Source organism: Moschus berezovskii, chromosome 21, assembly GCF_049115385.1.
Source record: "Moschus berezovskii isolate FMDL1 chromosome 21, NW_MosBer_1.0, whole genome shotgun sequence".
Taxonomy (NCBI): Eukaryota; Metazoa; Chordata; class Mammalia; order Artiodactyla; family Moschidae; genus Moschus; species Moschus berezovskii.
In genome coordinates, this window is record NC_142480.1 from 6,397,965 (window position 1) to 6,470,053 (window position 72,089).

Here is a 72,089-nt window from a genome sequence, read left to right on the forward strand (position 1 = left end):
TTGAACTGCCTCAAAGGAGTTTTAAACCTTGTACTTACCCAGGTCCCCATCTTTTCAAGTTTTAAAGATCCACGTACATCCCATATGTATGCTCTATCCTTGGTTCTGCCACTGTGGCCACGGGTGTTTCCCTGCCTCTCTGCATGTGAGATGCTCCATCCTGAAAAGAGAGATTCAGACAGGAATGACATCTTCTGTCCCAAATGAGATTCTATAGTCCTATGACTTCTGAGATAACATCCAACTGGGGGAAAATATCACTGGATCCAACAGAGCTATTCTACCCTTTAGAAGAAATGTTGAAGATGACAAATTTAGGGCGAGATAAAGAAGATGATATTCATTTAATTGCCTGGAGAATTATTACATGTTTTTAGCCTCATTAGAAAGTTGTTGTTTTCGACACTGACCTTAAAAATTAACATGGAGTCTGTCAGACTCTATGACATGGGATTTGTTTGACAATTTCATGATTGTAATCCAGGGTTAAACAATCCTTTTTTTTGAGGGGGGGGAATCAAATTTATCCACTTGCTTCTTCTCTTTTATCTGAATTCTAAACCAATTATTAAGGGGACTTAAAAAATTGGGCCTCAGGAAAGAAAATTTAAAATCAGAGTTTGAGTGCCTGTGACTCAGGTAGAAGTAGGAAATGTTAGTTATGGTTATCACTGCCTGCTGTGTGCCCAGAGCATTTCAGGGTCTTTACAGCATCTTTCACAAAGCTTTTGTCTCATCCAATCCTCAGGACAACCCTGTAGGCACGATTAATATTAAAGCTTCACTTTATGGGTAGAAAAAGTCATGTCAGAGAGATGGCAAAGAGACTGCCTATGTCCTACGCAGCTAGTTGGCATTGCTGTTAAAATTCCATTATCACAGGATTTCCAGAAGGTCATCCTGCCTTGGGAGAAAGTTCCCACCACATCTTGTGGTCTCTAGTACCTATGCTATGCTTCCTGTTGGGGTGAGTATCATCTTTACCTTACAGATCATGCTGGCCCTTTAAATCCTTTAATGATTCCTTATGTGTTTTTTTTTGGGGGGGGAGGGGGGTGTTCTGGCCCTTCGTGGGCTTCCATCTTGGACATCTGACTTTGGATCACTGTTGTTTGTCAGTCACTCACTTATGTCTGACTCTTTGTGACCCCATGGACTGCAGCCCACCAGGCTCTTCCCATTGAGCCAATGATGCCATCCAGCCATCTCCGCCTCTGTCTCCCGCTTCTCCTCCTGCCCTCGATTGTCCTGGCATCAGAGTCTTTTCCAATAAATGGGCTCTTCACATCAGGTGGCCAAAGTATTGGAACTTCAGCTTTAGTATTAGTCCTTCCACTGAATATTCAGGGTTGATTTCCTTTAGGATTGACTAGTTTGATCTCCTTGCAGTCCAAGGGACTCTCAAGAATCTTCTCATGAAAACTCTACTTTAGGCTACTCAGACCATGACTCAACTGCTGACTTTGTTCAGTTAAGATGTTGATTAGAACATTTTAAGGGAAAATAAGTAGGTCCAGGCGAATATGGTCAAGGTGGTTCAAGAATTTCAAAAGAAGTTACATGAGGATAAGTCAGAGGGACTACCTTAAGATGTTCTCTTTGAGAAAACAAGAGGGACTAGACCACTGTCTTCAAACACCTGGAGTGCTGCTGAAGCGTGTAGAGAAGCTAAAAGGACAGGCTGAGTACTAAGGAGCAGAAACTGTGGGTGATAAATTTTGGCTCCAGATGGGGAAGACCATCTTTAACTGAAGTCATTCAAGGATAAGATTGGCTGTCTTGAGAGTGCATGAGTTCTCCATCATGGGAGGCAACCAAGCAGGCCATGTCCAGCTGCCTCTAAGGAATGCCAAGAGGATTCATGTAGCTCATAGGATCCTGGACTAGGTGAGCTCCCTCTCAGTTCCAAGACTCTGTCACCATTACCCTTCTAAACACCCCTGGACTGTAAATTCAGACCTTGTTTCTACCTTTAAGGAGCTTCTGGTCTAGTGGGGAAGACGCACACACATACAAAACCATAAATGAACTCCTCCCTCAAAGCGTGATAAGGATCGTAAGGACACGGAAAAGACGCTAGGAGAGGATAAATATTTCCTTCATGGAGGGTGAGCAGGGGAGGCTTCTCCGAGAAGCAATCCACTGATGAAGGTTGGGGAGATCAGAAGTCAGACAGGCTGGAGAGCCCAGGAAAAGCACCCAGGCTGGCTGTGGATGAGAGGACCCAGCACAGTTGAGGGATGTGGACCACTGAGCCTTGTGAATGTGGGGTGCCGTGAGTTGGGTTGAGGGGTGCAGGGGCTGATCACCTCCCTGTGCAGGAGAGATTTCCATGTTATTCCATGAGTGTTGGGAAGTAACTGAAGGGTCAGAGGCTGGAGGGGAGTCTGACTTCAGACTCAAATAGAGTCTTGGAGGCTGGTGCAGAGGAAGGGAGCAGGAAGCACAGGTGAGAGAAGATTGTGGCCTGGATGAAGGCGTGAGGCAGTGGGAGTAGAAATCGGTGTCAGGGGTTGGCTGGATGATGACCCTGTGGCTTGGAAGTGGACAGTGCTGGAGACGGATGATTCTGGTGATACAGGTGCTGCATGTGCCATTTGGGTGGTTTGTGGCTGTTTGTTTATTTAGTTATTGTTTTAGATTGAAGCCTAGTTGATTTACAATGTGGAATTGTAAATCCACATTTATAGCTGTACTTTGCTGGTGTACGGCAAAGTAATTCATAGAAACTATTTCGTTCCGTCGCTCAGTCGTTTCCGACTCTTTGCGACCCCGTGGACTGTAGCCTACCAGGCTTCTCCGTCCATGGGATTCTCCAGGCACGAATACTGGAGTGGGTTACCGTTTCCTTCTCCAGGGGATCTTCCCGACCCAGGGATCGAACCCGGGTCTCCCGCATTGGAGGTAGACGCTTTAACCTCTGAGCCACCAGGGAAGCCTAATCTTTTCAGATTCTTTTATAGGTTATTATTATAAAATAATAACCATTATAGGTTATAGGTTATTATTAATTATTATAGGTTATTATTATTATAGGTTATTATTAATATAACATGTTGAATGTAATTCCCTGTGTTATATAGTAGGACCTTGTTTATCTATTTTATGTTGTTGCTATTGTTGTGTGAGTCACTCAGTCGTGTCTGACTCTTTGCAACCCCATGGACTGCAGCCCGCCAAGCTCCTGTGTCCATGGGATTTCCCAGGTAAGAATACTGGATGTATGCTAATTTCAAACTCTGAATTTATCCCTCCCCACTCACTTTCCCCTTTGATAACCATGTTTATCTTCTATGTCTGAGGGTCTATTTCTCTTTTGTAAATGAGTTGATTTGTATCATTTGAAGATTCCATATACAAGAGAGATCATATGCTACTTGTATTTCTCTGTGATTTACTTCACTTAGGATAATAATCTCTAGGTCCATCCATGTTGTGACAAATAGCATTATTTCATTGTTTTTTTATGGCTGGGTAATATTTCATTGCATACATGTACCACATCTTCTTTGTCCATTCGTCTGTCAGGGGGTATTTAGGTTGCTTCCATGTCTTGGCTATTATTAACAATGCTTCAATGAACATTAGGGCATGCATCTTTTCAAATCATGGTTTTCTCCAGATAAATGCCCAGGAGTGCGATTGCTGAATCACATGGTAGTTCTGTTCTTAGTTTTTCAGGAACCTCCATACTGTTTCTACAGTGGCTATACCAACTTGCATTCCTGATGGTGGCTGTTTAAAGGCACGGAAGGGGGGCCATTTGGGAGGAGTAGTCTTTAGTCATCCCTTGTTTCTGTGTCTTTCTCTCACCACAAGACCAGGACTTCCTGCAGGAAGGGGCTGAGCCTTTGTCATCTTGCTCACTCTGAACTGGGCTGAGGGCTGAATAAGTGAATCACCTATTCTGACCTAGTTGATATCTATAGGACATTTCACCCTGAAACAATGAATTTCACCATTTTCTCAAGGGCACATGGAACATTCTCCACGATAGATCACATCCTGGGCCATAAAGCTAGCCTTGGTAAATTCAAAAAAATTGAAATCTTTCAAGCATCTTTTCTGATCACAGTGTGGTAAGATTAGATGTCAGCTACAAGAAAAAAGAAAACTATTAAAAATATAAGCATATGGAGGCTAAACAACATGCTTCCGAATAACCAACAAATCATAGAATAAATTAAAAAAAATCAAAATATGCATAAAAACAAATGAAAATGAAAGCATGACAACCCCAGACCTGTGGGATTCAATAAAAAGTGGTGCCAGGGGAAAGGTTCATAGCAATACAAGCTTACCTCAAGAAACAAGAGAAAAATCAAATAAATAACCTAACTTTACACCTAAAGTAAATAGAAAAAGAAGAAATGAACAACCCCCCAGGGTTAGTAAAAGGAAACAGATCATAAACATTAGGGCAGAAAGAAATAAAAAAGAAACAAAGAAGACTGTAGCAAAAATCAACAAAACTAAAAGCTGGTTCTTTGAGAAGATAAATGAAATAGACAAACCATTAGCCAGGCTCATCAAGAAAAAAAGGGAAAAGAATCAAATCAACAAAATTAGAAATGAAAATGGAGAAATCGCAACAGACAACACAGAAATACAAAGAATCATAAGATACTACTATCAACAGTACTGGAGTTTCAGCTTTAGCATCAGTCCTTCCAATGAACACCCAGGACTGATCTCCTTTAGGATGGACTGGTTGCATCTCCCTGCAGTCCAATGGACTCTCAAGAGTCTTCTCCAGCACCACAGTTCAAAAGAATCAATTCTTTGGCGATCAGCTTTCCTTATAGTCCAACTCTCACATTCATACATGACCACTGGAAAAACTATAGCCTTGACTAGAAGGACCTTTGTTGTCAAAGTAATGTCTCTGCTTTTTAATATGCTATCTAGGTTGGTCACAACTTTCCTTCCAAGGAGTGAGCATCTTTTAATTTCATTGCTGCAATCACCAACTGCAGTGATTTTGGAGCCCCCCAAAATAAAGTCTGACACTGTTTCCACTGTTTCCCCATCTATTTGCCATGAAGTGCTGGAACTGGATGCCATGATATTAGTTGTCTGAATGTTGAGCTTTAAGCCAACTTTTTCACTCTCCTCTTTCACTTTCATCAAGAGGCTTTTGAGCTCCTCTTCACTTTCTGCCATAAGGGTGGTGTCATCTGCATATCTGAGGTTATTGATATTTCTCCCGGCAATCTTGATTCCAGTTTGTGCTTCATCCAGCCCAGTGTTTCTCATGATGTACTCTGCATATAAGTTAAATAAGCAGGGTGACAATATGCAGCCTTGATGTAGTCCTTTTCCTATTTGATTCATGTCAATGTATGGCAAAAACCACTGCAATATTGTAAAGTAATTAGCTTCCAATTAAAGTAAATTTTAAAAAAGTTATAGTAAGCAATAAAAAATGAACAGCTCTGAAAAAAAAATCACCTATTCTGTGATTTTCCTGGAGAAGAGAAAGTGAAAGTGAAAGAGTTTGTCACTCAGTCATGTCCAATTTTTTGTGAGCCCACGGATTGCAGCACACCAGGCCCCTCTGTCCTTGGAATTCTCTCATTCAAGAACACTGGAGTTGGTAACCATTCCCTTCTCCAGGGGATCTTCCTGACCCAGGGATTGAACCCTGGTCTCCTGAAAAAGAGAAGTGTTCTCCAAATGTGAGGTCATCACAAAGGGTCATCATTTTCCCCTCTGACATCTCTTCTTCCTGCTGTGACAGGATGCCTGTCATGCCTTGACCTCAGATCCCCAGGCCCTGGCCCCTGATGGCTGTTGATTAGGAGATTCTGTTCAAAGATTGTGCTTTTTCATTTGGGGACATTATCCCAGTTTTATCGCTGATCTAGACCAAATTGGCTTAATATGAAACAAAAGTCCCTTTGGCAGCCTAGGGCTGACGCTTGCCGGGCCATCTCTGGGCAGGAGGGGCTGGTGATGCTCGAGTGTATTTAACAAGCAAATTGTGTGTGTGTGTGTGTGTGTTATGCATAAGAGAGAAGTTTCTCTTATATCCTGTACATTAAACTTTTGGATTTTCAGGGATATATTTGTGGCGCAGATGAAAATCATCTGAACATCAGCTGACTGCTCTGCTGGGGACAGCTGGGTGACATTGAAACTTCCATGGTTTGGGACATCCTTGGATCATGAGTGTCAGAACTCCTGGGTCCTGTCCAAGCTCCAGTTTCTACTGGCTGATGACCTTGGGCAAGTCTTCCGAATCCTCCAAACTGTGCCTTTGACCGTTGTGACCTGAGACAAGCGTCTGCTTTGATGAATTGCTGTGCTGTCCAGTAAAATGCGAAGTGAGCGTGGGAAGCAGTCTCTGTGTTTCCTTCTGCGTCAGGAAAGTGAGTTCTGGGATTTCTGGGGTGTTTTCCTGCCGAACACTCACATAGCAACACGCTTAATAAAACAAACAGAAGTTGGTTAGTGGTGTAACTGAAATCTGTGATTCCAGAGGCTGCCAACTCAAATGTCTGCAGGATCCAGGAGGGAGGAATAAGCTGACTGGAGAGGGTGGGGTGGGGACCCTGCCAAACTGGAGGGGACATGTCCTGTCTAAGTGGAGTGGATAGTGTTTAGCTCCAGTTGACTGAGGACATGCAGTTCGGAAGGTCCTATGCTGTCGGATCTTACGTGAAATCTGATTTTTCTCAAATGACATCTGAATTTTTTTTAAGTATAGTTGATTTACAATGTTGGAATAGTTTCAGGTGCGCAGTAAAGTGATTCAGTGATATGTGTGTGTGTGTGTGCATTCTTTTCCAGATTCTTTTCCATTATAGGTTATTACAAGATACTGAATATTGTTTCCTGGCTCAGCAGTAAAGAATCTGCCTGCCAAAGAGGAGATGCGGGTTTGATTCCTGGGTCAGAAAGATCCCCTGGAGAAGGGACTGGCAACCCTCTCCAGTCTTCTTGCCTGGGAAATCCCAAGGAAAGAGGAGCCTGGTGGGCTACTCCTCATGGGGCTGCAAAGAGTCTAAAATGACTGAGCGACTGAACAACAGCTGTACAGTAGGTCCTCGTTGTTTACCTGTTTTGCATACAGTAGTATTTGCTTTGGGGAGCGGGAACTGGCAGCCCACTCCAGTGTTCTTGCCTAGAGAATCCTGTGGACAGAGGAGCCCAGTGGCTGCCGTCTATGGGGTCACACAGAGCTGGACACGACTGAAGCGACCTAGCAGCAGCAGCAGCAGCAGTATTCGTTAATCCCAAAGTCCTACCTTATGTCTCCCATGCCTTCCCCTTTGGTAACCTTAAGTTTGCCTTCCATGATATCTGAAAATTTTTACACTCTAGGCAGAGTGCAGTATATCTGCCGTCTGGGTCTGATTGAAATGCTGTGAACATCCTCCACCATCAAAGACTGGATCAGGTACGCCCCGGAGCAGAGCCTGATGCCTGGGCCTGGGGGATACCCAGCCAAGTTTCCATCCCACCATCTCTCACCCTGCGCCGTTGTGTTTGGTTGCTGGGTTTGTCCCCACCACATCTGAACTCCCTGTGGTCAAGGCCTGGGTCTCATTCACCTTGTTCACCTCTGTGTCCTGGGGCCTCACAGGGCCTTGAACCCGCTCAGCCCTCAGGCAGTGTTTGAGGAGGAGAAAACAATCACTGAGACATCAGCCCAGCAAGGGCTCATTGTGATTTCTGTCTGATTTCACTGGTTCCCTCTAACCCTGGATAACATGGTGTCTGGAATTTCTCCCAACAAGAGACTCTTAGAGGACTCATGGCTTTCCTGGTGACAATAGGCAAGATGGTTCTTAAAAAAAAGCTGAAGTAAAAGGATAAAGGCTCAGTGGTAAAGAATCCACCTGCAAGGGAAGAGACCTGGGTTTGATCCCTGGGTCTGGAAGATCCACGGACAGAGGAGCCTGGTGGGCTGGAGTCCACGGGGTTGTAAGTCAGATACGATCGAGCAACTAAACCACCGCCTCCGCCACCAAAGGGGTAAAAAGTGAAAGTCTCCGGGCAGAGGCTGGACACAGAGGAGGTGAGTGCGTTCCACGGAGGCAGACGCTCTTACCCTTGCAAAGGTCCTAGGGCGAACCCTAATCCCCAGTGTGGGGATGTGTGGAGCTGGGCCTTTGGGAGGTAACTAGGATTAGATGAGGTCACCGGGTGGAGTCCTCATGAGGGGATTAGTCCTGCAATCAGGAGAGACCTGAGAGCTTCCCCCTTTTCCTTACTACCCAGACTGCTGTCTGCAAACCAGGAGGAGAGCTTGCTAGACTCTGGAGCTGCTGGCACTTGGATCTTGGACTGCCAGTCTCCGGAACCATGAGAACTAAATGACTGTAGTGTAAGCACTCAGGCGAGGCTATTTTGTTAAAGCAGTTGGAGGTGACTAAGAGTGCAGAAGTGAAAGAGCCTGGGGTTGGGACACCAAAAGTTTATAAAGCAGCCGGAGCATAGAGACCAAGGTGGGACATTCTCTCTGCCTCTGCGAGTCCTGTGTGAGCCAGCCAGCTCCAGCGGGGACATCCCATGGAGATTCTGGGCAAGGCGGGAGGAGCCGGGGGCAGGTGGATGGGGGTACCCACTGGCGTGTGTTGCTGCACACCTGACACACTGCTGGGTTGAGCCTGCCCAGTCCTGCGGGCACCCAGGTGGGGCTTCAGGGCATAGGAGGCCAGCAGTCCCCGAAACAGGTGTGGTCAGCGGATGTGCCACGGTTTGACTTCCTCATTGCTCTGCTTGGACAGCCCTGGGCTTCCATGTTTTCCTGGAAATCTTGCTGGTCTTCAGCCCTCCGGCCTTTGTAGGTGGTACCTGCTCCCACGGCGGCAGGCACTGGCCCTCAGAGTGGACTGGGCTCTGCCTTTCTTTGCAGGGATTTATTGTGCAACAATGCACTGGTCCCAAATCTCCTCCAGGGTGTGTTTGGGAGGAGAAGGTGGAGGAGGAAGGAACTTTCTGGAAGAGGATGAAAGAAGCAAAAACTTGGTGGATCAGGAAACCCAGCCAGGGGTCGGGTCTGGGCTAAAAATCACACAGCGGGCAGCCCAGGATGCTCTGCCAGATTCCTGATGGGAATGACAGGCGGCGGTGGGGTGAGGAGGACAGAGGAGGCCAGTCCAGGGTCCTTATCTTCATCATTCAGCAAATGAGAAAAAGGAGCAGCACAGGGGCCCTCGGATCAGGAACTACCTGGTGCCCAGATTTGCTGGGCCAAAGCTCCCCACGCTGCATAGCAGGAGGGGCCAGATGCCCTGGAGGTACGTGGCATCTCAACCGCAATGGCTGGGACAATAATGACAACCCTGCTTTACCCAGCCAGCCACGGGCACCCCAGGCTGCCTGGGTCTCACTCTCAGCTATCATTCCCACAGGTGATGAGCTCTGTGTAGGGCAATGTGGTGCTCACCTCTCCTGCTGGCTCATTACAGAGAGAGAGCGATTCAGGAGAGGCTGCCTGCACCCTCCCAGGGACAAGCAGGGGTGCAGAAAGGTTAGTGCTGTGGGTCTGGTCCATGCCTGCCTTCTAGCTTCTCATGGCTGCGGACTACCCTTGTTCCTTGGATGGCAGATTCACTGCTCTGGGGTCTGCCCCATCTGCACAAGGGATGTCCCTCTGCCTTGGTGTGTAACCCCCTCTACCTTTTCTCTGACAAGGATGCTTGTCATTGGACTTGTCCCACCCCCACCCGCCCCAGATAAGCCAGGAGGATCTCATTTTGAGATCCTTCACTTGAGAGCATCTTCAAAGATATTTTTTCCAAATAAGTTCAACTCACAGACTATCTTCTGGGAAAAAGGTGCTGTTCAGCCCACTATACACACTCCCACTTGGCAGATGAATTGCCCGAGAATGAGAAAAGCAAAATAAATTGTCCTTGACTTAACAGTGATAGAGCCGGAACTCAATCCAATGACTCTGACCTCAAAACCCATGTTCTTAACTTATCAAACAAACAGGTATTTCCCCTAATGTCATGTCCCTAATAATAATGGCCACCATTGATGGTATCTGGTAGTTGACACACCTTTTTCCTAACCCTAGAGTCAACCCTGTGTGGTGGGTGGTACCTTTGCCCTTGTGCAGTTGGTCACTGAAGCTGAAAAGGGGAAACGTCTCACCCACGGTCACACAGCTGATAAGAGGCCAAGGATGGGTTTGGACCCTGCCTGGACCATCTTCGTACCACACTCTTTCCTGCAATCTTGAGGTGGTGTGCACAGAGCCTTGGGAGTCCGACAGGGACTCATCACTGGTAGCTGCTCCACGAGGTGGTGGACTTCCTGGCTGACGCTTGGTGTCGACCTGTCTCCGGGTTTTATTTCTCTCACATGATACCTCCTGGTCCACAGCTGCATGGTGAGCAAGAAGGCAGAGTGCCCATCTCAGTTGCTCCGTCTTCATGGCTGTGTTTGGTAAGTGAGTGTGATTGTTAAATCTGAGCCTCCTGCTGCATCTGCCTGCGCCTGGTCTGTGTTCTCTGGCCAAGTCATCTGGGGAGGCCATGAACAAGCCAGATGTGAGCCGTCCCATCCTCAGGACTGGACTCTGCCCCTTGGTTGTGATCACAGGCATGGTTTCAGCCCACAGGCTTTGATGCAGGCTGCTTGGTTTCAAAAAAAATTATATGGAAAGTTAGAGTGATAAAGCCTTCCAGTTTCACCACGGAGTGGAAAAGTTGTCCACTCAGAACCTTCAGAACCATCTTGGAGCAGTTTTGAAGCTCTGCCATCATTTTAGCTGATTCTGCAAGAAGGAAGTCTTGGAAAGAAGCACTAACCTTTGGTCTCATATGGACAAGACAGAAAGGCGACCGCAGAGCTTCTGGGTTTCAAGACTGGGCTTGGAAACCAGATTTTCTCAGGAGTAGGGCACATTTACATTGGTTGACTAGATTGATTTCCTTAGAACAGACATTCCTTCTCTCAGACACACTATCTTTTAGAAATTCAGAATAGGGATGTAAGCTATTTACAACCATTGTGAAATTGAGCTGGTGGGGAGATGCTCTGGTACCACGGTTCAAAGCTGTTGAAGGCTTGGGATTCAACCATGAATTTGCTGCTCCTGAGCTATGGGGTTTAGAAACATCACTGTGGCTTCTGGGACTCAATTTCCACAGGTGAAAAGTGGACAACATCGTTCTAAGTAGTGGCTAGTGGCTGGACGTCATAACTCCATTATATAGGCTGACTCAGATTTTTTGTTAACATTAAGCTTCCCTGGTGGCTCAGATGATAAAGAATCTGTCTGCAATTTAGTAGACCTGGGTTCAGTCCCTAGCTTGGGAAGATCCCTTGGAGAAGTAAATGGCTACTCACTCCATTACTCTTGCCTGGAGAATTCTATGGACAGAGGAGCTTTGTTAATGTTAGCTTCATTTAATATTGTTCGATAAAGTCATCACATATAAGTCTTATATAATGCTCAAGCTTTTCTCCTGGGAATGGGTCTATTTAGGTTAGTAACTGTTTTTTATTTTTGTTTTTTGCATTTGCATGGTTTTATTTGTAAGGGTAAGGAAACAGTGTTATCTGATAACATTCAAGACTATTAAAAATCACATGGTCATTGCCATTTCCCCAGAAATCTCTCTCTAAATCTGTTCTTTGTGAGAATATCACATCTACTGATAAGAGTCACAAGCTCTGGTTTTTGAATAATAGTTTCAATGTTAGCGTGAACTACATTAAAAAAATGATGAACAGCAGAGCCTTGGTGAGGTTGATGTTGATCTTATTGGATAATTTTATTAAAAACCCTCATTTTGAAGGGACTCAGTCATACGTATACATATATCCATTCTCCCCTCAACCCCCTCCCACCCAGAATAAGTCCCTCACCGTTCACCTGAAACTATCACAACATTGTTAATTGACTCTACCCTAATACAAAATATTTTTTGTGTTAAAAGCAAAAATAAAATTTACCAATACAATATTGTAAAGTAATTAGCCTCCAATTAAAATAAAAAAAAAAACCCTCATTTTGTTCTGCTCTCTGATCTAAAAATGACATTTTCATACAACCTAGGTGGGTTAGTTCCTAGGCTGCCACACATATGATAACAAACTAAGAAGCTTATATCAATGGAACTTTACTCCTTTGCAGTCTAGAGGCCAGAAGTCTAATGTCAAGGTGCAGGGTTGTGGTTCCACCAAAGACTCTCAGGGAGCCTCAATTCCTGGCTTCTCCCAACTTTTGGGGGCTCCAGGTCTTCCTTGGCTTGTGGCAGCACAACTCCGATCTGTCTCCATTTTCATAGCATCTCAAGGAGCCCTCTGCCTTCCTCCTTTAAAGACACATGATTATATGGAGGATAATCAAGGATGTCTGATGGATATCAAGATCGTTAATTTCACATCATTGCAAAAGACTCTTTGTTCAAATTAGACCATGTTCACAGGTTCCCTGTGGACACATCTCCAGAGGGGCCAGCATTCCACCACTACACTAGGTGCCTGTGGAAGGTTAAGGTTGAGACCTCTCTTTGGTCATGAATTTAGGTGGCTTCCTTCTGCAGGCTGGGCCTCTGAGCCGAACTGTTATGTTACTTCAAGGGGACACAAGCTGGCAGGAGGCACTTACCTTGCTTTTTGTTTGTTTCACTGCAGAGCTTTCTGTTAGGCAGGATGCCCACCAGGGTGGGAATTTAACAAAAGTGATATTAATGCCCAGACGAAATTGCTCCCTCTTCCGGGGTTTGATAACATCATGTTGCTCTGAAAGCACTTTCTTTCCTTCTTCTCATCACCTTGGAACAGGAGTAGCCTGGCTCTCTGGGGATCTCAGACCTTCACCCTATTCCCAGTCGAGTAGAGAAAAGAACAAAGCAAGGCACCAGCATGGAAATCAAGCCTGGCTCGTGGCTCTGAGACTGAAGACATATGTTCTGAGCCATCTTGGTCTCTGCTGGAGTTTCTCGAAGAAGCTAGGCAGCTGAAGCTCATGGGATAGCAACCTGGGGCTGGGGGACCCCAGGACCCTGGGATGCAGGACGGAGGTGGGGTTGGAAACCTGGAGCCTGTCACCCTCTCGTTCCTGCAGATCCACGAGGGAGGCAGTCTGCTTGGCACGGTCACCGAGTCAGGCACACGTGAGGCTCTCCAAATCTAGTGCTTACATGACATGGCACAGCTGCTTTTCTGAAGGGGACACATTCTTGTTGTTCAGTCCTCAGACTCTTTGTGACCCCAAGGACTGCAGCACTCCAGGCTTTCCTGTCCTTCACTGTCTCCCAGAGTTTGTTCAAACTCATGTCCATTGAGTCGGTGATGCCATCCCACCATCTCACCTTCTGCTGCGCCTTCTCCTTTTACCTTCAATCTTCCCCAGGATCAGTCTTTTCCAATGAGTTGCTCACATATTTAAAGCTGCCTGGTTACCCCTGCCCAGGTCCCACAGAATGCTCCAGACCTCCTCATGGCTTTCCAATCTGGGTCCTCCCTTGGTCTCCATCAGGTAAGGTTGGGTGATACCCCTTCCTTTATCCAGAATCCCAGAGCTTCCGGCTCATCTGTACCACTCACGGTGCCTAGCTCACCAGGCTCCTCAGCTTCTAACGTGCTTCTGCTCAGCCACGTATCAGGGCCCTGGGCCAGGCTTTCCCTGAGAGTCCCCGTGGCTCCAGCCTCCCTCTCTGATCTGTCCTGTAATTCCCTGTGATCTGGCCTCTCTAGGAGCACCTGTGACCTCTCCACGTCCTGTCTGTTGCCATGCCCCTACTTCTGTTCCCCGTGGCTCCATCCCCACCCCATCACCTCCCAGCTGAACTTGGAGCTGCCCCTTCAGAGCTGTAGTGTCCCTATCCTTTGGTATCCACCGTTCAGACCCCTCTGCTGGGCAGCTTTCTTGGGGGTCCTGCCAGACCCCACTGCAACCCCTTTTGGAAACAGACTGCTCTGCTCCCAGAAAGCCAGGAGTGAGCCTCTTGTGATCCGAGGTCTTATGTGGCTCATTTCAGCCCTTCTTGTGGCTGGGACTTGAGCATAGCAGTTGTCCAGCGAGTGTTCACTCGGTGAATGCAAGAACCTCACTCTGGACCCTGGAGCAGTGCAGTGCTGAACCTGCAGACCCCCGTTCCTCCTCAGGTTCCCCTGACACTCAGGCCCAGCTGTAGCCAAGGACACCCATCTGATCTGCAGCACAGCTCCTTGGTTTCCAGCTAGATTTACAAAGGCTGGAGGAAAGTGGATGGACGTTTGCACAGGGTCTCAGGGACCCTGCAGCCTCTCAGAGTCTCTGTATATTTCTGGCTCCCTGCACCTGCCCCCACAGCTAGTGAACAGTGGTACCCCGGTGATTCCAGTCTTGGCCATGTTCCCCTGATCTGGACTGAAAGGCGGGACGCCAAGGGTCATGGAGCCCACCCACCTGCTAGGCTGGTCCATGCATGCTTTGGCCTCCCTCATCCCCACCCCCACTCCCATCACCAACCCTTGGTTACTGGGTCTATCCACCAACTTCCCCTCTTAACATCCCTCTTTCTACCTCCAAAAGTCCCCTTAATTTCCCATAACGGATCACTGAGTCTTGGTTAGAATTCTTTCATCGTAATTGGGAGCCGTACACAAAGGGCAGAGAGATGAAGATGGACAGACAGTGAGGCAGCTGGAGACACAGCCCCTGAGCCCACACACAGTGGGGTCCTTGGGAGGGCAGTTGGAATTTCTCCGGTGCCTGGCCGGTAGGACAGAGCTAGTAACTGCAAGGCGCTGTCTGGGTCTTGATGGTGTAGCATTGGCTCAGACTGGGGCTGGCCAGCTGCTGACTGAGTGATGGCCAGGGTGGAGGGCAGCCTGGCATGCAGAGTTATCCAAGGATCAGAGGCCAGGGGCTGCGGACGCCCAGCATTCCAGGGTGAAGTGGAGGAGGGCTAGGCTTGGCCATGACACCAGGCGGCTGGCCTTCAGATTGAGGGGTCTTGTTCAGAGAATCATTTGTCACACCGCGTGAGTGACCCCTGGGGCTTGCAGGGTGTGACTCTGAGACCAGCCCAGTTCCAGGCTGATGTCGCCTCTCCTGGGGCACCCGCCACATCCTCTTCACGGCCATTCTCCACACTGCATGGAGCAAGCTTGGAAAATCACAAGACCTGAGTGCACTGCTCGCTGGCCTTTGAGCTCACGGCTTCCCATCCACAGGGCAAGGCAACTGACCTTATCGTATCCATGGGCCTGGGGTCTCTGTGACGCAGCCTTCACCCACCAACCACCCTCCACTCCCTGAGGGTGGCCTTCTTTCTGTCTCTGGAAACCCACAGCCAGTCCTGCCTCTGGGCCTTTGCTTATGCCATCTGCCCTGCTGGGAGCACCCTTCCCTTCCCCTTCTCATGGAGAATCTCCACTCACCCCCTGGGTCCCTGAATATGAAAGACCCCTTGTATTCAGCTCTCACAGTCCTTCATGCTAGTCCTTCGTAGATCCTAATTATAGTCCTTGGATTTTTGTTTATTTTTTTTGCTGGTAATTTGCTTCCATGATTATTGGGTTAATATCTGGTGCCCCCATGACCAACTGAATATCCATCCATGTTTGTTGGATGCCTACTCAGTGCTGGCGACGATGCTGGTTGCAGAGGCTGCATAGGGGGGCCCCATAAGCTCATGCTGGCAGGGACTCTGCTGGCCTTGCTCATCACAGTGCCAGGCACACCCTTGGAGCTCAGTAAATGTTTGCTGAATGACTAAATGAATCACTGAGCTCCTCAACTGTCTCAGCCTGCTGGAGAGGCCCCATCAGAGGCCCACTGACCCGAGTCTCCAGTTCTGGTCCAGACACTGCAGGCTGGCATGGCCCACCATCACTCAGGGAGCTACACACTTCAAGAACCCAAACCAGGTTTCTTGCCCCAAGCCCAGCATCTCTCCCCCAAATCTTCCCCCAAAGTTTTGGCCTGCTTCCACCCTCACCTCCCAAGGGGATTGACAAGGAAGAGAGGGAATGGATTTCTTTTTATTTTTGGGAATTGATTTCTTTTCATTTATTCTTTTGAGATGTAACTGATATGAATTCTATTGGTTTTGGGTGGACAGCACACTGAGTCTTTATCTGTATATATTTTGAAATGATCACCACAAGTCTAGTTAATAGTCATCACTGCCTGGAGTGAAATAGATTTCTTGATGTCAGTTATACGTCAGTATTCACCACTCTTGCAAAAGTGACCACCTTTGAAATCTCATGCCGTGCTTCCAATCAGGTGAGTCTTTGTTCTGTCCCCCAAGAGCTGGAGGTTCAGGGAGGTCAGATGCCAATAGAGAGAGCACTTGAACTTGAACTTTTAAAACACATGCTCTCTCTACCAGGAATGATCAATCTTCCACCCAGGGCTTCCCAGGTGTCTCTAGTAATAAAGAACCTGCCTGCCAATGCAGGAGACACAGGAGATGTGGGTTTGATCTCTGGTTCAGGAAGATCTCCTGGAGGAGGGCAGAGTCACCCACGCCAGTATTCTCGCCTGAAGAATCCCATGGACGGAGGAGCTTGGCAGGCTGCAGTCCATGGGGTCACAAAGAGTCAGACACAACTGAAGCGACTCAGCATGCATGCTTCCAGTCACTGTGTGTCTGTGGGTCTTTTCTGAATGGAAATTTTATTTCAGTGTTTTCTTAAAACTTGGCAGTGGTTGTAGAGGGGCCAGCCTCGTGGTCAGAGAGTCATGGGGCTGGAACTTGGGGCTGGAACCCCGCATTGCACTGTGGCCGGGGCCATTGTGCTGTGAATCGTGGGCACCTGTTCTTGGCAGGAGCCCTTCTGGGTAACCATGCATGGCTCCCCTGTTCCCCTGGACAGGATGAAGCTGTAGGAGCTAATATATTCTGAGTCAGACCAACTGCCGCTTGTGAAGGGGGAGAAAAAAGACTTGCTTGAGTAACCGTAATAATTGGAAAATTATTTTGATAGCCTGAAACAATCTAATATATTACAGAATTTTATTAAAATAATATCAAATCAAATTAACTGCTATTCCATAATGAATTAGGTAACAAGGTAGGCAGATATTAATCGGCCTTGGCTTCTAGGCAGGGGAGCCCGGAATTTATTAGTTCTTGCGGCTGGCACGAGGGCGCAGGCAGAAACCACTCTTGCCGTGGTGGAGAGGGAAACCCCTGAGACCAGCGGGCTTTTACTTTTTCTCTCCCCCTACTTTCACTTTCTAATCCATCATTAAACACTTGTATTTCTTTTATGTAGGGTCTTATGAAATTTTTAATTTTTTAATTGCTTTGTGATTTAATAATGAGGACTTTTCATTTTTTCCGAATAAAGAACGAGACAGTGATATTGAAATTTTTTTGCCTTCTCCCAGCCGGATAACCTTCTCCCTTCGCCTGGTCTCTTTCATTTCCCAAGTTGAGATATGAGTACTCTAATCTCTGAGGGAGCAGGTCGCCGGGCAAACAGGCATGGGTTGCCTGGACCTTTGCTTCTTTGAGAAGGTGGGACTGGGTGGGGGCTCGTCGTCAAGAAGCCACCGGTGAGCTGGGAGGAGAGGGGAAGGATGCTGATGACTCGATGAGCTGGAACCTCTAAATAATTCAGCCCCGTTTCACCTTTTGGGATTTTCTCAGCTCTGAGACTCCATGCTTTCCAATTGTTAAAATGTCTTGACACATGGAGAAAATGATCGTGCTAACCATTTCATGGCATGTCAGGTAACCAAACCGGGACCCACCCCTCCAGGCCCTACCTGGCTGTGGGAAGCCATACCTCCGACTCTTGGGGCTCATGGATGGTGCATCCTTGGGAACCTCACAGAAACTGATGTGACTTTCAGTTGCGCAGGAAGCCCGCTGTCCTGAAAAAGATGGCTGGCTTCGGAAACTTCGGAAGGTGACATTATTTCTCTGAACCTCAATTTGCTCATCCATACAATGGGGATTACACATGCTTGTGAAGTCCTTATAAAGCACAGAAATATTATACACAAAGGGCTTCCAGGATGGCGCAGTGCTAAATAATCTGCCTGTCAATTCAGAAGACGAAAGAGATGTGGGCTTGATCTCTGGGTCAGGAAGATCCCCTGGAGAAGGAGATGGCAACCCACTCCAACGTTCTTGCCTGGAAAATTCAATGGACAGAGGGGCCTGGCAGGATATAGCCCGTGAGGTCATAGAGTCAGGTGACTGAGCCACTTTAGCATTCACACATTATATACAAAGTTCCTGATACGCAGCATTCACTCAATAAATGGCAGTTTATTCAGTGCCTTGGAGGCAGGGGATGATGAACAATGATGGCTAAGCATTACCACATTGAATCTTCACAATACTCCCGATAATACAAATGCTCTTCTCACTCCCACTTTACAGATAAGGAAACTGAGGCTTACATTGATTGCCCAGCGTGGTCCATCCAGTAGTAAATGGGGGAACTGGGTTTGGAAACCAGTGATGTCTGGTAGCAAAGCTTTTCCACCACATTAAGAATGCAATGTTTTGGGACTTCCTTGGTGGTTCAATGGTGAAACTCCATGATCCCAAGGCAGGGGGCCGGGTTCAATCTCTGTTTAGGGAAATAGATCCCCACATGTCGCACCAAAAGATTCCACTTGTTGCAATGAGAGCGAAGATCCTGCTTGCCTTGACTAAGGCCCAGCACAACCAGATAAATAAACAAATATTTTTTTAAAAAGGGATCTAATGGTTTGGGCTTTTGCTTTGGATCCTTTCTGACTTGGATATATTGCTTAAAGGAAGATTGGTTCTAGATCAAAGTTGAAACAGAAGATTAAACATTGGGGAACCACATACATTTCGAGTATTAAGGAAAAAATATTTCACTTCAAGGGCAAAATGTTCAGTGAAAAGATCAGCACATGTCACTTTTTTCCCCCTAACACAGGATGGCCACACATTTTGAGTTTTTTGTCTTTATTGACAAGCACTTGTCAAAGCTCTGTGACAAATGTCCTGATTTAAGGAGACAGCATCTGTTCACCTGCAATATTTCACAGAGAGATGATCTTGTTTTTGATGGGAAGGTTGTACGGATAGAGGAGAAGGCAACTTCCTCTCAACAGTGAGGGAAGGTCGGAATTGTAAACATGGCTCAAATGCCCATGACTCTGAGGCTCTGCCTCACCCTGTTGTCCAGGAAATTTGTCACGAATCTCCAGTTTCTTTGGTGCCAGCTTGCTGACTTCTAGAGGGAAGACACTGCTGTGTGTATTATCAGTGAAAAGTCACTCAGTCCTGTCTGACTCTTTGCGACCTCATCAACTATACTGTCCATGATATTCTCCAGGCCAGAATACTGAAATGGATAGCTGTTCCCTTCCCCAGGGGATCTTCCCAACCCCGGGATCAAACCCAGGTCTTCCGCATTGCAGGTGGATTTTTTTACCAGCTGAGCTACAGGGGAAGCCCAAGAATACTCAAGTGAATAGCATATCCCTTCTCCAGAGGATCTTCCCTTCCTGACCCAGGAATTGAACTGGGGTCTTCTGCATTGCAGGTGGATTCATTACCAGCTGAGCTACTAGGGAATTATCAGAGGGTCTGGCAGTTACATGTACCCTTTTCCTTAGCTGAGAAGCAGGCAGGGGACCCAGGACAGCATCCTGGCCCTGCCTGCCCAGATGGAGTAGTGGGATGCAAGGAAATAGATAGGAACAACTGACTAATGCTGGGACATTGTGGGAAGCCCCAGACATGCCCCTAGGGATGCACTGAGGAGGCCCTGGGTTTAGGTCAAGGGTGGAACTTATTTAGCAAAGGTTTAGAATCCAGCCACGTGTTCAAGTAGCATGACTCTTTACAGAGAAGAAAGGCACAGGCTGTGTGAAAGTGGAAATGCTAGTGCCCAGAAATGAGTCCAGGACTGCAGTAGAGTAACGGGTTGAACGGCTGTGCCTCTGTCCACCCTCTCCATTCGATGGGCATAAGCCGGACTTGGGCCAAGGGCGAGCCCACGGGCATGCACGTACGCACAACCACTTGCACAGAGCAGAAGGACAGAAGCCTGGCCTCATAGGGATCACCGTCTATTGGTGGTAATTTAAGATAATTTAAGGCGGGAGGGGATCAGGACCCCCCTCCCCATTTTTTGGACCTCAGCTCAGTTCAGTCACTCAGTCGTGTCCGACCCTTTGCGACCCCATGGACTGCAGCATGCCAGGCTTCCCTGTCCATCACCAACTCCCAGAGCCTACTCAAACTCATGTCCATCGAGTTGCTGATGCCTTTCAACCATCTCATCCTCTGTCATCCCCTTCTCCTCCCACCTTCAATCTTTCCTAGCATCAGGGTCTTTTCAAATAAGTCAGTTTTTCGCAACAGGTGGCCAAAGTTTTGGAGTTTCAGCTTCAACATCAGTCCTTCTAATTAATATTCAGGACTGATTTCCTTTAGGATGGACTGGTTGGATCTTTTTTGGCCTAGTGGGTAGATATTTTTGGCTCAGTGTGGATGGGGGTTGAAGGGTATTCTGGAGGAAGGGAGAAACGGAGTGGAGGTCCCCAAGCAATGTCAGTTTAGAAGGCAGAGGGGTCAGATTCCAGCCTGGCATAAAGTCCAGGGCATGGGTTTCTGCTCATTCCCCTTTAGAGGCCAAAACCCCTCCACAGTCACCCCTCAAAGAGGTGGCCATTGCGGTAGGCACAGTACTCTCTAGTGAACCATGAAGGCCTGAGTATCTATTTTTCTTTTCAAAAAATTTTTATTTGTTTATTTGGCCACACTCTGTTCCATTCAGGGTTTTAGTTCCCTGACCAGGGATTGAACCAGTGCTCTCTGTAGGGGAAGTGCAGAGACACTGAACCACCAGGGAAGTCCCCCACTGAGTATTCATTTTTCTGCTTAGGATAAAATGGAAAACGCCTCCCAAAACTTGCTGCCTCCCCCATTTCGGGCTGCCTTCCAGTGCAGAAGGTGTGGTTAGGGAGTGCATGGTGATTTTTAATTCCTGGAGGGGAAAAAAGCAAAGGCTACAGGGCAAAAGGTAAAACTCAAATAAGGTGAGCAAGGAGCTGTTTCTGCCAGTGGTAGATAAAGCCAGAGGAGTTCGTTTGTTTCGAAGTTTTTCACACTGCCTGAACGTTCTTAGCCCTCATGGTGAGGATCCATTTCCTTTCACATTGAAATGTTCTCTGTGCATTCCAGGGCCAGTGGAGAGAGAGGAAGGGGTGCAGTTGAGTTGCCCAGATGAGCTTATTTATGTGGGATGAAATTATAGCAGGAATGCGAAAATAAATCAGAGGTGTCTGGGGTTTCCCAGGGGGTGGGGGATGCAGTGGTAAAGAATACGTCTGCCAATGCAGGAGATGCAGGAGACCTGAGTTCCTTTCCTGGGTTGGGAAGATCCCCTGGAGGAGCAAATGGCAACCCGCTTCAGTGTTCTTGCTTGGGAAATGCCATGGACTCCCTGGGAGGAAGGAGCCTGGCGAGCTATAGTCCATGGGTTTGCAAAGAGGCAGACCCGACTGAAGGACTGAGCACTCAGCAAACAAGTTCATTAGCAAACGTCTTCCTGCGGCAGTAAACGTTTTGATTGGTGGATCAGCGGATCAGAGACGGGAACCTTAACTAGTCAGCATGAAACTAGCATGACCATCACTACATCACCTGCAGAATGAGCCCTGCCACCGTGGGGACATATTCCTTTCACGCCCCTTGACCAGCTCCTGGAAAGAGTTCATGAAGCAGAAAAAGAGGGATGGTGTTCTCTTCACCTCTGTGCATGGTCGTGGCTTTTAACAATTGTGAGATGGAAGCAGAGAAAAGAGAAGTGGCCTCCACGCCAACAGTGATGCTCTGTTTGATGTAAATTCCCTTTCGGTCAGCCACGTTTTGTGAAATTGATAAAGATTGAGTCAATTGTCTCTTGCTTAATAACTATAAGACAGGAAACATTTTTTTTGGTTACTGATAGTAATTAATTTAAAACATCGTTAGTATATTAAAATGAAACGCAGACGTGTTACAGAGTAGAATGCAATACATTTTAAGATCTGTGAGACTTCACACAGAAATTTTATGCTTGTAATGGATTATGTGGGGCTGGGCACCAAACCACCCCCACCCCTTTTGTTTCCTAGACACAAGGAACTCATTTATGAAAAACCATAAAGACTTTGAATTAAGAGGATTTTGCAACTGTCTAGGTGAGAGACATTCTTTTTTGGCCAAGTGAGAATACTCTCTTTCCAAATTCACAGAAAGCTTGGGGTCTAAAGGGTCTGAATTAGTGCAGTGGGCAATTAATTGAAATTTTTTATTTGCCCGATTAGGCAACAAGGAGATAATGTTGGGGCTACAAGAAGTGATCACCACTCGCCTGGTCTTCCAAAGAGGGCTCGGTCCACAGGCAGCTAATTCAAATTCACACGGAAGAACTTTTCGGGGTCTGAGCTGCATAGGCAAAGTCAGTTTTGTGCATTTTTATCCTGGTTTGGATATAAAATGCAACCCAAATGAAGTGAACGCCTCTCTTGTGGATAATTGCTTCCAAAAGAATGAGTACCAAACAACCCCCTTGGTGCTTACATGGGAAAAGATAATAATAAAAAGGATTTAAAATTAAGGACAAAAAGAATAAAAGGGTAGATAAAATCTGAGATGCATCGGAGGGAAGATAAAGTGACTTTTGGCAGTGACTTGAATAGAAGCTCTGCTGCTAAAGTCAACTCGCTATGGTGTCAATCTGGGCAGCTTTGCTAAACCTCACGAAGGCGTACTTCTGTTATTATTTCGGTTACAAAGGAGCGATATGGAACATCAGAATTGGCCGAAACTAGTCGTTGCCCTTGGAGAAGGAAATGGCAGCCCACTCAGTGTTCTTGCCTGGAGAATCCCAGGGATGGGGGAGCCTGGTGGGCTGCCGTCTATGGGGTCGCACAGAGTCGGACACGACTGAAGCGACTTAGCAGCAGCAGCAGCAGCAGCATTGCCCATTATTCCGTGTTTCCCGTCTCCGTCATTGGGCAAGGAGAGATCCCCCTGTTTAACCCATTTTGGAAACGATTATGAAATGGGCTTTCATTTTCCAAATCCGGCTCCGGGCCACCCCTGTATGATCAGCTGGGTGAAGCCGTGGGGAAACTGAACGGGGTCTGGGGGGAGACTTCAGGAGCCAGAATTGACCAGCAGCAGCCATATTTGCTTTTTAAAAATTGGAGTATAATTACCTTACAACGTTGTGTCAGTTTCTGCTGTACAAAGTGAATCCGCTATATGAACACATACATCCCCTTCCTCCTGACCTCCCTCCTACCCGCCTCCCATCCCACCCATCCACATCATTACAGAGCATCAAGCTGAACTCCCGGTGCTCAACAGCAGCTTCCTGCTAGCTAGCTATTTGACATGTGGTAGTGTACATATCGGAGAAGGCAATGGCACCCCACTCCAGTACTCTTGCCTGGAAAATCCCATGGGTGGAGGAGCCTGGTAGGCTGCAGTCCATGGGGTCCCTAAGAGTCAGACACGACTGAGCGACTTCACTTTCACTTTTCACTTTCATGCATTGGAGAAGGAAATGGCAACCCACTCCAGTGTTCTTGCCTGGAGAATCCCAGGGTCGGGGGAGCCTGATGGGCTTCCGTCTATGGGGTAGCACAGAGTCGGACACGACTGAAGTGACTTAGCAGCAGCAGCAGCAGCAGTGCATATATGTCAATCCTATTCTCCCAACTGGTCCCGCTTTCCTCTGCACCCCTTACCATGCCCACATGTTCCTTCTCTTCATTGGCATCTCTGTTCCTGCCCTGGAAATAGGTTCATCTGTACCACGTTTCTAGATTCCACATATACGCGTTAATAGACAATGTTTATTTGTTTGCTTTCTGACTTACTTCATTCTGGGTGACGACAGACTCTAGGTCCACCCACTTCTCTACACATGATCTTGTTTTGTTCCTTTTGGTGGCTGCGTGCCATTTCATCGTATGTGTGCATCACATCTTCTGCATCCGCTCATCTGTCATTGGATATGTAGGTTGTTTCTATGTCCAGGCTGTGGTAAAGAGTGAAGAGCAGCTTCTGTAGTTTGTTCCAAGCCACAAGGGGAGGTCTTGTTACCTGGGCTTTACTGGAGCTAGTAGCTGAGGGCATATGTTGATTTGTGGGGAAAGAAATGGAGGTTCAGGGAGAGGAGATATGTCCTTGGTCGCCACTGACAGTAAGAAGAATTCCCATGTGGTGCCTGCTTCTTGCTGGCTCCTGGGACAGGGAGGGGACCAGCCAGGAGCTCAGGATGCTGGCTCTCCATCCCTGCTCCTTCCCACCTTGCAGCCAGCAGTGGCCTTGGGGAAACCTAGAGGGAGATGGTCTAACATCTGGGTATGGAGCAAAAGTTGCATTTGTTCAGAGTAACTGCTGTTTGGCAGGCAGACAGATTGTTTACCATGAGCGCCACAAATGCTTTTGAACTGTGGTGCTGGAGAAGACTCAACTGGGGAGCAAGGAGATCAAACCAGCCAATCCTAAAGGAAATCAACCTTAAGTATTGATTGGAAGGACCGGTGCTGAAGCTGAAGCTCCAATACTTTGGCCACCTGATGTGAAGAGCTGACTCATCGGAAAAGATCCTGATGCTGGGAAAGATTGAAGGCAGGAAGAGAAGAGGGTGACGGAGGATGGTTGGATGGCATCACTGACTCATTGGAGACCATGAAGGACAGGGAAGCCTGGTGTGCTGCAGTCCATAGGGTCTTAAGGAGTTGGACATGACTGACAGACGTCAAACAACAAACTGCTGTCTGATGGGAACCTTATTCTCCTCATCTCCAAAATGGAAGCAATGATTTCTCCTTCTAGGCTTTGGAGACAAAATGAGAAAGCTCTTTGGAACACGGTTCGCAAATGATGGAGAGGGTCATTGGACGGTATTATTTTAAAAAATTCTTCATTTATGTGGATGCAGCAGCCCTGGTCACAATAGATACTCTTATTTCTCTGGGGAAAACAGAAAACTTAAGTAAGTGAGCTACTTCTTAGAACAAGGGACTTTAGAGTCTGTTAACAAAGACACACCAAGGGGCAAAAAACAAAGGAATCTATGGCTGTACACTTGGCTTGGGCTGAAGTAGCTTAAACAACAGAAATTTATTGCCTCACAGTCTGGAGGCCAGAAGCCGAGATCAAACTGTTAGCAGGGTCAAGCACAGAGATTAAACTGTGCTCCCTCTGAAGGTGGAGTTTACAATTTCAATATATGATGCAATTCAACCCTTCTCGATGACCAAAATAAAACTAAGCAGTCTAGATGTTCATGGACAGAGGAGTGGATAGAGAAGTTGTGGCACGTTCATACAATGGAATGTCACACAGCCCTAGCAAGGAATGAACGTGGATCAGCTGTGGTGAGGTGAATGTACCTAGAGCCTCTTACACAGAGTGAAGTCAGTCAGAAAGGGAAACGCAAATGTTGTATATTAACGCATCTGTGCAGAATCTAGAAAAATGGTACTGATGAACCTATTTCTAGGGCAGGACCAGAGACAGACTTAGAGAATGGACTTGTGGCCATAGCGGGGGAACGAATGGCCACAGGGTGGGATGAATTGAGAGAGTGATGGTGACATATACACACCGTGTGTAAAATAGCTAGTGGGAAGTTGCTATATAACGCAGGGAGCCCATCCCGGTGCCTGTAATGACCAGAGGGGTGGGATGGGGCATGGGAGGGAGGCTCAAGATGGTGGGGAGGTGTATATATTTATATAGTTATGGGTGATTTGCACTTTTGTATGGCAGAAACCAGCACAACATTGTCAAGCAATTATCCATCAATTAAAAAAAAGGTCCCTGCAAACTTTAGTCCTCTTTTAGAGATTTCCAGCTTATTTTAGCTTACCAAATTCCATGTAAGAAGAAGCCTGTTTTATACATTTTCCCTTACATTTAAATGTATCTTTCATTTAATTCTAATTTTTTTACTGAGATAAAATGCAGAGCTTGGTAATTTTTTTTACAGGTATGCAAATACCTGCATGATCCACATTTCACAAAGATGGAGAAATTTCATCATCTCATAGAGATCTTCATGTCTCCTCCCAGTTATTTCTCCTAGGAAACAACTAGAGCTGATAAAGTTTCCTTTATTGGAGATTAACTTGGCCCATTCCAGAACTTTTTCTAATTGGAATTATGCAGTAAGTTTGCTTTTGAGCCTGTTATTTTCACCCAGTGTAATGTCTTTGCATTTCACATGTTGTTGCATTTATCCAGTTTGCTTTTTTTTTATTGCTGGATTTCTATTGTATGGACACCCCAGAGTTTGTTTATCCATTCACCTGTTCAAGGACACTTGGATTGTCTCCAGATTTGACTATTACAAGTAAAGCAGCCATGACCATTGACATGTGAGTGTTTATATGTGAACTGACATTTTAATTTCTACATCTTAGAGCAGAATTTCAGAACCATGGTGTGACTGTAACTTCAGTTTCATAGGAAACTGCCAAACAGTTTTCCAAAGTGGTTGGGCCATTTTACATTCCCACCAGCAACAAATATGAGTTTTGGTTACTTGAAATCCTTTCCAGCTTTTATTCCTGTCAGTCCTTTAACTTTAGCCTTCTATGTTTGTATCTCATTATAATTTTAGTTTTAATTTCTTTGATGCATAATAAAAGCCACTGTAGTCAAAGCAATGTTGGTGTAAAGATAGACACCTACACTGTTGGAACAGAATAGGGAACCTAAACGTAGATGTACACTTACTTGGTCAATTCATGTGCCACAGATGACAAAACAACTCAACAGAGAAAAGTCCTTTCAAAAAAGGCGTGGAAGCAACTGGATATCCGCATGGAAAACAAAGCCGTTTGACCCTCACACCATTTGGGAAATTAACTCAGGATAGGATTAAATGTCAAAGGCAGAACAATAAATATAGAAGAGTATTTTTATGATCTTGGGTCAGGGAAACACATTTTTTAACAGGACACAACAAAAGTTAAATATAAAAGGAAACACTGAAAAATTAATCTTCCTCAAAATGAAACACCTCCGTTCATCAAGAAAATGAACAGACAAGCTGCCAACTGGGAAAAATTAGTTGCAAAACATATTAAATATAATATCTGCAAAGAACTGGTTGCCATCCTATATAAAGATCTTCTAGAAAGCAATAAGAAAAAGACAAATAACTCAATAAAATGTCCAAAATACTTGAACCAGTATTTCATGAAAAATTATTGAATGGCCAAAAGCTCATAAAAAAAAATGTTTATCAGGGGTATATATGACTCTTTATTTTTTAAAACCAGGATATTCCTGGCTTGTTTAACCATTACATCACTGGTGTTGTGTAGGGTGAAGGCTCAGATTCTTGGTCCTGACCCCTGGGTGTGAGTAACAGCTCACACCCTGTGAGCTTCAGCAGCAACATAACCATCCGTGCCTCAGCCTCCCTAGAAGAAAAAAAAAAAAAAGAATCTTGCTGGCTGGTGGGATCCTGTGAGTTAATATCACAATGTGCTTAGAACATGCTTGGCAGGCAGTGAGGGCTATGTATATGTATGTCATCTATTGTCACTGAACTTCCTTTCTGAATGTTACTGTTTATCCATACTGCCCCCCAGAAACAGGGTTTCACAGAACCCCCAGCAAAACACAGCCTTGGCAGGAAAGTCAGTGTTGGGAGAACCGAGACTGTGTAAGGATAAGGAAGGTGCCACCTCCTAGAGCCTCTGCTGCCACTGGAGACTCTAAACCTTGTGATCCCTGAGGGTTCTCACAGGAGGAAAAAGGTAGGGTGTGCCATCAAGTGGGGCACCCCTGTCTTGTTCAGGACAGTTTCCCGCAATCCTGGAGCCGTGTTGGACACTCTCAGCAAATGCTGACCGAATGAACACACTTCCGAACTCCAAGCTTTGCAGTGGTATCAGCCCACTGAGGCTGGGTCTGAGAATCTGTCATTTAGACTCGAGGCTCACGGAGCAGGGCCACCCCATGCAGCATTCCTTGAAGCATTCCTGGCTCCGCCACCTCCGCAGTTGAACTTGGAGGCAATTATAGGCCTGAAATGGCCAATCAGCCACTGTCCCACCAGCAGGGATTATTGGGATTTAGCAGTTTTCTGTGTAAATGACCTCCGTGTGGAGAGGATCGCACTGCCTGGAAATTTGGAGTCTGGACAGTTCCAGTAGAGACAGAGCCAAAATCAACATGCAAAGCTCCCGAGGCCCAGTTAGCAGGTCCGTGGGTCAGTGAAGACGGAGCCTGCAGGACTCAGCTCATGAAAACAGCGCTCCGTATCATCCACCAGACCTTCTCTGCCTCTCCTCCTCCCGTCTCTCTCTCTCTGTCAGGTCTCCCCCACATCTCTGCTTTCTTGACTGCTTACATCTGACTCCACACCAGATCCTGCTGAGGGCCATCCTCACCTCTCCTGGCGCACAGGTCTCTCCAATGCCTGGCCATCCCCTAGTTCGGATTGCCATTGTTGTCATGATCTCCTAGGTGACCCCGGACCATAGTCTCCAGCCCCTGTTCCCCCACCAGACCATCCTCCAGACTGCTTCTGGGTTACACCTCCTAAAAGTCAACATTTTGTGTCTCAGTAATGAGAGACCTCTCTCACAGGGTGTCTTTCAGTGCAGACATGGGCCCTGGTCCTGTTCTCCAGACCGGCGGCACCAGGATTACCTGGGGGCATTTACTACACCCATCATTTCTCAGCCCCAGACCATGCACCGTGGAGAAGAACCTCTGTGGGCAGCCCCAGGGCCTTGGATGAACACAAGTTCTCCAGAAGGATCAGAAGTGAGGCCACGTCAAAGCAACGCTGGCCTTGAGGTTTAATCTTTTAACTCTTTGGAGTTACTCTTTTATCTTCTACCTCCTACCCACTTTCTTATCCTAGGGATGTTTAAATTCATGCCTTTCTTGGAGCAAGATAGACACTTTCTTGTTACTATGCTTTTGTACCTGCTGTTCCCTTGGCCTGGAATTTCCTTTACTTCCTACAATTTGCAAATTCTTGCTCTTTCCCCAGCTTACCTGTATTAGTTTTCTAGCACTCTGCAAGAAAAACAGCTGCAGACACACAGCTGGTTACAAGAAGACACTGTTGATGACTGTGCTGTTTTTGTGAGTCAAGGGACTGGGTATGGCTTAGCTGGTCATCTGCGGAGGGTCCCTCAAGGCTTCTATCAAGGTGTCACTCATCTGGAGGCTGAACTGGGGAGGATGCTTTTCCAGTCCTGTGTTAGAGGCAGCACCTAGTTCCTCAGCACTGGGGGACTGGGAGCTTCAGTTCTTTGCTGACCGTCTCATAGAGCCTGTCTGGTTTCAGAGTCTGCGTGCAGGTCTTTGTCCATGGGGTTTCCAGCATGACTGTTTGCTTCCTTACAGCCAGCCAGGGAGGGAGAGAGACTCCAGCAAAGAGACGGCTGTAGTCTTACATAATCAGGAAATCACAGCGTCATTACTTCTCCTTAGCTTTGCCATATTCTATTGACCAGAAGCAGCCATGGTCCCAGAAACACCCAGGGGAGGAAGTCATACATTGTGTGGGCAGCAGTAGGTAGGCAGTGTATGGGTCACTTTAAGATTCTGTTTGCTACAGTCCTGCTAAAAAGTCACCTCCTCTCTGAAGCCTTCCCAGATGATCCTGGGAAAGACTAGCTGTCCACCCTTCCGGGTTTCCATGGCAGTGTGTTTCACATGATAGTGTGAACCTTCTGGGTTTCACAAGGCAGTGTGAACTGTCCAGTCTCAGCTTGCATCTCAAGAAGACACTTGGAAACAGTTTGGAGAGTTTTCCCCCTTTGGATTACTGTTTCTTTTTTTCTCAATTCTCACTTCTCACATTTGTCTGCACAATTTTAAATAAGGCCTTTTGTCAATCGGTGTTCGTGGTTATCTGCCATAAATCATTATCAAGGAGAAATATTTATAAACAGGAGTTCCTGCCCCTGCCTAGCCTTCCTAGTCTTCTTTCTCAGGTTTTGGGTCTCTAGGAGACTGGATGTGTAAGTCAGGCTTGGCAGTGGGTAGGCTGTCTTGGACAGTGGATGAGCTCTGAAAGGACAGACCGAAATGCTTGTGAGCGTGAAAGAGAAGGTCAAGGTCAAAGCACCTCATCCTCCCTACCCCTTCGCCTCCCTCTTCCTCTTTCACACTCCCCTGAAGCCTGTCTCCCCACTCTTCAAACATTTCTTAATAATCTGTAATTTCATGAAAGGGATAAAGGATACGGGGAACCTCGAAGGTAACTAGATTTACATATGAATGTTGCATTTTCATTTTAATTTTGACAAAGTGTAAAGGTTGCTAATAAAAGCCTCATTACTGCCTCACCATCTCTTTGATGGACTTCAGAACAGATTGCTAAGATATGGAGACAAGGCCCAGGGTTACCCGTTTCACCAAGAGCTATCGTTCACCCTTTAACAAAAAGCAAAACATAATGACAACTTTTTTTAAAAAAAGTATTAAAAAAGAAATGACGTTGTTTTCAAGGAAGTTATGGCCACCGTGCGCACTTCACAGAGGAACCGACTCTGCTGAGGGTTTCGGAAAAGGATCTGTGTTTGCCGAGACTCGTGGATGGTCATGTGGCTGGGTCTTTTGGAGGCCATCAGGGGTCTCTGATGCTTTTCATGAGGTAATCTTGGATCAGCCCTGGAGATAGGCAGACCAGGAGCTGAGTGGTCTTGAGGTCTGAGCTTAAATCTTGGCTTCACCATAGAGATAAGATTAAGGAGGCAGAATCAGAAGGATGAGTTGAACAATGAGATGTGGGATACGAGGGAGAGAGCAGCTAACAGGATGACGTCCGAGCGTACCTGGTCCAGGGACGCCTCTGCTGGGGTGTCTGATGTGGAACAGGCTGGTGAGTTGGTTACATGCCCCTGGGTTTGGAGACCGTGATGCCGGATCCTTGGTCAGTCCTCAGTCTGATACCAGATTGAAAGTGAAAGTCGCTCAGTCATGCCTGACTCTTTGCGACCCCATGGACTATACAGTCCATGGAATTCTCCAGGCCAGAATCCTGGAGTGGGTAGTCTTTCCCTTCTCCAGGGGATCGTCCCAACCCAGGGATCAAACCCAGGTCCCCCACATTTCAGGTCGATTCTTTACCAGTTGAGCCCCAAGAGAAGCCAAATAATACTGGAGTGGGTAGCCTATCCCTTCTCCAGCTGAACTTCCCTTTTCCCCTGACCCAGGAATTGAACCAGGGTCTCCTGGCGGATTCTTTACCAATTGAGCTATTAGGGAAGCCTGGCCAGTCCTCAATCCGACATGCTTGAGTGACTAACACTTTCACTTTCAATCTGATACCAGCTTGCTGTGTGGCGTTCAGCAAGTCACGTGTCCTCTCTGGGCCCCTGTGAGACCAGTGGCTTTTTACGTGTGCTCCGGCGAGCCCCCAGAGTCCTGTGGAGGGATGTGGGTGTCCTCTGCATCTGCAGGTATCTCTGCATACCTTCAATCAGAGCAGCTCTGCTTGTAACTGTTCCATGTAAGATTTCATTTGAAGAAAGCTTTTTGTGGATTAAAAGAAACACTGAAAAGCAGTGGTTGGATGATCTCTGAAGACCTTTCTATGATTCTCTACTATTTAAAAATAATTAGATGGTTTGCATCAATAGGTGAAGCTTCCTGTGTCATGTCTGAGTGCACTGTGTGTGTGTGTGTGGTTTTTACAGCTAAGTCTGTTTTTCTGCTGGCTCATATTAGCATTTCAGAGCTGTTTTGTCTTTATTCTTATCTGATCTTCTAGGGGTAATGGTTCTTAAATGCTGGTATTATGTTTACGAGTTTCAATTTTCGCTTGTATTAGTTTTCTGGTTTCAGTTATATGAAGCCTGGATCTTTTGAATCTCTTTGTTGTTTAGCCGCTAAGTCATGTCAGACCCTTTTGCGACCCCATGGACTGTATGCAGCCCGCCAGGCTCCTCTGTCCATGGGATTTCCCAGGCAAAAATACTGGAGTGGGTTGCCATTTCCTTCTCTAGGGATTTTCCTGATCCAGGGATCGAACCCACATCTCCTTCACTGGCAAGCAGATTCTTTACCTCTGGACCACTAGGGAAGCCCTCTTTTGAATCTCTAGAGATGGAGATTCTTAGGATTGGGTTCCAATCATCAATAACTTTCACTGTTTCAATGTCTAGTTGCCAATTAATTTTTTTTTTCTCCGATCACTCCTGAAGAGCTCTCAGTTCCTTTAAAAATGGTCTGGTCCAACTTGTCTTTACCCAGGGCAACTGAGGCCCTTAAAGACCTATGAAGTGATCGGCCATGAATCCCACCCATATTAGTACTGTTCCACGGCCATTGAGTCCTGGGTGTCTCCTATAATTGATCTGTGACTAACTGTGTGTGACTGTCGGCTTAAAGTACCTCTAGCAATTCCTTATACAAAGTGAAGAATCCCTTTATGTTGCAAAGGGTCACCCTTCCATTCCATGCTGGAGCTTACATGCTAATTTCATTATGAGTCAGCCTAGTAGAACATAAGTAGCTCACAAATATTTCCGTCTGCATTATTCCTTTTATTGATAAGACATGGGGCTGGCAATCAAGAAACCTGGATTTATATATATGTATATGTATATATATATATACATGCTTGATGTAAGGAATCACTTCCTTTGATTAATGCCTAATTTTTTCTTGATTAGAAGAGTAAATAGATATTCATTATGGAAAATACAGCAAAGATTGAGAAGCTTACAATCACCTCTCATCCTGCCAGCCATTGATTAAAAGCTTACCATTTTAGTGTATCATTGTAGTCACTTCGCTGTGTATGTATGTTATACGTATATTAATGAACATTGCTTTTAGTGGACCATTTTTATCTTTCTTACCATTCAGTCTCAAGCATTTACTCCTGTATTTCCTAACTAAGTGCCAGTTTTCTAATAACCACTGTCCAAGGATGGACTGGACCCCCTGAAGGACAGGGAGAACTTAACAACCGTGTGTGTACATGGAGGATATGTGACTCCTGGACAGGAACATCAAGGTACAACTAGGAGCAGAAGGGGGGGTTGGAGCAGGTTTTGGTCTGTGCCCTGCTGGCCACTGTGTTCCTCAGGGCTCATGAAGCCTTAGCCACCATCCCCTCCTCGAGAAACTCGCACTGAGGCTCCACATTTGCGGTCTTGCCCCACCTTCCCAAGGAGGAAATCATAATCATTCTCCCATTCGCCAAGGATGCCACAGGCAGAGCCTGGAAAGAAATGAAAGTCCCCCAGTGTAATTTATAGATGGCCAGCCTTAGAACAGGGCACGTTGAACCCAGTCCTCCAAACCGGAAGCACTTATGTTGTGTAAGTTGCATTCCTACCAAGGGGAGGCCCCACCTAAGTTACTCAGTGCCTCTAAGACTAGTAAACAATCTCTCCAAAGAAGGAAGGATTCCCTGGTGGTTCAGATGATAAAGACTCTACCTACAATGCAGGAGACCCAGGTTCAGTCCCTGGGTGGGGAAGGTTCCCTAGAGAAGGACATGGCAACCCACTCCAGTATTCTTGCCTGGTGGATACCGTGGACAAAGGAGCCTGGCGGGCTATAGTCCATAGAATTGCAGAGTCAGACACGACTGAAGACACTTAACACAAGCACATGCACACCAAAGAAGAAGTTTATGTTTACCAGGGACGTGCATGGTGCCAGACATTTCACAAGTGACTCACCCATCCTCAAGACACCTCTGCTTGATGGAATGACCACCCTATGACAGATGAAATGGCGGAGGCTGACAGGTTAAGGAATTGGTCCAGAGCCACCCCACTGCGTCCTGGTGGAGCTGAGATTTAAACCCACTGCTGTGTAGCTCTGAATTCTGTCCTGTCATCTCTGAGCTGGCAGGACTGAACTAGCAGAAGTGAGTCCCTTGCTCCGAATTTTCTGGATACACCCACACTGGGCTCACACGGAGCTGATGAGGAGTAGCCTTAGTTTTCCTTCAACTTTTCTTGGATGAGTGACATCAGGAGACCAACCCGAGTCACGGGGCAGGGAGGGGTTAGGAGGAGTATGTTTGGGTCTGTAGTGGCTTCGTTGGGCGGGGGAAGAAAGGTAAGGTGGCTGACTACCTTCATTCTGCACCTAGACTTGAATCACTGTCCCAGGGACACCACAGTTTGGCAGTTTGGAATAATAACTTTGGGGCACACAGATGTATGAAGTTTGGGAAGCACGGCACCGCTGCTCTGAGGTTTAGATCAATTGATGATTAAACATCAGTTTCTGTCTCCTGTCTTCCTACCCTGGACGCTGAATGGCTGGAGATGTTTCTGGAAGCTGAGCAGTGCCCAGCAGCTGAGTTCTCCTTGTTTTCCCTGGGGTCTTGATGGGACTTGCTGATGATAGAGAGGCCGCCAGTCTGGACTGCTCACTTCTTGGACAGGCACTTAAAGCCCCTCCCCTCTCTAAGGCACCTGGGCGTCGGGAGAGCTCTCGGTTTGGACCCAGGAGGCTGAAGTTCACATTCCTGCTAGGTGACCCTCCATCTCTGTGGCTCTGGGCAATTTATATCACCTCCTGCTTGTCAGATTCCTTGATGGGGCTAATACCCACCACATAGCACGGCCATGAGAACTCCCCACAATAAGACTATAAAGTGCTTTGTAAACCGAGGCTTACCACACAAATGTGGTTAATATACTTCCCAGTCCTTTTTGCTCCTGCCAGAGAGAAAATACACACACACACACAGAGGTACACACACACCTCTGATTCTTTCCCATTTATGCCTCCAGCTTTCCTGGTTTCAGATCTTGGTTCCTACTGACTCTTCTGCTGGAATAACATTCACTGCTTAAAATGCTACTTAGCTTTCTTTAAAAAAAAAAAAAATTATTTGGTTTTGGCTGTGCTGGGTCTCCGTTTCTGTGTGGGCTTTTCCCCAGCTGCAGAGCATGGGGGCCCGCTCAAGTGGCGGTGCACGGGCTTCTCATCATCCTGGCTTCTCTTGTTGGGGAGCACAGGCGCCGGGGAGCGCAGGCTTCAGTAGTTGTGACACACGGGCTTAGTTGCTCCACGGCACGTGGGGTCTTCCCGGACAGGGGATGGAACCCATGTCTCCCGTGTTTTCAGGCAGATTCTTACCACTGAGCCACCGGGGAAGCCTGCTGCTTAGTTTGCAAGACTGCTTCCTCTGTGATGTCTGCCTGGGTTGATGCTGTTCGCAAAGGGATGGACCAAGATTTGGACTAGGTGTCGGGATCGCTGACTCTTCATCCCGGGTAAGCTGCTTCATTGACACTCATTACCCATGAGGTCACTCACCCACGCATCTATCCACTCACTGCTCTGTGTTCCGAATGTCTATAACCAGAGCCTCTTATGCAGGTGCTGGGGACACAGGGCAGGCAAGGCTGGACACCTGTCATCTCTTTGGGGAGGATGGATGCACCCCTGGGGAGCACTAGAACCCCAGAACTCACCCGGTTACCCTGAAACTCCTGTCTCCTCTGCGGTATGTTTCTACCCCTCGGGCTAGCTGTGAACTTTCCCCGATTCCTGGATTTGATCATAGCAACCAACTAGGAAACATTTGGCCACCAGGGCTGCGTGGTGTGCTGGATCTGAAGTAATTGAAGGATTAGATCTGCACATTTACTTGGAGGGTGTGTGCCTGTGTGTGTTTACTCTTCCCTGCAAGTAACAAGTTCAATATTAATCTTCATTTCCAGGGAAATAATTAGTGTTAAGTGAACTGTGATTTCTATCTCGAGTTATTTCTCATGCACTAATTTCAGCAGCAAGGAAAATGTTGTGTGTTGGCTGGATCCAGAGTTGCAAAGACATATTCCAGCATAGGGAGAGAGGTGGGGAGGGGTTAGAGGGCCTGGCAGACCACCCATCCAAGGCAGGATTGAATTCCAGCATGCCAAGAGTCTCCAGCTGTGGGGAAAATGGTCCTTTCTGTCACAGGCCCCTCTCAGTGGGACCAGCCCACCCATGCACTCGTGTGTTAGAGCTCAGAAAAGAAAAAGAAATAACAAAAGAAAGGAAAGGAAAAGGCCCAGCCTTGGGCATGACCTCTTGTCTCTGGAATCCATGGTGTCTTCTCTGCTCAGACTCTCCCATCCGACTTTCTCTCCAGCCCTGTCTACACCAAGCCTTGGAGCTGTATTCTTGTGTCCTGCATCCCAGGCTTGAAACCCACTGGGGACCAATCCTCCTGCCTGATCTCGGCCCTCTGCTCCCCACCATGTGTCTCTGTTGGCCCTGTCTCTTGATTCGACTCATGGGAATGACCAGCCATGTGCAAGCTCCCAAGAGCCCTGAGCCCACGGCCGCTGATGGCCTGCTTGACCACGTGTTGTCTGTGTCCATGTGCTAAGGGCTTTGTGTCTGTGTTGGCTTCTAATCCACACTCATCACCGTTTGACAGAGGAGGAGACGGACTCCTCAAGAGGCTGATTTGCCCCAGCAAGTGGGAGGACCAGGTTGGTCGTTTAGATCTGTGTCACTCCAAATCTCACATTCTTAAGCACCGTTTTGAATTGAATAAAAACAAAGGTAATTTCTTGTGGGAGCCCCACATGGGGAGCTCAGGGCTTGGGGGAAGTGGTGTCTCTAAAACTCAGAATCAAAGCTGGAGAATAAAGCAGGATCAATGAGTGGGCACTCATGATTCTTTTAATCCATTCAAACTGTGACTCCATCTCTGAGTGGGTGAGCCAGTTATTTCACTTTCTTGAAATATCATCTTTTCTTTTTTCTTTTGTAAATGGACAGTAACAGCAGAGCTCCTCTCATTGAATTGTCCTGAGAGCTAAATGGCCAGATAGATGAGAAGCCCAGAGCACTGTGCCCTGCCTTCCAATGAGAGCCGCTATTGCTAGAGTAAATACACACATTCACTCTCATCCATTCAATTTTGTGCTCACAAATCGTAAGTGAATATCCTACACGCCAGGGGACATGTGACGCTGAGCCTGCTGCACAAGTGCCACGGAGTCCCCAGCCTGAAGAAACTCTTGCTTTTGTAGATGGTCCTGATGAAGAAATGTCTGCTTCTAATACGGTGTGGTGAGTGTACTGATGGGGATGAGAACAGGCATGATGGGAGGGATGGGTCGGGCTTAGCTAACTCGGAAGCCCAGGGCAGTGTCTGGAGCAGTGGCTCTATTGAAGAAGAGAAAGGGCAGTGTCTGCACCCCAGTGTTCATTGCAGCACTCTTTACAATAGCTGAGAATGGAAACCGCCCAGATGTTCATTGACAGATGAATGCATAGTGAAGATGTGGTGTATAGACACTAATGCAGTGGAAGAGTACTTGGCCTAAAAAGAATGAAATGATGCCATTTGCAGCAACACGACACATATGCACTGAAGGTGAAAGTTGCTCCGTCTTGTCTGACTCTTTGCAACGCCGTGGGCTGCACAGAACGCTGCAGTGGGCGGCCTTCCCCTTCTCCAGGGGATCTTCCCAACCCAGGGATCGAACCCAAGCCTCCTGCATTGCAGGCGGATTCTTTACCAGCTGAGCCACAGGGCAAGCCCGAGGATAGTGAAGCGGGTAGCCTATTCCTTCTCCATCAGATCGTCCTGAGCCAGGGATCAAACTGGGGTCTCCTGCATTACAGGTGGATTCTTTACCAACTGAGCCATCAGGGAAGCCCGTATATGCACTACTGTGTACAAAATAGATAGCTAATGAGAACCTACTGTTTAGCACAAGGAACTCTACTAAATTACTCTGCGGTGACCTAAGCGGGAAGGAAATAAAAAAAGAGGGGATATGTGTATGTCTATAGCTGATTCGCTTTGCTGTGCAGCAGACAGTAAAACAACACTGTGAAGCAATTATACGCCAATAAAAATATTTTTTAATTAAAAGAAAGACAAAGAAAAATAAAAAGAGAAAGTGTCTATCAGTTTCCCCTGGTGGCCCAATGTCATCCCGAGAGTCCTCACTAGTGAGAAGTGAGAGCAGGAGGCGGGGGCGGAGGGCAGGGGCGGAGGGCAGGGTGCTGTGATGAGGAAGCACCTGTCCTGCATTGCAGGTGTGAAGATGGATGGAGGACCATTCGCACCTTCAGAAGCTGGAGAAGACAAGAAAAGGGTTTTCTTCTGGAGTTTTCACAAGGGAGGCAGATGTGATGCTGGCCTAGGGAGATGCCTGGGGACTTCTGTCCTCCAGAACTTCCAGAAAAGAAATCTGTTCTGATTTAAGTCACTGAGTTTGTGGCAATTAGGGGAAAAAAAATCAATACGGGGAAAAAAAAACCCTCATATGTGAGTGACCAAGCATGTGTGAGTATATGTGTGGAGCGCGCATGAACGAATGTGTGTGTGTGTGCGCGCGTGTGTGCGTGTGTGTGCGCACGTGTGTGCACGTGTGTGTGCGTGCATGTGTGTGCACGTGTGTGTGCGCGTGTGTGTGCGTGCGTGTGTGTGTGTGCGCGCGCGTGTGTGTGTGCACGTGTGTGCGTGTCTGCGTGTGCTCGTGCTTCTTCCAGGGGAGATATGGTTGGCACGTGTCTGATTCATTTATGCTCCAGTCATCACAACGCTGCATGCTAAGAGCTCTTTTATGGCTGTATGGTCCTTGGGGAGCATCTGACGTCTACTGCCTTTTCCCTGGATGGTCTCTGGCCCAGGAAGTGAACTGGCCTTACATTTCCACCTCAGAGCCTGCCAGACTGTGCTGGCTTGGGCTGCCTCCCTCTACTTTGCAACCTCAAGATTTGACGCCACAAGGACAGCTGGGCTCCAGAAACTCAACATGGGGCTTTCTGGAATCTTCTGGGCTAGCCTAGACCTTGGTTGGGTTTGGGGGCCAAGTGAAGGCTCTGAGGCCACCTTGGTTTACTGCTGAGTCTGAATTATGGGGATGCCCACAATTATCAGGTCAAGGCAACCCCCATAAGGGAGGAAGCAGAAGGTCTTAGAGGATTTCACTGCTCTTTCACCATTAGCCAGAGTCTGGATCCCATTGTTACCCAAGGATACACCTGACACCTATCCCATAAAAATAGAGCTGATACTTGGTGCATGGGCAAAGCCACCTCTTTACTGGATGCTAAAATACAAAAATACTTCTCAATAAAACTAACTGGTAAACAGCTTCTCTCTGGGGTTCCTGAGTGCTGTCTGGTCCATCTAAGCTTCCTCCCCGGGATCCGCCATCTAGGTACCGAATGGTCAGTGCCCAGCCCTGCAGGGTATCTCAGGCACCTTGCTTCAGCCCTGTGGCCTATGTCTCTTTTGATTGCCTAGGTGTATGTCTTCTCTGTGTTGAGTATTGGGGACATTTTCTCTGATAGTCTGGACTCTCAGCTGAGTCACAGTTAAATATTAACTAGAGAACACAATGGAGAATATTTAAATATTAAACAGAGAACACATTAAATAGAGAACACAAGCTCTTTCATCCTCCCAATCTTTCTTGGGTTGATAGCCCTCTCTGAGTCCCAGTTTACCTATCCTCAAAATGGGCAAAATATCAATTACATCTCTAGTGGAACCAGACTGGCTCACTTTGCAGCAGTTTCTGCCCAGTGACTGCTGATTCACTACAGCGCCTCTAAGTTCCTGTTCCATCCTAGGTGACTGTGATAGACTGGTTGCTTCCGGAAGTCTTCTTTTCTTGCTTGATTATATTGGTCTGGATGGAGCTGGTTTCTGCTGAAACAGACCTTTCTGTATGAACACCCAACAGTGCTCCTCTCAAGATATTTTTTTTTTCTTTCAGTTTTTGCTTTCAGTCTGGCGGTGCTCCCCATCTGCTGTGACAGACATTTTTGTTTTGACTCTACTGCACGATAGTTAGGATTTTCCAGGCTCAGGACATCAGCCCTGCCCAGCACTGGGCTCTGCAAGGTCAGCCATTCCCCATGGGCCTCTAACCTGGCACGTGAGAGGGTGATTCTCCTGCTGCTCCCACATGAGTCATTAACTTCCTACATCTCTGCTTCCTACCAATTTCTTTCTTTGCTTTAGTCCTGCCCAATCAACACACAGGGACTCAGGTTCTATTTCCTCATCAGACTTAGAAGGTCGTTGCAGACACTCCTTCGCTAGCTTTGGATTCTGACCATTCACCCTCTCAGGACCTCCCCAGTCCCTCTCCTTTGGTTCTTTGTCTACATTGGAAGGACAGTGGACTTCGTCTCTGGGACTTCAACATGTAGAGTTTCAGATCACAAATGGGTAGAAGCTACAGGGACTCAAGGTTCTGATCAAACTAAAAGGACTTGGAATAGTTGGGATTATCCCAAGCTGGAGTGGGCACCCCACTGGGCTTTCAGCTCCTTGCTCCTGAGTTGGAAGGTAGGAAGAATACTGATTGCAGAGATGGCGTGTGAGAGCTTGACCTGGAGCAGGTGTAGGAGGAGAAAGAGAGGTCCTATTAGTATACTTTGTGAAGGAGGGGTCAGTGCCAGGCTGGAGGAGAAGAAAGAAGGATGAGGCAAGCAGGAGGCAGATCCTTGATCAAGATTCTATCAGCTCTTCCGCTTTCGTTGCTTTGGGTATTTCTTGGACTCACTTATTGAGAACAATGATAGCAAGAATAATGACCCTTCAAAGGTATCCAAGTTTTACTTCCCTAAACCTGTGAATGTTACCTTACATGGCAAAGCATACTTTGCTGATGATGTGATTAAGTCAAGACCCTTGAGATGAGGCGATGATCCTGGGTTGTCTGCGTGGACCACAGATATAATCAGGCGTATCGTTACAGAGGGGACGGGGAGATTTGGCCATAGAGGAAGGAGGAGGAGAGGTGATGACTGAAGCACAAGGTTGGAATGATGTATGGATGGGGTCATGAACCAAGGAATGCAGGCAGCCTCTGATTTGTTGCAGCAGCTTTTGGAAATTAATCCAAAGCTCTGAGTGGAGATGACTGCTAGTAAGTGACACACCCAGGAGATGGATGCTTGTAAAGGAATGTTCCTTTACATATGGTGACATATGGGAGACTGTGTATCGGGCTTTTGTTGAGCTATGACTAATCTATTTTGTTGGAACAAGAAATGGATGAGATGGGGCCATAGACGGGGCCTTACAAGGCAGAGATTGACTCTGGTTGTTCTCTAATCTGCTCTGACCTTGGCCAAATTCCTTCCATCCCGTGCTTACCAGTCTTCCTTGTTAAGGGAGGGGCCAAGCCTGTGAACACTGGTGATTCCAACTGAATATGTTGAGATCACCAAGATGACTGTGAGAGTAACACCAGCCCCCAGTTACCAGGTGCCTCCTACATGTAAGGAGAACAATGTGTAAAGTGAACCTCACATAGTCATTTACACTCAACCCATGGGACTGCTTTTTGCTAAGTGCTCTTTGGGCCAGGCATCATACAAGACTTTGGGATGCAACCTGAGTGAGGGTGATTTCTTCCCTGCCTTCCTAGAACTGATCTTCATCAATTCAATTCTCACAGTCACCTTTCTAGGTTGGAAAGAACTATTTTTTTTTCTTTTTTGCTTGTCAAGAAAGTGAATCTTGGAGAAGTTAGTTTATCTAAATTGATGATGCTTTTTAAATTTTTTATTTTTTCAAATTGATGATGTTTTTAAGTGTTACGACCAAAGTTTTAATTCTACTTGAATGCCAAGAATGTATAGTATACTTTTTATAATGTTATGATAACTCAGTATATAGAATAGAATCTCCCTTTCCAGGAGTAGAAAATGATATTTCATTTTTTTCTCCTTTAATACTTAAACTTAAAACTCAATTGAAAGCAGTAACTAGGAGAGATATTTGTACACCCATTTTCATAACAGCATAATTTACAATAGTCCAAAGGTGGAAACAACCCAGTTATCCATTAAGGGATCAATGGAAAAACAAAGTGTAGTCTATACATATAGTGGACTATTACTCTGTCACATAAGGAGGATGGCAATTCTGACACATGCAACATGAATGAACCTTGAGGATGTCTATGCTAAGAGAAATAAACTAGAGCCCAAAAGACCTACTATATGATTCTGCTTTTACGAGGTATCTGGAGGAGCCAAATTTATAGAGACAGACAGTTGAATGGTGACTTCCAGGGGTGGAGTGGAGAGGGGGCTGTGGAGTTAGTATTTAACAGGGGCAGAGTTTTAGTTTCTCAGGATGAAAACAGTTCTGTGTACATGGATGGTGGTGGTGGTTGCCAAACAGTGAGAATGCATTTAATGCCAGCAAACTCTACACTTAAAAATGGTGAAGATGTGAATATTATGTTATATGTATTTTACCAATTTTAAAAGTTTACAAAATTTAGAAAGCTATTTGAAAGCAATGCCCAGGGCATAGTTTAATGTTGTATGCTTTTGGACTTGTCATGGGATAAACTTTTAAACAACAGAACCTTATCACAAAGAAGCAAGTTTGATGTTCCAAGCATCCTTGGAGAAATGGGCCACTTGACAGATAATTAAAAAAAAAAATACAAAGAAAAACAAAAAACCAAAACAGCAACAAAACCCAGGTGGCATTGATACTTCATATTTTCAGACTTCTGAATCACATACAGAGATAGTTTGTTGGCAACGTTGTGTCATGCTGGACAAGGGAAGTCCAACGCTGAGTTGAGACGCTGAGACATGGCAGCATTCTTGCTACCAACAACTTCCTGCTTAGGTGGCGGTGGTGGTGGTTGTCCAGTCGCTAAGTCGTGTCTGATATCTTGTGACATTGTGAACTGCAGCACGCCACGCTCCCCCGTCCTCCATTATCTCCCATATTTCTAGCCAATTCATGTCCATTGAGTCGGAGATGCTAACTAACCATCTCATCCTCTGCCACCCGCTTCTCCTTTTACCTTGAATCTTTCCCAGCATCAGGGTCTTGTCTACTGTCATTTGTAGCTACACACATGGGGCTTGAGAGAATAAACAATACACCCAGGGGCTCAGGGGGTGACCCTGTTTTTCCACTTCCCCTTCTCTCTCTTCTGTCACAGTAGAGTTGTGTGGGTGAGTGTGTTTATACACATGTGTAATCGTACAGGTTTATGCATGTGTGTCGTCTATGGAGCTGCCACCAGGTAACAGCTTCAGTAGACGATGATCAAGAGCCAGCCCCCATCCTGGGAACGGAAAGGGTGCTGGCGGACATCTCTACCTGTTCATCTCACCCTTTCTCTTCTGCACGTGGTGCCAGGGAGGATGGGAGGCAGGGTCTGTGCTCCTGGCTGGGTTTACCTGGTCGCCCAGGACAACAGACTTGCAGGCAGCCAAAGAGATCGTCAAGCAACAGAGCATGACAGTCAACATCAAAGTGGGAATGCCACTCCTTGATCCGGACCTGGCCGTACCTGCCAGGGCAGAGCCGCGGATATGACCACCCCGGGAATTCAAAGGCGTTCTTAGAGCAAGCGGACACACACACACACACACACACACACACACACAGAGAGCACAGCAAATGCAAAACCCCCTCCTACTTTTAATGAAAATAAAAGTCCAGACATCCTTTCTTCACAATTCTTCACTGACCTAATTATTCAGATCTCTGCTTTCTTTGGTCTTTTCAAAGAACGAGAAGAATGGTTAATTTCACTTAATGGAATAATTGAATGTCATAATTGTTTTTTACATTTCTGCATGAATGTTTGAGTTAAGCTGTGCACACTCTCTCCCCCCACTGTCTAGAGCTCTTAATAACTGGGCTGCTCAAAGGGGCCTTTCTGTTCCATCTTTTTGTTTCCTGACTGGACTGTCTGGGCTGGCTTCTGGCAGCCAGCGTGTTGAGGGAGGGGGTCTGGGGAGAGTGGCGGTTAATGACTATTTTGGTCTTGGATGTTCTGATCTCTCTCTAATTCATTATTTGTCAGGCATGAGAGGCCCCCTGAGCTGGGTAGTGAACAATGCTTTTTTTTTTTTTGGTTCTCTCCTATTCTGTCTCCTTTTGCATTTTCCTTCATTTTGGGTTAAGGAATAGAACTGTAACACACTGCTGGGCCCAAGACGTCATCATCCTCAAAGTTGTGGGCTGTGATCTCATTTGATTCTATCAGTGGCAACAGTGAAGCTGGTGGCTCATTTATCCGTTCAGTCAATCATGCCCTGTATGTGGAAGGATTGCTCCATGCTGAGACCTATTCTAGATGTTAGAAATCCAATGGACACAGCATTCTGGTGGGCAAAGATAGCTAAAAACATAAGCAAACGCACAAAAAGACTTTAATTTGGAGTTAAGTTTTGTGAAGGTAGCAAAACGGAGTGATGTGATAGAGTGTCACTGAGAGAGGAGGGTGGCTTAAAAGGGGGGAAGCAGGGAAGGCTTCTTTGAGGAGGTGATGGATTATCTGAGAAAAGATAATGAGGAATTGCCACATTTGGGAAGAGCAGGGGGGAAACATCATTGCAGATAACAAAAGCAACCAGTGCAAAGGCCCTGGGGTGGGGGTCCTTTGGGAAGCCAGGGTGCCTGGGGCAGAACTGGAGAGGGGTGGAATTGACTGCCACAGAAAAGTCTGGAGAAATAACATGGAGCCAATCACTCAGGACTTTGTAAACCACAACATGGAATCTGGACTTAATCTCCAGACAGTGGGTCTATGTAAGCAAAGAAATAACAGAAATGGAAACTGTTTTAAATTGTCCCTCTCATTTCTGCGGGGAGAAGACAAGAATGGAACTCAAGAGATCAGTTAGACAGCTGCTACAACCTCCCAGGGAAATTTCAAACAGAGTGGACAGAATGGAAATGGTGATAAACCATCCACTGCAGGAATATTTTAGATGTAGATCTGACAGGACTTAGAAGTGGGTTAGATGTTTTCAGGGTGTGAGAAAAAGAAAGATGGTGCATGATTTTGGCCTGGGTCAATGAGCAGTATTATTAACTAAGATTGGAGGATTGGGTGTATTAGTCAGCGTGAGAGGAGTTATGCTTGGTAGCAAATACCACCCACATACCAAATCTCAGTGTGTTAAAGTTTATTTTCGTTCATGATAGGTATCCAGCGCAGGTGGGTACAAAGCCACTTGTCACTGTACCTTGTGAAGCTTGTCGTCTCCTGATCAGGGCAAGACAGGGCTCGGAGGTCCCAAGCAAGAAGTGCACACAGTGCTTCTGCTCTCACCGCGTGCCTTGTCTCATTGCAGAGGCTAAAAGGGGAGACAAACTGGGTGATAAGAGATGGAGGTGCACTAGATAGATGTGAACCCTGTGTCCACTGCTGCTTGGGGAGGAGCACGGCTGGGACAGGAGGCGTCAAGGTTTGCCTTGTTCACTCTAGATCCTAATTGTTCAAGGGTGTAAGTGAACTAGAATAGAAGAGCTTGGACTCAGGGAAAGAGGCTGGTGTAGAAAAGCACAGTTGTTAGTCAACATATCTTACTTGATCTCAAGTCCTGGCTCTGCATTTTGAATTCAGAGATGATAATCACACAGTTCTTATCCTCCAGGGATTTATTTAAAGGTCACAGAATATTCACACCAGTAGCTACTTCAATACCTCCTCACTGGAAAAGCCTCCTTGAACCCCAGACTTGTATTCAACCACCCCTACAGCAATCATTCATTCCTGCAACAAAGATTTACTAAACTCCTACTATGTTCCAGGTGCAGAACATTTTCAGGAGTTTATGAACATTCTACATACTTGTTATCTCTGCGCACTTGTTAATGTTGGCCTTTCCATTGTGTGTTTCTGTTCTCCCCACTCCAAACTCCTCTGTACCCTTTAATGTCCATTTCAACATCACTGCTGCTGCGGGGACTTTGCTCACGTCCCACTTACTGCCCCAGAAGAAGTCAGCTTCCCTTTCCTTGGGACACTGGATGTATCCGTTTACTGCAATACCTGCCTCACAGCATCTCAGCTGTTGCCTTGTTGGTCTCCCCATCAGGCCTGGAAACACATGAGTAGTGATTCATTTATTCATTCAACAAACACGAATCAAAATGAGACCATGCTGCGGAAGATGGAGGCCCAGGCAGGACACCCAGCACGGGGCTAAGCAGGGGCTGTTATTAAAGTAACACCCTCCTCCTCTAAGGTTACCTGCTCTGTGATCTGCGAGGTGATATTGTTACCTTGCCAATACCTGTGGCTGTTCCCTGCTACTGCCTCATTCTTACTTCCCTGTCCCAAGCTTTTTAGCAACACAGCTGTCAATATAGCCCTTAAGACAGTTTTTAAGTATAAAAACTGGTAGCTCACTGGAAAAGAACCCACCTGTAACTTGCCTTATGTAGACAAGCATAGCAACCATAAAGGGAGGTGAAGTGGAGCTCAAATAGAAGATTTAAGACCCGCAGTGGATCCCGTTGAGATGAACGACATCAAAGCAAAGTGCTTTGAGTGACAGATTTCTAGCTGCACCAGATGGCCATTTGTTTGCAACGTGATCTCCATGATAACACAGGCGATAACAGTAACATGGATTGATGACCATATTTACAATCATTCCTTGGTTATCAAAGTGTCTTCATACTCACCCTGCCGTCTCATCCTCAGGACAACCTGGGGAAGTCAGTCTCAGTCCAGCATTACAGATGAGGAAAACGAGGAGGGGAGATGCTAAGAACCTAATCCCAACTCACATAGTTTGTGGGCAGCAGAGCCAAGTGTGTGTGTTAGTTGCTCAGTTGTGTTCAACTCTTTGTGACCCCACTGACTGTAGCCCACCGGGCTCCTCTGTCCATGGGATTCTCCAGGCAAGAATACTGGTGTGGGTTGCCATTTCCTTCTCCAGGGGGTCTTCCTGACCCAGGGATTGAACCTGGGTCTCCTGCACTGGCAGGCAGATTCTTTCCCATCTGAGCCGCAGGAGAGCTAGCACCGGATCAAGTCTGTCTGCTTGTCCCATGACATCTGAGATACACTCTAATCAATACCTACCCGGGCTCATTGATGACAGGCAGGACTGCCCTGTACATTGGTTATGTTGGTTGCTGACTACACTAGAGCACCCGGATGTGAGACCAAGTGAGAAGGGAAATCCAGCCCATGCTCCTCTTGTCAAGCTGTGTGTCCTGGTGCAAGGCCCCATCTACTTAGAAGAAGTTCTCTCTCTCTCTTTTTTAATTCATATGAAGTCTGGTGGGGGAGCTAATGGCAGGGATCATGTTTTCCTAAGTTCTCCTTTCCCAAAGACCTACTCTGTACCTAGCACAAGGTAGGCATTTATAACTCATTTGTTAGAAAAGCACGTCCCCAAGGTCAAAGCTCAATTTTGTAAATGACTTTATCCAGTTCCCTTAAGCAAATTCCAAAACAGATACAATTCTGAGACATGGGAGGGATTTCTGATACTCTTTGGCCCCCCTCCTCCTGCTGCTGCTGCTGCTAAGTCGCTTCAGTCGTGTCTGACTCTGTGCGACCCTATGGACAGCAGCCCACCAGGCTCCTCCGTCCACAGGATTCTCTAGGCAAGAATACTGGAGTGGGTTGCCATTTCCTTGGCCCTCCTAGTGGTGGAATTTGAACAGAAATTTCCATGAGGAATCCAGAATCATTCCTAAGTCAAGGAGAGGGAGTGTGGTCTTCCTTGGCCCCAGAGGAATTAAAAAAAATAAAGAAACATTTTTCCTTTCTGCTGGTCCCATATCTGATCCAGCTCCAGATGTGGGCAATGTGTTCTATGGTCTTTTAGGGTTAAATTTCTTAAATTTTTTCCTACCATCTGTGTGAGCAAAAACCAGGAAATGAATGTGCTGGTGTCTCCACGTAATTAGATGTGCATGACTTTTCTAAAAATGCTGCGAATATGTGGATCCAGCCATTAGGACACCCAGGTCAGCAGGAGATTCTGAGTGAGCTGCAGTGCTTGGGACATGGGACAGAGAAGAATTTATGAAACTGAGTTGCAGAGAAGCTGCTAGGCTTCCTGAGACACCCATGGGAAGGGGTGATTGAGGGAGGGGTTGGGAGAGGGTTTAGGAATAAAGGGTGGGAGTCTTTGGAGAGGGAAAGGGAAATAAAGAAATAAGAGGGATAGTGTCCACAGGGCTGGGATGAATCTCGATTTTAAACAGAAAAATAATCTGCTTCCTTGGCCTCAGTTAAACAATCTGGGGAAATATTTCTACTCTTTCAGGTCTTAGTTTGACAGTCTGGGGGAATGCATCTGCTCTTTCAAGCCGTAGGACCACACTGCTGGAAGAATAAATACTGCCTTATCCATTCATGCAATCATTCAGACATGCATTAGCCAAACACTTACCTTCTCTGTCTCTTTGGTTCCAGGTTCTGGGCTGGGTAACACAGTTCAGAAGGTAAAGATGGGATCCCAGCCATAAGAAGTTCACATCTTGGTGGGACAGGTGGGCCTGGCCACAAACATCTTTTTGAGAAGTTAGGAATGGTCAACTAGAGAGAAGAAAAGAAAACCCTACGGAAGTGGCGAAGAGGGGACAGCCAATGCAGGACAGAGGAATCTACCCAGAAGGCTGTCTTTTTATGAGGATACAAGTGAGGAAGGGCTGGTGGGCTCCAACCAGCACAAAAAGGGTTCAGATCCTCACTTTGTTCTCCTCTGACCTCTTGCCAGCATATCATATCCCAAACTCTAAGTCTCCCATTGCTGCAGAGGGAAAGGAGGAATAGGTTGGGACTACCAGCCCCTCGCCGTTCCTCGCGTCCCATGGAGCAATGATCCTTATGACAGCAGCAGTCTCAGGCAGAGCCAAGTGCCAGGCACCTTGCCTCTCTTGTCTTCCCTCATGCAATATTCATGCCCACTATGAAGGGGTGCAGGCGCTGGGCCACAGGAAGCTTGTCTCCCGAGCATCTCGGGGGAGGGCCTTCCAGGTGATGGAAAGGTAGCTCAGAGGCTTGAGATATTTGGAGAGTCCAAGGCAAAGCAAGGAGTCTGGCATGGGCCCCGTGGTGTAAAGAAGGCACAGAGAGCTGGGGATGGGTGGGTCAGGGCAGCAGTAGGGGTTCTGCTCTCACGATGGTACCAGCTATGGTTCAAGAATCTCGGCCATGACTCTGAGCCGTGTAGAAAGGCACTTCGAGAACTGGACAAGAAAAGAGACATGATTTTATGAATGCTTTAGAAGGATTGTTGCAAACGTAAATTATGCTTTTAAAAATAATTTTATTTATTTTTGGCTGTGCTGAGCCGTCACTGCTGTGTGGACTTTTTCTCTAGTTTCGGCAAACAGGGGCCACTCTCTAGGTGTGCTTGGTATTCTCGCTGCGGTGGCTTCCCTTGTTGTGGAATGCAGGCTCTAGGGCTCATGGGCTTCAGGAGTTAAGCTCCCAGGAGTTAAGAGTACAGGCTCGATGGTAACTCAAATGTTAACTGAGCTTGTACTTGGTTCTTTATCTCACTACATATAAAGGACACAGGCATAAAGAGCATACAGACCTTGCCAACACGGACACTGCCATGCAGCCAGAGGGACCACCACGGTCACAGGAACATTTAGAGCCAACTGGGAGTTAGTGAACAGTGTAAGAATGGAAAGGTGAGTGGGAGGTTCAATGGAATGAAGAGGTCATGTTTTGAGGAGTGGATAAGGAAGATTCCATGCAGGAGTGTCATTTGATCTGGGTGTTAAAGGATGACTGGGACTTGGGTGTTTGAAAATAAGGAGGAAGGGGATTGCTGACAAGAGGACTTCCATGGGAAAATGCATAGAGAGAAGGAAGGCGTAGATGCCAGTTTACTGAAGTTTGGGATGACGAAAGGGAGGGGGCTTCTGAACACATGTGTTGAGATAAAGATGGACTGTGGAATCTCCCTTCTGTAACACCTAATAAAATGGATAAAAATGGATAAGAACACGTCAACAGTAAAAAGATTCAGTAAAGTAACGAATGAAAGACCATCTCATGCTCTTCACGTGCAATCGTAGGAGCATTCAAAGGAGAAATAAAAGATTCTGAGATGACTGTTTGCGTATCATCTTAATGCTGCTGCTGCTGAGTTGCTTAAGTCGTGTCCGACTCTGTGCGACCCCATACATACTCCCAAGTAATTGTTGGTGTTTATAGACTCTCAGTCATGACCGACTCTTTTGTGACCCCATGGACTACAGCCCTCCAGGCTCCTCTGTGCACGGACTTCTCCAGGCAAGAATGTGGAGTGAGTTGTCATTTTCTTCTCCAGGGGATCTTCCCAACCCGTGCAAGGGAGCTGCATCTCCTGCAACGCCAGGTGTGTTCTTCACCGCTGAGCCACCAGGGAAGGACGTGCTCCCAAGTAACGTAGGAATGAAGAAGCGAGTTGACCAAACTCTCAAATATGTTTTTTTGGTCAATAGTCCCCTTTCCTAATTTTGAAAAAGGTAGACTAAGGGGATAAATAAGAACCCTTGGGAAAAGCCGAGGAAAATTCACTGAGCCATCCTTACACAGCATCAGCCTTTATCATTCAAGATAGAAATAGGATAGGGTTGGAGCAGAAGTTATTTCTATGGAGTTATAAGACATGTGGTTGCCTGATGGCCTTGCCCCTGGAAAGGAAAGCAGCTGCTGCAGGGGGAGTGACCAGTGGTCCAGGACATTTGTCCAGGAGGAGGGATCTGATTCCATTTTCACAGAAAGATGTTTTTTTTTTTTTTTTAATTTTAATCAGAGAAAACAGAAGGTCTGGACAGAAATGCCCTTGTTTAAGATGAGTTGGATGAAAATATATAGTTTGGCCACCATGCAAATATGTCAAAGTCTAAGTGTTAAAAAATAACAAAGAACACTGTGTACAAAGCACAAATGAAGAACCCAGTCCCGAAGAAAATATCACCCCAGGAACTAAAGAATATTCCTAGCGATTTCTTTGTGCTGCAGAAGAACATGGGCTTTCCTGGTGGCTCAGATGGTAAAGAATCTGCCTGCGATGCCGGAGACACAGGTTCAGTCCCTGGGTTGGGAAGATCCCTTGGAGAAGGGAATGGCAACACACTCCAGTATTCTTGCCTGGAGAATTCTATGGACAGAGGGGTCTAGAGGGCTGCAGTCTACGGGGTCACAAAGAATCAGACATAACTGGGTGACTAGCAGTTTCATTTTCATAGAATATAATATGGCCATGAGTTTAGCAAAAGAGAAACTTATAGATGAAAATCATGTGATAAGAAGACAAGCAATGTTATGGGCTTAAGAAAACAACCTGAAGACTGAAGCAATGCATGCCTGAATCACTACATAAATCACAAAACAAAGAACAGAATGATATGGTTGAAATGCTGAATTACTGATATTAAGTAAGTGCTTGAGATGAATGCAGAGGAGGAAGTAAAGAGATTAAATCAATTAGAGGAAAGGTATTAGTGTGCAGTCTGATAGATCATATCTGATGAGATTAATCTGTGGCCTGAAACACCAAAGCCAACAAAACTTGACATAACTGAAGCAAAATTTCCCGCCAAAGAAAGTGGAAGCTTATTCAAGTTAAAAGGCCACACTGTGTTTTAGAAAACAAGTAGATAAAGAATATCTGATACCAAGACATATCCTGTTTAATTCACTGACCATCAAAGGTAAATGGAATTCTTTAGACATGTGAACAGAAAATACAAGTCTTCTGGAAGAAAGAAGAATCAAGCTTTATATTTTTCACCCCAAGATAGAGCCGTGGCTATGGGATTCTAAATGACATGAGGTATGAATCAAGAATCTTACACCCAGGAAAGTTATATTTCAGGCATAAATGCAACAGCCTTGTGTTCCGAAATACAAAAGAAGTTAGGCAATGGAGTTCTGGGAAAACTTGATGAAAAATGGCCCTCTTTTTCAAGGTCAAGCAGATCAAAAGATGAGTGGAATACGATGGTGAGAACACTTGTGCAGCCTCCAAAGTCCAAAGACAAAGGGGTGATATATAAAGTCCAGGGAAAGGAATATGACTCCCATAGGGCAGTTCAGTTCAGTTCAGTCACTCAGTCGTGTCTGACTCTTTGCGACCCCATGAATCACAGCACAGGCCTCCCTGTCCATCACCAACTCCCAGAGTTCACTCAAACTCATGTCTATCGAGTTGGTGATGCCATCCAGCCATCTCATTCTCTGTCATCCCCGTCTCCTCCCGCCCCCAATCCTTCCCAGCATCAGAGTCTTTTCCAGTGAGTCAACTCGTCTCATGAGGTGGCCAAAGTATTGGAGTTTCAGCTTTAGCATCAGTCCTTCCAATGAACACCCAGGATTGATCTCCTTTAGAATGGACTGGTTGGATCTCCTTGCAGTCCAAGGGACTCTCAAGAGTCTTCTCCAGCATCACAGTTCAAAAGCATCAATTCTTTGGCGATCAGCTTTCTTCACAGTCCAACTCTCGCATCCATACATGACCACTGGAAAAACCATAGCCTCGACTAGACGGATCTTTGTTGGCAAAGTAATGTCTCTGCTTTTTAATACACTATCTAGGTTGGTCATAACTTTCCTTCCAAGGAGTAAGCGTCTTTTAATTTCATGGCTGCAGTGCTGAGTCTAATTTTCCTCCTTAAGTATAAGGACACGAACAAACAAAACCTGGACCATTGGTCAAATAGTAGCATCCCAGATAACAGACCATGGAAGTGATTTTCTTGAAAACAAAATAAATCACTGACTGTAAATTGAGCTAATCAAGCACTGAGTCAAATGAAGAACTTAAGAATGAAAATATGATTGTAAAAAAATTGTTGAATATTGAAATTATAGAAATATTGAATTAATAGAGAAAAAAGGTACAGAATTATGGTGACAGAACAGAATTTAAATGCTATAAATTCTATTGATGTAAAAAAAAATACATATAGAATTAACTAGACCAGAAGTCAATATGTTTTTTTGTGAAGGGTCAGATAGTAAATATTTTAGGCTGTTCTAGCCATGTAGCTGGAGAAGGAAATGGCAACCCACTCCAGTGTTCTTGCCTGGAGAATCCCAGGGACGGGGGAGCCTGGTGGGCTTCCGTCTGTGGAGTTGCACAGAGTCGGACAAGACTGAAGTGACTTAGCAGCAGTAGCAGCAGCCATGTAGCACTTCTGTTTCATGTTCTTATTTATTTGTTTGCTTATTTATTTATACCACCCTTTGAAAATGGAAAGACCATTCACAGTTTACCTGCTACATTAAAACTCACTGGGGGCTGATTTTGGCCCGTGAGTGGGTTGCAGTTGGCTGACACTTGTACTAGACCACTGGCTTCTTGCCTACCGGTCAGTCCATGAGTTCACATGGCTCGGCTTGGCTCAATGGTCCCCCTTTTCCCGCCACTGATCAGAATTGGTAAAGGCTGGCAATGCGACTTGAAATGGAGATGGAGAGAAAAATCCAAGACTACTCTAACCACAATGCCGTGTGAATTTAGAGCTGTCCTGGCCTGTGTGATGTTACTACTGTGGAGACTTTTGAGCATTTAAAACGTGGCTGATTCAAACTTGTATGTGCTGTAAGTATAAGTATACCAACACTGTGAAGACTTGGTACTAACCAAAGAATATAAATGTCTCATAATAATGAATGATTTTTAAATGTTGATTACATGTTGATAGGATAATATTTTGGGTGTACTGGGTTAGATAAATTATGTCATTAACATTAATTGTACTTGTTTCCTTTGAGTCTTTTAAAAATGTGGTATTAGGAAATTTAAAGTTATGCAAATGGCTTGCCTTATATTTATATTGGACAGCAGAATTTGATGCATCTGATAAGAAGAGAATTTTTCATAACGATGGAGCCTTGCCACTAATGAAACCAGGTGTATTAGGCAAATGGACTCCTTGTCTATTTTCTTAGTTGAAAAGAGGGTGGTTAGAATCCCTTTGGAAGAACATGACTTCAATTCAAATCTTGGATGTTCCCCCTGTTATCTGTGTGGCTTTAGAAAAGACCCTGTATCATGTAGAAACTGACCTTCTAATTGAGAAATGGGAGGAAAAGTTTGTGGTGAAGATTTAATGCGAATCTATGTCACAACACCTCGTAAATGGTTGTGTAAAGGAAAGAGTTTAGTAATCGCCACCTTGGAGAGAGAGGTGGGCCGGTTTCATGAACAGTAGGACTGAAAACTCAACAGAGAAGACACCCCAGAGGTGGGCGCCGGGTCTCCAAGCGGACATCCTTTCTTCAGTTCTGCTTTCCTCTCCAGCTCATCTTCTGTTTCCTAAAACATCCCTCCCCACCACCCAGCCTTGTACGTGACTCACGAGGCCCCCAAATGCGTTCTCTCTGCTATAACTCTGCCTTCTTGTGCTGCACCCCTGGCTTAAATAACCCTTTCTTCTCCTGACTTGACTTTCTTCTCATCTTTTCAGTTCCCGTGTGAGACCCCCCTCCTGGTAAGATTGATGCCTTCCTTTCTTGGGCTGCCTGGTCTTTTCATCTCCCCTCCTTCTGCTTTGGCTGCTCTTGGTAGGCAGGGACTGCATCTAATTCACCTTAGGAAACCCAGCAGACAAGCCAGAGTCCAGCCCCATGGATCCCCAGCAGTTCCTGGATAAATGGATGCACACGTGATGGTCCGGAGAAAGCTCTAACTTTCAAGCACTTTGTGGAAGAGTCCTAGGAACAACTTTTAGCTTTTGCTGAGAAGTTGCGGCTCAGATGGTAAAGAATCTGCAGGGCAGGAGACCTGGGTTCGATTCCTGGGTCAGGAAGATCCCCTGGAGGAGGAAATGGCAATCACTTCAGTATCCTTGCCTGGATAATCCCATGGACAGAGGAGCCTGGAGGGATACAGTCCATAGGGTTGCAAAGGGTCGGACATGACTGAAGCGACTTAGCAGGAGTGCTTTGGAAAGGACGTTTTGGAGTGGGCGCAGACGCTTCCTGTTCCTGAATGAAAATACAACGGGAGACAAAGATCGTTTCACTGGCTGTTGTCATCTGGGGTGCCTTGGAAGCAGACCCTGAGACAGGGAATTGTGTGCAAGTAAACTATTCGGAAAGTAATCCAGGCAGACATACTGGAGGAGCAGGGAGATGAAGCAGGCTGTGGAGATGGCCAATAGAGAGGTCACTTCTAAGCATCTAACATTGCAATTGGAGCCTGACTGCAGATGCGGCTATGAGATAGTGTCCAGCACTCACAGGGTTATCTCCTCTGGGGGATGAAGAAGCAGCGTCTTTCATCCATCATTGGTGGAGTACTGCAGGGGATGGTTGGTAATCCTGAAGTTCCTCCAGCTCCTCTCCCTCCTTGGGCAAAGGGGTATGGGTTCTGGTGGGTAGAGCTTGGGCTGATGGGTGTTGAGGACAGAGTGGCTTCTACAGGGGCACTAGCCCATCCAACACCTTTGCTCCTGGTTAATGTAACCTGGTTTTGTTTGCAACAGTAGGGTGTCAAGGCAATGAATCATATTTGGTTTACATGAACTCCTGCAATCCTGTCCCATTAGTTTTCAGCCTCCTGGGAAGATGAAAGGTGGTCCTGGGATCCCCACATTCTGGAAAATGAGACCAAAAGTTAAGACAGCTCTGGTGGCTTCTGGGAAAGTGTTCACTTTATGATAAAAGGACTAACTCATCTGGCATCACATCCATCCCTTCTTCTAGGACTGGATGTGAATACGGTTTGTAGAGTCAAAGCAGCCTTCCTAGCACCTTGAGGGAAGAGTCAAGAATTCGACGCTGCTACACTCTGGGCAGCACACGGTATCACCTGTCTGATACTGCATTACCTGCCACTGAAAACACTTTTGAGTCATGCCCTTGGGAAAAATCCTGTTGAGGTGTTTGTAGAAGGTCAAGTACACCAGGATGTGGCACTTCATAGAGCTCCCCAGATCTGGACGTGAGTTAGTGTTCCACTGCCATAGTAACAAATTACCGTGGACTTAGTGGCTTAGACACAAATCTTGCCTCACAGTTCGGGGAACAGGTCTAACATCAAGATGTCTGCAGGGCAAATCCTTTCTGGAGGCTTCAGGGGAGAAAGCTTTCCCTTGTTTTCTCCACCTTCTAGAAACTGCCTGCATTCCCTGCCACCTCGTATCACCCCCTCCTCCTGTCTTGTCACCCACCTCCTGCTGTAAGCCTGATTCTTCCCACAGGCAACATACAAGGACCCTTGTGATGACATTGAGTCCAACCAGATAAATCAGGATCACCTCTGAATTGCAAGACCCTTGACCATATCTGCAAAAATCACTTTTGCACACAAGGTGATGTACCCAGGTTCTGGGGGGTTAAGACATGGATTATCTTTGGGAAAGACAGTATTTAGCCCGCCACAGGAGACATGAGTGGATTATTTGAGAGCTAGGGAGCAGCTGGACTTCGCCTCTGGCTGTTGGGGCTGAGGGTGAGGGCGGAGGTGAGGTATGGTGTTTGGGTGTCAGAGCTCAGAGCCAGAAGGAGGCAGTCAGTGAGATGCAGAAGCAAGAAGAGGTCGCAGGTCTGGGGATGTGGCTGTTGAAAGCCTGGGTCAAGTTTGACTGCCAGGACTTTAAGTGAAGGTATTGGGGGAGACGCCCAGTGGACACCTAGTTATGACGGATGGAGAAATGAATGAATCTCTCCAGACTCATCCTTCTTTCCTGCTGCGAAGATGTGCAAGCTGGCCCCCGCCTCCCTCCCCACCTCTAGCTGAGGAGAGCCTAGGATTTGAGCCTTGGATCTTTGACAAGGACCCTGAGCCTGTGCTTGGGGCTGGCGGGGGGAGGTCTCTGGATGGAGGGGAGGGAGCAGGGAGACCGTCACATCCTAGGAACCTCCCCAGAGAGTGGAGGCCAGACTGCGAGAGGCCTGGGAATGTGGGCCTGGAACAAAGACTGCCTGCTCTGGGTGCGAACAGGCTGCCAAGAATGTCGCTCCACTGGTTCCCAGCTGCCCCTCAGCGCCCTGCCCTGGGCAACGTGGAAGAGCATCAACAGAGGGAGAAAATAAACAAGCTTGAGACAGCCCCCACCCTCCGCGGTCACAGCCTGGCCTCCAGCTCTTTTTCCCAAATCTCTGCTCCTTTCTGTAGACTCCAGGTGCCCTCCGTGAATTTCAAGCCCTGATTCATTTTTGTCTGCTTTCTGGAAAGGGATGGGTGCTCTGCAGAAGGAAAGAAAGACAGCTGAATGGAGCCCTTGGCCTGAATAATCCTGCATAATGCCTTCTTGACTCTCACTGTGGGCAGGAGGACTCAGGGAGGTTAGGTCACCTGCCAAGGTCACAGGCAGATGGTAGAGGAGAGAGGATTTGGGTCTGATCCGACCCTGTGCTTTTCTCGTGTCAGCTACAACTGTCCCCTTCAACCTCTCAACCCACGGGTGGATGCCGACTTATGAAACAGGCCTATTTTCTCTATCACAGGGTAATGGAAATCCGAGGGCTTAGCTTCAAATGGAGGGGGGCTGTCGGAGCGGAGCCAGTGCCAAGACATTTTAAGTCGGACTCCATGATAAACTGAGATTTGATATTTCTGGATAATTCCCAATGAGCGCCCTTCCTCTTTAATTATCCTGTGGTCACCCTTTCAAAGGTGATTAAAGCTATTCTTCAGTAGATGTGGTTATAGATTGAGTGGGAACTGGTCTTTCTTGTGGTTTTCATCGCAGCAATTAAATCTGGCCGGCTGGTAGACGCTGTGTGGCAGGAGGGATTTTACGAAGCAAAATGATTTTCCCCTTCGGGCAATGTTAAATTTAGGAAAAATACAATTAATTATATCAGACAGGTATCTATTTTCTATCCTGCACACATTAGAGGCTCAAGGGCTTGTTTCACTCCAGCGGGGGAGCCTGTCTGGGTGCAAGGCTGCCACCCCTCGCTGAGCCCTCGGGCTTGCCCTCACATGAAACCTCCTCCCCTGCCCTCCTGCCCTGCTCCCCACCCACGCCTCCCCCATCCAACACCACAGCTCTCTTTGGAAGTAAAAATGAAAGGGCTTGTGTTTACCAGAACTTTCTCTAATGTTCCCAAACATACGATTTAGGTGTTCGGTGTTGAGAAAGATGAGTGCTCTGAAAAAACAGGAGCAAAGCAATGTCCATCTACGTTTTCCCAGCCCTCGCTCATCCTTTGACCCTATAGAGACCAACTACCTGCCCCGCCCTACCCCAGTCCCTCTGCGGGGCTAATTCTCTCCATCGGCAAAACGAGATGTGGAACCAGACACTTTCAAAATCCTGCTCGGCTCCACGTTAGGAATGTCAACCACGGCTCAGGGAGATGAGAGTGCCAATGCCTCGGTAAAGACATAATTAACGCTTTTTCTCAGGTGCTGTTTTGTGTTCCTGATGTTGAAAGGGCCTTGGGATTCATAAATGATTATACTCTTCCCTCTTTGTTGGAAGCTTCGTTAACTCTCAGAGAGGGAGCGGGGAAGGATTCACTAGCATTTGTTGAGAAGCTGAGTTCAGCTGTGTCATCAGTGAGAGCAGGTCATGAGCAGATGCTCAGAAAGTATTTGCTGAAAAATAAGATGACTCTTCAGAAAGGTCAACGATTTGGTATCGTTTTCTAAACGCCGATTAAATATCACATATGTCTATTATTCATTCACCCACGAGGTCCAGATAGGTTTTTTGAGGGGGAGGGAGGGAGCCTTATTTAAGCCTTGTAAAATAATTTTAGGTTTAAAAAATTAGGAACTACAGATTTTAACCTATTAAGACCACTAAATTTATTTTATTTAATTTGTATTTTTTCTTACTGGTTTATAGTTGTTTATAGTGTTGTGTTAGCTTCAGATGTACAGCAAAATGAATCAGTTATACACATTGATAAATTAGGAGCTATATACACTACTATACATAAAATAGAAAACCAACAAGGACCTATTGTATAGCACAGGGAATTCTACTCAATATCCTGTAATAACCTACATGGGTAACGAATATGAAACAGAAATGTTTTTGTAGAATATACGCTTGGGACTTGGCCACTGATTGGTCTTCCCAACCTGCTGGCTCAGAATCTTGATCCAGAGGCCTTCCATCTCTCTGTTTGCTTTCAGGTGGTGCTAGTGGTAAAGAACCCACCTGCCAATGCAGAAGACGAAAGAGGCTGTGATCCCTGGGTCGGGAAGATCACCTGGAGGACGGCACAGCAACCCACTCCAGTATTCTTGTCTGGAGAGTCGCTGTGGACGGAGGACCCTGGGGAGCTACAGTCCATGGGGTCACACAGAGCTGGACATGACTGCAGTGACTTAGCTAGCACGTGCACATGGGCCCTCTCCAGACGTCATCGTTCTGCCTTTATCCCCTCTCCTGATAAACTGGGATAGGTTTACCTGCCAGCTGTCTCACCAGGGTGTTGTGAGGATTAATGAGATAATATTTTTTAAGTACTCAGAGATCTTCTGATGAAAGAGGCTGTAAAAGTACAAAGTGTCACTATTATTATAATTAATGGCATTTCTGAGAGCTTTCAAAGTGTACATTGGGTTAGATGGAAGATAGAGGAGCTGACTCCTGTTTTAGGAGTCAGCTTTCTCTTGGAGAAAAACAAGGCAAAAGAGCCTGTGTGTGGCCGAGATGGCTGCGAGGAGTCAGGGCTTATGTCCCGAAGTGGGAAGGGCGGTGAGAAGCGGGAATCCAGAATGCGGCCCTGGCCGGGAAGTCACTGGTGCTGGGGACGCAGGAGGCGTGAAGATGGCTTCCCTTCTAGGGCAAGTAGAGGGCAGCTCGGGACCAGATCTTGACTTGGGCATCAAAGCAAAGTGCATCCCTGGGTGGCTGTTTCTCCTGTTGGGGCACATACGTCAGTCCCGCCAAAGAGTCTGGCTCACTCCTTAACCCACAACCAACGCTCTCACCATATGCCTTATGCCAGAGCTCCTATCACACGCCACAGTTCAAACGAGAAAAGCCACAGTTGCTGGAAGCAAAGAGTTCAGAATCCATTAGGAAAAACAGGCACGTGTGCCGAGCTTGAGTGCCGGACGTGATGGGGCTGCAACACAGAGGGACGTTGGAGAACAGAAAAGGATGGTTTCGCCTGACTGGGAGTCAGGGAGGACATCCTGGAAGAGGCGGCCCTTGAAGTAGCTCCTAAAGGTCCCAAAGGGCAGCTGGTTGAAGAGAGAGTGAGAGGGAATATGTGACTGTAGGGGCTGGAAGGGTTAATCCGAGCAGATGGAATAGCACGTGTGAGGCCAGGAAAGGCAGGACGATGGGCATGATTGGAGAAACCGTAAACGGATAGGCTGAGATGTGAGGATAGGAAAGCAAAGCAAGGCCTGCCGGCCATGGGGAGGGCCTGACCTGAGGCGGTGGCTGCAGGAGGGGCCGAGTGCAGACCCCAGGAAGTAGGGTTTCTGCAGGACCGATGGAAGGGAACAGAGGAGGTGAGAGATTTATGGTAGCCTCTGCACTCTTTCTTTACCTGTCTGTGGTGTCAACTGGACTGTGTGGTCTTGGAGGGAAGACGCTGTGCTTGCTTTATCTTTTCGAAAAGAACCTTAAGGACAGTGATGGGCACAGGGCCTGATCCACGATTTGCAAGGCCCAGCCTTATATGAAAATCTGGGAACTCGTGTTCAGAAATTAAGGAGGTTAATCAAGCGTGGAGGGCCCTTAATCCCCTTTAAGCACAGGGCCCTGTTTAGCCTCACCTGTGACACACAGCCCCATGGAGCTGCTCCTGACCTGCCCCACTGAAGGTACCCAGTGTCCTGGGCAGGACGGCCAGGGCGTGTTTGGTGGAAGCATCAGGCAACGTGTTGAGACAGATTCACAGATTAAAGCATCCACCCGGCTGGTCCTCAGGCCTTTCTGTTTCGCACGTGGACACTGTTCTGATCGCCCAGACATCAACAGGCATTCATGTAGAAAAACAGCAGCAGGAGAAAGATGGATGGCTCTTCAGTGTGTGTCAGACAGAAAACACAAAAATATTCTTCTGTTTTTCAATGGAGAAGCTATATGAGTCAGCCCCTGCCTTGGCACCTGAATGACTTTTCTTGCCCGATGAATCAATTTAAATGGAATTACTAATTTATTTGAGTTAGTGAGTCAATGCAGTACTCACACATTCGCCAGCTCTAGGACATCCATTGGAGAAGGAAACGGTAACCCACTCCAGTATTCTTGCCTGGAGAATCCCATGGACGGAGAAGCCTGGTAGGCTACAGTCCACGGGGTCGCAAAGAGTCGGACACGACTGAGCGACAGAACAGAACAGAACAGGACGTCCATGTGTCTCCTTTGGAGGCGAACTTGAAGTTAATACATACTATATGTATTATTATCATTCAGTTGCTCAGTCATGTCTGACTCTTTACAACCCCATGGACTGCAGCACGCCAGGCTCCCCCATCCTTCACTGTCTTCTAGAGTTTGCTCAAATTCATGTCCATTGAGTCAGTGATACTATCTAACCATTTCATCCTCTATCACCCCCTTCTCCTGCTCTCAATCTTCCCCAGCATCAGGGTCTTTTCCAATGAGTCTGCTCTTCACATCAGATGGCTAAACTATCGGAGTTTCAGCTTCATCATCAATCTTTCAGATTAATTTATAAATACTTCTCCAACACTGACTTTGGACACAGGAGCTAGGATGCAGGGGTGGATAAGACCAACCCCCTGCTGCCTTCATGGGCAGCCATGGTATCAAAATGACTAAGAAAGTATTAACTGTCCACTTTCAGTGACAAAAAATTCATTGCTATTTCCTCTATTGGCTGTATTGCCCTCATCACCTGTAAAATGTATTTTACATCAGGACACATAAAATTACATATTAGGTTTTCCACAGTTCGTGGCTGATTTTTGAGCCTGCTGACTGTTGATTTCCCATAAAATCTTCAGCATCTCAACTTTGAGTCTACCAAGAGGCTATTCAGGAAGGTCACATCCTTAGATGAGGAAGGGCTACTCTACTCTGCTGTTTTCCAGAAATTTAGTTCTGTATTTTTAGTTATATAAGTTAGCCTTATTATTGCTGTTGGAAGCAATCGGTGTTTGATTAGAGTTGTCTTGCTGTTTCTCAGTCTTTTTCCCCATGCCTTCTTGCATCTTGGATCTTGTTGCTGCATCTTTTCCGTACCAGATAAGCACATCATGTGTACATTTCTTCTGGCTTCCCAGGTGGCTCAGTGGTAAAGAATCTGCCTGCAAATGCAGGAGACGCAGGGGTTGCAGGTCCAATCCTGGGGTCAGAAAGATCCCCTGGAAGAGGGCATGGCAACTCACTCCAGTGTTCTTGACTGGAAAATCTCATGGACAGAGGACCCTGATCCATAGGGTAGCAAAGAATTGGACATGACTGAGCAGGCACACACTTATAAATTTCTTTGGTACCTTGTTGGTAAGCTCTCATCCTTATTTTAAAGAATAATTTTGATGGTATTACTACATTTTCAATCATAAACATCTTGGAAGTTTAACGTGTGTGTGTGTACGCATGTTTCCTATGAACCAGGACAATTTTCATATCACTTGGTGGGGGCTGGGTAGCGCTGGCTAACTCACAATGGTCAGCAGAAATTTCATAGGCTTGTATCCAGTTGTAATTTTAACACTGTTTATTAACTGCGTGACCTCGGGAAAGTTATTTAATCTCTCTAAGTTTCTGTCCTTGCATCTTTAAATGAGGGAAACTAATGTGTAAGGTTTTACGGAGAGTGGAGAGAATGTCTCCGAAACAGTGAGTCCAGCGTCAGCAGGCTGAAGCTCCTCCACATCAATCACAGCTATTACTAATCTTCCGTGTGTCCATTATCTTCCTTTCAGAAAGTTACATTCGCCAGCTTTTGAAAAAGTTTCCCCCAGGTGATACTGTCAGAATCCCCTGTGTTTCCCTCCACTGTCTTTCTCCCCACCTCTCCCCAGTGAGAACCTCTGAGTCCAGTCAACTGACTGATGGCCTTGACCATGGTCTTTAAACTCTGCAAGCCCATGGCTCTAAACCTGTCAAGACATACCTATTTCCAGGAATTTAACATTTTCTCAGTGATTCCCCAATGGAATCATTCCACACTCTGACCAATGACACTGTAACACTCAGGATACAAGTCAATGCCAGGCTCAATGCAACCCTTTTTCTTTATGTTTTACTTCATAACTGAATATTCATCGGAAGGACTGCTGGTGAAGCTGCAGCTCTAATACTTTGGCCACTTGATGCGAAGAACTCACTCATTGGAAAAGTCCCTGATCCTGGGAAAGATTGAGGGCAGGAGGAGATGGGAACAGCAGAGGATGAGATGGTTAGATAATCACCGACTCAATGGACATGAGTTTGAGTAAACTCTGGGAGTTGATGCTGGACAGGGAGGCCTGGCGTGCTGCAGTCAAAGATCAAAGATCTGAGTCTGGGACTCAGCCCTCATCTTTGCCTTGTTCAGTAATTTCTCACCTATGTGAATAAGAACTGGGCATAATTTGGGTAGGGTACTGGGCTTGGTGAGAATATTAAAATGCTAGCCGATGAAATCCAGGAAGATATAAACTTGAGCATTCTGTTGGACTCAACAAGGTGAAAATTAACTAACCAGAGATACATTTCTGTATATATTAAAAATGAACAGAGCAAATCCCCCAAACAGGGACAAAAAGATTGGATGAGGGTGTTGTGTGTTGTGGTTTAATAGAATTAATAAGAGAAAGTCCAAAGGATTATTAGTTGGCTGTCAAAGATTGATCAGATTCAATTTTGGGACACATCTGATAAAACAGAAATAAAGCAAAAAGTGAATTTTTATTATTTAAAGAGAAACTTGCATTCAATAAAAGCATAAATTGTTTTCTCACACCACTCAAAGAGGAAATGCCTTGGAGAGATTCAAAAGAGAAAGTGAAAGTCACTCACTTGTGTCCAACTCTTTGCAACTGCATGAACTGTACAGTCCATGGAATTCTCCAGGCCAGAATACTGGAGTGGGTAGCGTTTTCCTTCTAAAGGGAATCTTCCCAATTCAGGGATTGAATCCAGGTCTCCTGTATTGCAGGTGAATTCCTTACCAGCTGAGCACCAGGGAAGCCCAAGAAGACTGGAGTGGGTAGCCTATTCCTTCTCCAGCAGATCTTTTCAGCCCTGGAATCAAATGGGGTCTCCTGCATTGCAGGCGAATTCTTTAACAACTGAGCTACCAGGGAAGCCCAGATCGATTCAAATAGGCTATCAATGATTGCCAAAATACATCTTTGATTTAGGGAAGAAACATGAAGGCAGGTCAAAATGGACATGGTTTGAAGATAATTGTGATGTTCACAAAGCTGTTATCTGGTCAAACAAAAGGATCTTCTGGAGTTTAGAAAAAATACTTTATTGTTTTACCCATAATGATATACCTAAATTGATCCAGAAGTGAATCATCTTTGGCTGGGTAATATTAAGAGTATTTTCAAGGATGTTTCTGTTACTTGCCAAGAACACAACTCTGTAAAGATGGGACAGGGACAGAAATCAGAGCCTGAGAACTTTAAATACCTCCAACCTTCTTCTCCCCCACAACTGGGCAGTAAGTACCTTTTGGTCATTGTTTGTTTCTTCTCAAGATGCAGCTGAAGCCTTTTGCAGCTGGAAAGGTAGGCTGACATGGTAGTGGATAATTTTTGTTTTTGCTTGTTTCTGATATGGAGAGATCTAACCCATCTCTCCAGTAACAGGGCATATATTTCTTATTAACAAAGTTTGCAAAAGTTTGGCCTTTACTAATGAAAATGTCATCTTCTATCTTTAGGAACACTAGAGCAACCATTAATAAATGAAATTCTAAAGCTACGAGTCACAATGCTTTCAGAGATACTCAACTCCCTTGGCCTAAGGTGTTTCATTAGCTTCAGTGACAATGCAGTCAACAACTTTGGGGATTCTTCAGCTTTCACTTTACACAACAATAAGAGGACAACCCGTATGTCTAGGAATTTCACCTTCAATCCTGGGTGTAGGCTGATACAGTCAAGTACTGCAACAAACGTCTATGTACACCCAGTCTTATCATCAACAAAAATAAGCATCCGTAACATCCTAAAAAACAGACTCTGAATGAGCTAAAACCCAGAGATTTAGTTTTCTGTACAAAGAGTGCCCTTAAACTTTGATAAAAAGGCCTTATCAGATACTGTTAGTAATGGTACCATGATAAGCTGCTAGGCATTGATCCTTAAATCCACGTTTTTCTAATTTTAAAAAATACATCAACTTCCATAGACCATTGGACATTCATTTAAAAAATAAAAGCATAAAATGAACGATAACTGTCTCCGCTTCTGTAATGACATTATTTTGTACGGTATTGTGAGCCCTTGATAAGACATGATAAGAAAGTCAGCCACTCTAGTTCTGTGGCATTATTTCCAAAAGCCCAACATCCTCATCCAATCATGAGAAAAACACCAGGCAAAGCCAGATTAGGGAACATTCTACAGGGTACCTGGTTATTACTCTTCAAGAATGTCATGGTCATCAAAGCAAGGAAAGACTGAAAACCTGGAGCAGACCAGAGGAGACTGGGGTAGGAAAAGTCAATGCAAGTCCTTTGAATTCCTCGGAGAAATCTAATGGAAAAACTGGTGGAATCCAGGTAAAGTGTGGAGCTTAGTAACTATTAACGTACTGATGTTGGTTTCTTAGATTTGACATATATACCAAGGCAACGTAAGATGTTCACAAACGCAGAAACTGGGTGAAGTGTACATGGGGATTCTCTGTACTATCTTTGAAAAATTGCTGTACATTTAAAAGTAGTCCAGAATAAAAGAACTCGTTTTAAAACACCTTTTGAAGAATGAAATAATGCCATTTGCAGCAACATGGGTGCATCTCTTCAGTGGAAGGATGTTATTTTACTCCGTGTTACTGTGGAAAATGAAGAAATGGGGAGGGGCATTGAGAAGGATGGAGAGGTGGCCTTTGTGGAGATACCTTTAAGGTATTGGGAAAATACCTGTTTAGAAAAGTACCTGTAAGGACTAGAAGACCAGGTTAGACTGGTCATCTCAGGATTCTGAAGGGTGAAATCGGGGAATAGGAGACAGGAAGATGTCTGGGATCCATGTGGGGGATGTAGGGCATTTTTTTGTAGGAGAGGAAAGAGCCCTGAGCCCTGGGTAGGTTTGTACTTGTTCCAGATTTATTTATGAGATGTCCGCCAGGCTTCCCTGGTGGCTCAGACAGTAAAAAATCTGCCTGTAATGCAGGAGATCTGGGTTCCCTGGGTTGGGAAGATAACTTGAAGAAGGGGATGACTCTCCACTCCAAGTATTCTTGCCTAGAGAATTCCATGGACACTCTGTATAATGGACTCAAGTTTTGTAAGCCAGAAAGAAAAATACCAATACAGTATACTAATGCATGTATATGGAATTTAGAAAGATGGTAACAATAACCCTGTATGCGAGACAGCAAAAGAGACACAGATGTATAGAACAGTCTTTTGGACTCTGGGAGAAGGCGAGGGCAGAATGATTTGGGAGAATGGCATTGAAACATGTATATTATCATATGTGAAATGAATCGCCAGTCCAGGTTCGATGCATGATACAGGATGCTCGGGGCTGGTGCACTGGGATAAACCAGAGGGATGGGATGGGGAGGGAGGTGGGAGGGGGCTTCAAAATGGGGAACACATGTGCACCCGGGGCAGATTCATGTCAATGTATGCAAAACCAATACAATATTGTAAAGTAATTAGCCTCCAATTAAAATAAATAAATAAATGAAGAATTCCACGGACAGAGAAGCCTGGTAGGCTACAGTCCACGTGGTCGCAGAGAGTCGGACACGACTGAGTGACTGATACTCACTAACATGCTTCACCTGCTGCTGTCTCTAGATCGCCCCATCTTGCTTGTTCCCGATCTAATCAACTCAGTTCTAATCATGACAAGAGCAGTTGGTTCTCTCTCTTTCCTGTATGAACTTGTACTTGGGAAGAAGTAAATATGGAGCTGCCAAAGCCAACTTTTACTGAGAGGTGAGAGTCTTCCTGAGAATAGACCTAATTTATGGGGAGCAGGATTGAGGGGTGGCATGAATCTGGTCCCTAGTGATGTCACTGAGTACCTGCATTCATGTCAGCCTCCACCTGTGCTCTTCAATGACAGGGACCAAGCTGTTTCTTTTCAGCATTGGCTGTTTAGGGTGGGTTGTTTTTTTATTTTACTTAAAAGTTTTGTGGCCACTTGCAATCAAAACCATCCTAATTTTGTTCACTCTTTCAAGTCTTGATTCATTTGGCAAGTATTTATCGAGCTGCTATTTTCAGCCAAGCATTCTGCTACATCTAATGAGGGATGAGGAGACAGGTAGGAACAGAGATGCAGATGCAGAGGATGGACTTCTGGACACAGTTAGGGGAAGAAGAGGGTGGAGCGAATTGAGAGATTAGGACTGACACATATACACTCCCATGTGTAAGACAGATCGCTAGTGGGAAGCTGCTGTATAGCACAGGGAGCTCAGCTCGGTGCTCTGGGATGACCCAGAGGGCTGGAATGAGGGGTGGGTGGGAGGGATTTCCAAGAGGGAAGGGATATATGTATACATATAGCTGATCTATGTTTGCTGTACAGCAGAAACTAACAACATTATAAAACAATTATACTCCAATTAAAAAATAAAAAAGGATATATTATATAGCGCAGGAAATTAGAGCCATTATCTGGTGATAATTTTTAATGGAGTATAGTCTGGAAAAATACTGAATCGCTGTGTGGAACCTCTCTAATATAACATTGTAAATCATCTATAGTTCAATTAAAAATAATTTTTAAAAAACTGAGAAGATGAAGACAAAAGAGCTGGGATATTAGACATTGGCTGCATTGCTTTTCTTGAAATAGTTCTCCCCTTCAATGCCAAAGGTCTTGACCCATGTCTCCTGGGGGTCCAGAATGCCCAGTAACTTCTTTCTAAATAAAGATGTGTACCATGCCCTCTCTTCTACCAACAATTGACTTCCTTTTTCATGTTCCTCAAGGGGAATAGGCACTTCTGTGAGCTACTTCTCTCCATGAAACTAACAGGTCAACTCAGTTTAACAAGTCACCTATCTTCAGTGGGAGTGAAGGGACACGGGAAAGAATGAGACAGTTTTTACCCATAAAAACACACCAAATTGTGGCTGTGCTGGTTGCACAGACAAATGATCTCATGCAATGTGATAAACAAGAGGTCAAAGGTAAGATGGCGTGCCAAGGGAGCCCTCCAGACCTGTCACTCCCTCCAGGAGGACTCCTTCTGAAGGATTTGGGGAGGGAGGTTAGTGGTACCACCTGCTACAGAAAGACAGATTTGAAGGCGAGGACAAAGGCTCAAGGTTTTAGGTGGTTGCAGCCGAAGTGATAGACTCAGATAGGCCCCCTTACCAGCACGGTTTCTGGAAGAGATAGCAGAGAAGTCAAGGGGGCATTCAAGGAGGAGCAGGAGTTGGACCACATACAGAAACATGTCAGTTTTTCAATTCTTCTATCTTGGAACCCTTAGGAGGTCTTGGCTTTACAAAACAACATATTACCTCTGAATCTGAGTCTCCGAAATCCTGGCAGGGGGGCCAGTCCAGCTGGCACTGTTGCCATATGTGTTTAGAATCTCATGCACAATAATTAATTTCCATTCTGTAAAAATGAATAATTAATATAGCATCCCACGTCAATTGATCCAAACAGAAGTTGACACATATTAAGAGACACACGCTGCTGAGCAAACTTTTTAAACTGAGGCATTTTATTAACAAAGCAACTTTTTAAAAAATACCCTATCTTCTAGACCATGGGAATTGAACATATTCCAACAAAGAGGGCAGGCCAAGCAGAGGGTGTCAAGTTGCGATTTGGGGAGGAGGAGGTAATGGAAAGATTGCATGCTTTTGAAGTTGCTGGTGGGGGAGCTGGAAAGGAAGATGAAGAATGCTCCAGGGATAGAGGGAGAAGCAAATAAAATGACAGCCTTAAAAGAATTTAAGAGCAAAATATTTTACTTTGATTTTTAATTATGCAGCCATGATAGAGAAATATGGGCACGGTGATGGTAACATTAGGGAGATAAAAAAAAAATGATTTCAAAAACTATCCATGACAGATGCTGGTTAGTAGAAGCAATAGAGGCCTGACAGCTTCATCATCCTCCCTGTCTGATTCCAAGATTCCCTTAATAAGTCAGTTAAAAACATCGACAGTGTTACCACATTTGTGGAGGTTGAGAAGCTGGGTTACAAATACACTGGCTGGTGTGATGAGCATCTAATGGGTCCCCATTCATCTGAATTCTGAGAGCAGGAGCTATGCTGTGATGGAATTGGTATCATTTTCATAACTGTTAATACTGTTATTAAATAATAGCATCTTCAGTGTATTCAGAGCCCTGTGTGTCAGACACTGTGCAAGGCACTAAAAGCCTTCCCTGGACCTGCTAAGAAAGCGGGCACGGTTGACCTTACTTCCTAGATTGTGAGATAGAGGCTCCGTGTGGATGAGAAGGTGCCCTCCCCTCCCTTGCAGCACAGGCTCTGAGGAAGGTGGGAGTCTTGACACCTTTCTGAGTTGGTGCTCATCCTGTGAGATGCTGTTATTTTCTCTTTAACAAGAATGAAGGCAAGTTTCCGACATCAGGTCTAGGAAAAAAAAAGGCTTCTGGGGGAAAAAGGACAAGGGAAGGGGAGAGATAGAATAGGCAGCATTTTTCTTGGACCCTGGGGGTGTTGAATGTGGAATAGTGTTGACTGGTACAGAGGTCCAGAAGGACAAGGCAGTTTTTGAGCTAATGCAGTTTTGCTGCCTGAACAGAAGTGTGATTCTGTGAGTGAGGGAGGCGATGGGTTAAGTCTGATGAACAGAAGCATGCTTGTTTGAATGAGGGCGGTAATGGGTTAAGCCAGACGTCTCCTGAGAGGTGCACTCAGCTCCAGGTGCCTCATTTTAGGAGAAGTCACTAGACCTCCAGGAGGGCAGTGAGAAGCCAGCCTGATGATGGGACTGGAGGTCCCCTGTGTGAGGACAGTTTAAGGCGCTCTTCAGATGAAGCCCAAATCGTCTTCTCCCTCTTCTGGGCCACCCCAGAGGCCAGAGGAAGGATCCGAGGAGCACCACTGAGGCTAGTCTGGAAGGAAAGCCCAACATCAGAGCCATGTGATAGCCTGGGAGAGGTGCAGCGCGCAGCCTGAGCTGGGCTCGGGTGGGGCAGACAGAGGTGAAGGAGCCACTGTCCTTGTTCTAGGGGATCAGACGTGCTGTGAGCTGGCCACATGAAGAGGAGGAAGATGGAAAACAGAGAGGGAGACGGAGAAAGAAGACAGAGATGTCTAACCGGTCTCTAGCTGTTCGAGCCATCCTGGAGTGTCTGTAAACCAAGAAACCCCGGTGGGGGCTTCCCTGGTGGCTCAGCAGTAAAGAATCCACCTGCCAAAGCGGGGGATGGGAGTTTGATCCCTGATCTGGGAAGATACAACGTGCTGTGGAGCAACGAAGCCTGTGTGCCACACCTTCCGAGCCTGTGCTCTAGAGCCCTGGAGCTGAAACTGCTGCAGCCCGTGTACCTAGAGCCTGCACTCAGCAGCAAGAGGAGCCTCTGCAGAGAGAAGCCTGTGCCCCACAAGAGAGGGCAGCCCCTGCTTGCCACAACTCGATAAAACCTTCTGCAGCAACAAAGACCCGGCACTTTGCGGTTGTTCAGTCACCAGGTCGTGTCTGACTCTTTGCCACCCCATGGACTGCAGCACTCCAGGCTTCCCTGTCCCTCACCATCTCCCAGAGTTTGCCCAAGTTCATGTCCATGGAGTCGGTGATACCATCCAACCATCTTATCCTCTGTCACCCTTTTCTCCTGCCCTCAATCTTGCCCAGCATCAGGGTCTTTTGCAACGAGTCACTCTTCGCGTCAGATGGCCAAAGTATTGGAGCTTCAGCGTCAGCACCAGCCCTTCCAATGAGTATTCAGGGTTTAATTTCTTTAAGATTGACTGATTTGCTCTCCTTGCTGTCCAAGGGACTCTCAGGAGTCTTCTCCAGCCCCATGGTTCAAAAGCATCAATTCTTTAATTTACCTAAAAAGTCAAAAAGACTCAGCACAGCAAAAATGAACAAATAAATAGAGAAGCCATGGTGGATGGTCAACCCAGTTGAGCCTTCAGATGATTTCAAGCCCAGCTGTCTCCTGTTTATAAGCACGTGGAAAACCTGTGGGACTGAGAGAGGCGGTAACAAATTGCTGTTTTCAGCTGCAAAACTTGGGGTGGTTGGTTGCGTGCTAATATATGATTAGAGGAGACGGCGTGGGGTGGGGCAACCTCTCCTCCACGTGTTCTCTCTCTTCTCCAGCCAGCTAGCCCAGGCAGGTGTTCTGGCGACCTGGCAGCATTCCCTGTTAAAGCCGAAGCAGGCAGGACCTTTCAAGGCCTTCACTAGGAGCTATGACAGAGTTCCTTCTGCCAGGGTCCCACCGGAAGGAATTGCGAAGGCACTGGGCAAAGGTCATGGATTCGGGGAGGGCAGTCATCGGGGCCATTTCTGTGCTCCATCGATGACAGCCCAGCATGGACTGTGAGGTCCCGTGAGTTGAGCTTTCCCAGACCCTGCCCACAGAGGTGCACTCGGGTGCAGAGCCATCGCAATGAGGTCATTTTAGGTGGTGATGCTGTGATGCGAAACACACGTCACTGTTCTTAGCTGGAGAAGACTTCTAATGCCGATATTGTCCACCCCTCCCATTTTATACATGGAGGAACCAGGGGTCAGAGATGCTGAAAGATTTCCTGAAGGCCTATGGACATCGAGGGTGGCAAGGGGACCTGGCTGATCCCACTGGAGAAACTTGGACACCTCCCCTGAGCTCAGATTTGCTTCTGATGAAATCAGAGCTGTTGGGGCTCTTGGAAATACACATGCGGGGGCCACCTGGTGTGCCCACATGCGTGGTCACACTGGTGACTGATTGCAAGGTAGGAACCTGACCTGTGTGCTTTCCTGACTAACTCAGTCCTCTTCCTGCCACATCCAAGGCCACTAGGCCAGCTTTCCCATGCAGATTAACTCACGCTCAGCAACACAAGCTCAGCATCAGTGTTGAGCTGCCCACAGCCTCCAGCAGGTGCCCAGAATAGCCATAGAACACACTGAGTGTCTTCTCTCTGGAAACATCAGTTTAAACTGCTGTGTGCACGTGTGTGTGTGTGTGTGTGTGTGTGTGTGTGTACAGGAATGTGTATGCCTGTAATAAAATCATTATCTTTTCCTAACAATTCCCACATCATCATATCTGACAGAATAGATTTATTGTTTCTGAAAAATGTTGAATTTCTACACTATAGGCACGTGGTCTTGATTAGAAGAATCACAAACTGCTTATTGGTTTTCTTATTTTAAGGAAACAATGACAGAAAAGTTATACCATGATGATAGGGTGTGGAAGACTCGAAGCAGGACTGTAGTTGGAAATGATGAAGAGAATATTATTATTTAAAATTGTGTGTG